This window comes from Castanea sativa, chromosome 7 (genome assembly GCF_040712315.1).
Source record: "Castanea sativa cultivar Marrone di Chiusa Pesio chromosome 7, ASM4071231v1".
NCBI lineage: Eukaryota > Viridiplantae > Streptophyta > Magnoliopsida > Fagales > Fagaceae > Castanea > Castanea sativa.
In genome coordinates this window covers 5313341-5367857 of record NC_134019.1, presented here as the reverse complement: position 1 = coordinate 5367857, position 54517 = coordinate 5313341, and the positions used below count along the sequence as shown (strand labels likewise).

Genomic DNA, 54517 nt, shown 5'->3' with positions numbered 1-54517 from the left:
ATGGACACATTGAAAAAACATAAATTTGAAATCTTGTGAATATGGGCAAGCTCTCACCAGCTTATTGCACTCTTACCCTTCTTGCCTTTGCAACAGGTACTATTCTATTTTATAATCATTGTCTATGTTAGTCTTGCACATCAAGTATCATTTGGTTTTCACTTGGTTTTCCAAAGAAAATTAAAATGTACAAGAATTCATATAAAACAGAATGGACTTTGATTAGGTTTAACAACTGACTGTTTTCAAAAATAAAATCACTTCCCAAGCATGATTCAAACTTCAAAGCACTGTTTTTATATCAAGTTATAAAAAACATAATAAAGTGCCTTAGTTTCCATTTTATACTACTTAAATAAATTTACATGTTTATCAATGGCATCGATTAGTGGCTAATACTTCTTGATTTCTTGTCAATATCTAGTATGTGAACTTTTTCCAATGGCGGATTGCAAGCTATGCTCTGAAGAATTTGATCGATCTAATGCTGAGTGCCAATTGAAAAGTGAATCCAAAAAATCTTGGTGGTCAAGGGTCTTTCAAAGCCTCCCCACCAGATAGTTCTAAAACATGCTTTAAGAACGCAGGATATTGCAATGCATTCTTTGACAAGATTTGGTGTCATAAGAAGTGTGAAAAATTATATGGTTCATTTCAGGGAGTTCGAGGAGATTGTGTCAATATTAGAAATGCAGGTCCTGTTACTAATTTTGTTTGTTGTTGCAGTTTTAATTGCTAGGCATGTAAAATGTCATATATTATATGATAAAAATTAATAAAATTAGATCTAAAAAATTATGGTTTTCTCAAGTGATTATCCGCATTACTGCAAATTGTTATACAAGTTAGATCTCAAAAGTTAAGGTTGCCTCAAGTGGTTGTCTTCAATTATTGTAAATATATAATCTTTAAGATTTAGTTGACTATGATTCTCAACAAAAAAACAAAAAAAAACTTTTAGTTATGTAGACACCTTATTTTGTACCCGTTAATAACCTTTGGTTCACAACTCCAATGATGAGTTTGACATACATCAACCAAGGGTTATTAAAATATTGTTAATAGTTTGAAAGTAATTACAACTCAAAAGTACTCAACTTGTTTTGAAAACGATGTTGAAAAATGACATTTACTCACTATTTTGACCATAAATTTTTTCTAATTTAGATTTTTTTAATTAGAATTGGTTGATAATGAATTAATTGAAGGATATGATTACTGAACAGCCCCGAGTGATTGATAATGAATTAATTGAAGGACAAGATTGCCGAACAACCCTAGAAAGAATGGATTGATATTGAATTAATTGAAGGACAGGGTTACTGAACAACCTTAGAAAGAATTTTTAATCTTGTATATGTTTTGAATTTTTTGGAATTGTTTTTGTTGTCATGTTTTAAAAGTATTGAACAAGGTGGTCGATACCGTATCGGTATCGGTTGTACCGGCCGGTATGTATCGTACAAGTACGTATACCGATATCAAAACACCCTTTTGTACCGATTTAAATACCGGTTGTATCAGTCATACCAGTCGACAACTTATTTGTATTAATTTTGTATCAGTCATGCTGGCTAGTACATAAAACAACAACAACAACAACATTTTTTTTTAATTTTGTTATTTTTGAATTTTTGTAAGGGCAGAATGACAACTTATTTGTATTAATTTATTAGTATTATTTGTTTTCTTATTATGCAATGAACTATTAGGCTTTCTATTTCTTATATTGTGCTTTTTTTCTTTTAATTGATGCGAAAGTCTAAAACCATGAATAATTTATTCTGAATTGAGGTAATGTTTTATGGTAAACTTTTATATTTATTATAATACACACACACACACACACACACACACACATATATATATATTTATAAATATAAAAAATAACAGTAAACCAAAACGGTACACCGGTATTAACGGGTACCGAAATATATTATTCCATTGGTCAAATCGATACACTCTCCGATACGAGATTGACTCCTTTGGTATTGAATCGAAGGAATATCAAAGATTATTCTAGAAAAAATGTTTTTCCAAGAGGCCTTTGAAGATAGCAAAGGTGGGAAGTGTAGAAGACATCTATAGATGCATTACAAAAGAAGATCCTCAATTGACTATATCAAGTCACTAAAAAGAGTAAATATCAAACTATAATTAACTTAATAATATAAGTCTGTGAAAAATGATAAATTATTCTTAATAGAATCTTTAGAGAAGAAGTGCTTGAACTAGCTAGAAAGGTTATAATGAGAAAGTTTGATCTTTTCTAGAATGATAAAACAAAGGTAATTGAAGATGCAAATGTACTTTATTCCTCTTTCAACATAGTGTTTGCAAAATTCTCGAGGAAATATCAATGCTCAATATTGATTAGCATATGGTGTAATGGTAGGTCCACAATCATCATTCATGCTAAAAAAATTCATCATTTGTCTAAAAAATATCAATTGCGGCCTTTGGTATAAAATTGTTTTTTTTTAAAGAAATTTTTATATACATAGAATTATAGTGTCCAATTGATATGGTTATCTTTATAATCTTAGGCTAGTCATATAAACCAAACTAGCTTGTAACTCGTGCTTACGCATAGAAACACCCAACAATAGTAATTATTATCTTATCTAAGTGAATGAGGTAATTTTTTTGGCTTTCACACTGAGTATTATAAATTGATCATTATCATTGTGGTCTTCTTGGCACAAAAAATTTAAAATTTAAATAGGACATGTGATGCAAAATTAGGCTTCAAATTTTAATTTTAATTGAATTTTCTCTCATTTTAGGCTTGATATATGTGTGTTGGTGATTGAAGAGAACAATTAAATACAAGCACCCCCCCCCCCCCCCATCTTTTTATTTTAAATGATGGTCTTGATTTTATATGTATGCAATTGACAGGTCTTTAAAAAGAAAAAAAAAATTAAAATCCTATCCATATAAGAAATTTGTGAAATTGCACAAAGGAACCAAAATAAACATAAAATATATCCAACCACATGGATATTGCCTGGGATCTTGATCCAAAAACCTCATGAATTGGTTGGTACGTGATCCAAAAACCTAATTTGAAGAAAGTATAAACCCTAGACACTTCTTTTTCTAGAAATCTTATAATACCTTCTTACTCTAAGCCATCTAGAACACCCTTGAAAAACCTAAAATGAAAGCCCCAATAAGCATAACACAAAGAGATTATCATTTTGTTTTAGAATCAGTCTTTAGTATTTAATACGGTTACTCAGGAATAAAAATATTTAAATACCATTAAACTATAAGGTTTTTGTAATAGAAGTTTAAGAGCATGGACCCAAACAAGATACAACACATTAGGGATGCAATCTTTAATTAATAAGGATAAAATATATATAAATATATATATATATATATATATATAAATATATATTGTAAGGACTTGCTTGAGATCCTCAACCCAACGGATGTGGACAATGGTCCAACGAGCCCAAATCAATGTATTTTTTATAGAGAGTGTATTTTATATGTAAGAAACTCAGTAAGTCAAGTATAGACCATGACAAATTGGAATTGTGCTAGAAGGATAAGAAAGCACAACTTGAATGGAATTACGATCCTTAGTCAAGTCCGAGGAGGGAGTGTTCTTATATTAGCTCAAGCTTTTTCTTTTAAGTACAAAAAGTTCTCTGTTTGTTTTCTCTCCCTTTTTCATGCCTCATTTCTCACAGGAGCCTTTTCCTTATATAGTCTTGTTCTTCTCAATCCCAACCTTCCACCTGTTGACTATGTAAATGATATCCTAGATGCTTGTCCCATCAGAACCTTTCTGGAAAATTGGTGTGTAGCTGTAAGGCTGAACATCACTGTTCAAGCATCACTTCCACATAAATGCGGCCAGTTGGTTAGGTGCAGAACATTGAATGTGGTGGTGGTGGCAGCCTTCTTCTCAGATATTTCTTAGTTCACCGTTGACTCTTTTCTCTGAAACTTATCTTCTCGGTTGCCTCTTGCATGGTATTCTCTTGGTGGTTGAGCTCCAAACTCCCACATCACCTCCTGAGGAAGTTTGGCTCCTTGGGAGACATCACTTGTTTGTTGTTATTGGCCCTTGTCCACGGCCCATCAACCCACATGCTCTTCTTACTGTTCGATCATCATCAGGCTCCTTTGCATCCTCGGGCATAGCCTGCGGCCCACAACCCAATATTCTTGCTTGACTCTCTTATCCCCCCCCCCCCCGCACACACACACACACACACACACACACACACACACACACACATATTTATATATATATATATATATATATATATATATATTAATTATAGTCATATTTTATGTTTTTGAATAAATTTTCAACAACAAAAAAAAACTATAAAAAAAACTATTTTTTTTAATGAATGAAAAATAAGTAGAGGGGGGCCACCTAAGTTGGCATCAACTACCAAAAAAACCTAGTTGGATTGTCAAAAGCCAAAAATTCTATAAAAAAAATAAAAATAAAAATTTATCGACTGGTTCTGTGAGGGGTTTCCAAAACAACGTAGTTTTGAAGTCTGTCCTTAGACGAAACAAGGTCATTTTGTTATTGCTAAGAACCCAAAGCCCATTTCATATCCCAACTCCTAAACCCTACTCGTTCGTCTCTTCCCTCCCCTCCCTCTCTCTCTCTCTCTCTCTCTCTCTCTCTCTCTCAAATGTCGTCAAGACTTGAGTTTCAAGCACCACCGGAAATATTCTACGACAATGTCGAGGCTCGGAAATATACTTCCTCCTCTCGCATCATTGAAATTCAGGTCAGCTTCCACACCTTCAATGCTTTTTGTTTTCTTTGAATTTGTTTAGGCTTCATATCTTTCTGACAATTTTATTGTTGGTTTTAAGGCAAATCTGTCAAAGAGAGCTTTAGAGTTTCTTGCTTTACCTGATGATGGAGTGCCCAGATTGCTCCTTGACATTGGTTCGTGTTCGTGTTTGTGTTTGTGTTTGTGAGGTCAACTTTAATGGTAGGTTGTGCATTTTTGTTGTAGGTTGTGGGTCAAGACTTAGTGGTGAGACTCTCTCAGAGAATGGACAAAGCAACTAGTGAATTTAGCTGAGCAAAAAGTGGAGTATTGGTCAGAGCAACCCGCCCCACTCTATTACAAGACATAATTGGGAGAAGCTCATTCAAAACTGGAGCTAGAAATGTCTCATTTTGTTTCCTTTTGGTTCCTGATTTTCTTCCTCTCGAATAATTCATAATGTACTATGTTTAGCTAGTATTCTTTCATACTCTCGTCTGTTTATCACGTGATAGGCAAGTGAAGCATGAACAGGCACAGAAAAGCATGAATGTGCTAGGAGGTGGTAGTTAAGTTACAAGACTCTAGGCTATTAACGCAACACCTAACAATCCACATTATAAATTATTCAATGATAAGAGAAAAATAATTTTGATTATATATTTATTTGGTAAAATTAATGACAAAGGCATAGTTAATTTGTAACATATAATTAGTTGGTACCTTAGAAGCAATGTTTATTGCTCTCAAATAATAATGGGTTCTTATAATTAAAATTTATGATGAAACTTATTATTTACATAAGAGTATGAAAAATTACTCTAAATGTATTGAATAATGATTTTTGTTAATGCATGCCCAAAGCACAGGGTTTAGAGCATTTGCATAAGTGGGTTTAAATTACAAAATGTGCAAAAATTTACACAATATAACATAAAATAGACCTGCATCAGTGATTGCATACCTTTGCATATATCCAAACTTGCTACGGTAACGGTGCATATATATATATACACGATTATTGTAGCTTTGCATATTATTATTTTATTATATTTTATTCTCTCGCAATCGGACCCTCACACTCTCTTTCTCTTCATCTGCACAACCAACCAACCGTCTACCCACTACCACCACAGCCCACCACCACTACCATTTTACAACACAAAAATCCAACCACAAATTCAATAGAAAATCAAACCCAAAATCAACTATAAAATCAAACCCAAAATCAACAAAAATCAAACTAGAAATCAATGGAAATCAAACCTGAAATTAATGGAAAATCAACTCCAACATATCAAAAGGAAAACCAAAAATAAACCATCAACAAAAAACTATCAACCCAAACCCAAATCATCAAAGTCCTGTGTATGCCGTCTCTGACAAATATGGACTAGCCTCCATAGCCATTGCCATGAGAAAAATCTAAGAGAGAGATGAGGGTTCTGAGACAAGCGGCTAAGAAGATTGTGATGATAGAGAGGCAAGGAGATTGGGATGAGAAAGAGGCGGAAAGTCTGAGAGAAGGGTTTTGCTGTTTGGGATGAGAGAGTGAGATAAGAAACGTGAGGATAAGAGATATTTTAATAAAATAATAATAAAAAAGATATTAAAAAAATATTATTTAAATAAAAGATGGTGTATTATAGATAAACTAGGTGGGAGTTGTGAAAAAGTAACTATGTAAAATAGAAAAAAGTGAGTTTTTATACTAAAATAGACATAAAATTTTGCACAGATTGATGCAATTGCTCTAAAAATGTATTTAATGCTTCATTAAATAATGTTTTTATACATTTTCAAAAGAGTAATGCTACAAGCGCAAACTATTTTACAGCATTTTTACGAATTGTTGATGTGACAAATTCTTACTATTTCTAATATGGGCCCTTCACTAACATCACATTTTTACTTACAATAACTGTTTGGAAAATACTAAAGCGACATCAGCAGTTTGTAAAAATGTTGTAAAATAGTTTGTGTTTATAGCATTATTCTTTTCAAAATCCTTTGACTCGTTTAAGTTGGACTTGCATGGCATATGAGTAATGCTATAACCACAAACTATTTTACAACATTTTTACAAACTGTGGCAAATTCTTATTAGTTCTAATATGGATGCACTACTAACATCACATTTATGTTTACTAATAATTATTTGAAAATTACTAAAGCCACATAGCAGTTTGTAAAAATATTATAAAATAGTTTGTGTCTGTAGCATTACTCCATGTTATATTGTTTTTATCTTTTAAGCCATTTATTACTATAGTTATTATTTCATTTTCATTTATGGAAAATTAAAAGGCAAATTTACTCCCCCATAAATTATTGGTGTTGACTGTTGACTAGTGAATCATAAATGTGCCACCCTACCTTATAAAAAAATATATGTATATAAATGCATAGCAATCACCATGAACACATTGAAAAAACATAAATTTGAAATCTTGTGAATATGGGCAAGCTCTCACCAGCTTATTGCATTCTTACCCTTCTTGCCTTTGCAACAGGTACTATTCTATTTTATGCTCTCTGTCTATGTTAGTCTTGCACATCAAGTATCATTTGGTTTTCACTTGGTTTTCCAAAGAAAATTAGAATGTACAAGAATTCATATAAAACAGAATGGACTTTGATTAGGTTTAACAATTGATTGTTTTCAAAAATAAAATCACTTCCCAAGCATGATTCAAACTTCAAAGCACTGTTTTTATATCAAGTTATAAAAAACATAATAAAGTGCCTTAGTTTCCATTTTATACTACTGGAATAAATTTACATGTTTATCAATGGCATCGATTAGTGGCTAATACTTCTTGATTACTTGTCAATATCTAGTATGTGAACTTTTTCCAATGGCGGATTGCAAGCTATGCTCTGAAGAATTTGATCGATCTAATGTTGAGTGCCAATTGAAAAGTGAATCCAAAAATCTTGGTGGTCAAGAGTCTTTCAAAGCCTTCCCACAAGATAAAACATGCTTTATAAGCATAGGATATTGCAATGGCTTCTTTGATAAGGTTTGGTGTGATGAGAAGTGTAAAAAATTACATAGTTCACTTCCGGGAGTTCAAGGAGATTGTGTCAATATTGGAAATAATCATTTTAATTGTCGTTGCAGTTATAATTGCTAGGCATGTAAAATGTCATATTTTATATGATAAAAAATAATAAAATTAGATCTAAAAAATTATGGTTTTCTCAAGTGATTACCCGCATTACCGCAAATTGTTATACAAGTTAGATCTCAAAAGTTATGGTTGCCTCAAGTGGTTGTCTTCAATTATTGTAAATATATAATCTTTTAGATTTAGTTGACTGTGATTCTCAAAAAAAAACTTTTAGTTATGTAGACCAAGGAAGTCAATACCGTTAGGAGTATGCCGGTTTGGTAGCGGTACGATATATTTCGGATACGGTCAAATGCAGGTGTTTCGGGTTCTGCTTAATTTTATATATCCTTACATAAATTAAAATTATTTTTTTTATATATATATATATATATATATATATATATAGATAAATATATATAAATATTTACATTTAACTTTATTTATTTTTTTATACGTTAATTGGTCAAAATTCATATAATTTGTAAGTTTATACTATTTTTATTTTTTATTTTTTTAAGAAGATATGATTGTACTTATTTAAAGTCTCACAAAAATGGCAGTAGAATTTATCTAATAAGAAAAAAGAAAGAAAATCCTCAAAAAAAGATAAAAAAGAAAAGAAAAGAGTGGTTGTAAAATATTTTAAATTGTCATTTGTACTTGTCAAAAGTTATTGTTTACAGTTGGATGACAGTAAAAAGTTTGAGTCAAACGTGTAGCAGTAAATTATCTAAAAAAAGTGTAGCAGTAATATTAGTGTGTTGTCAATGAGAGTATTATTGTTTAATAAAAGATGTTACGGTCTTAACATTTTATAATATTTTCACAATAAACTTACTAGTTATTACTGATTTTAATTTGAACACATCACCTAACTATTTTTTTTATCAATATTAGTTAGTAACAACCAACTACTTAAAATTTATTGTGAAAATATTATAGTAACATTTCTCAAATTTAATTTCTTATTCTTTTTTTTTTTTTCCTTATCTTTTTTTTCGTCCACACGGTTCCTTTTCTTTTCTTTTTTCCTCTTTTTTTCTCCTCCACTCCTTTCTCTTATCTCTATCTTCACGTCTTCTCTGGCACTTCATTAGTACAACTCTCTTGACTTTTCTTCTTTCTTTTCCTCTCTTTTTTCTTCTCTGGCACTTCATCAATTCATGGCTTCATGCTCTCTTGACTCTTCTTCTTTCTTTTCTTCATCAGTTCATCCGGAGCCCGCTTCAGCTTTCTTTTTTCTTTTCTTCAATAGCATACTTCGCCGACAACCTTTCTTCCCCTCCCATTAGCGCAGGTCCTCCTCCCCACCGAGGCTCAGATGGGTCAGTTTTGCTTTTTTTTTTTTTTTTTTTTGTTCTAATTTGATTAATTTTAAAATTGTGATTTGGGTTTGTATTTTGATGGAGAGTTCCGTCGATTTTGCGCTTCACCTTTGTTTTCTGATGAGAAGCAAATAGAGAGTTGTGTACTTCTTTTCCTCCTTCTCTGTTTTCTTTCATTACAAATGAGATTTTTGTGTTTCGGCCCGGTATCTATTTACCGGCCGAAACAGTCGGATTTCGCCGGTACAGCCGGTACGAGGCCGGTATGGCCGGTATTTTTTCCGGTACGAAACAGAGGTGTACCTGTACCGGTGCACTGGCCGGAACGGTATATACCGGCCGTACCGGCCGGTACGGTACGAAATCACCCACACTGATGTAGACACCTTATTTTGTAGCCGCTAATAACCTTTGGTTCCCAACCCCAATGATGAGTTTGACATACATCAACCAAGGGTAATTAAAATATTGTTAATAGTTTAAAAGTAATTAGAACTCAAAAGTACTCAACTTGTTTTGAAAACGATGTTGAAAAATGACATTTACTCACTATTTTGACCATACCTTTTGATCCACAAAAAATTTTTGAGGAATATTTTTTTCCTTATAAAGTGGACGTCTTGGGCTTTAATTTGAAGACAATTTTTTTCTAATTTAGATTTTTTTAATTAGAATTGGCTGATAATGAATTAATTGAAGGACATGGTTACTGAACAAACAACCCGGAGTGATTGATAATGAATTAATTGAAGGACAAGGTTACCGAACAACCCTAGAAAGAATGGATTGATAGTGAATTAATTGAAGGACAGGGTTACTGAACAACCCTAGAAAGAATTGTTTATCTTGTATCTGTTTTGAATTTTTTGGAATTGTTTTTGTTGTCATGTTTTAAAAGTATTAAATCGAAGGAATATCAAAGATTATTCTAGAAAAAATGTTTTTCCAAGAGGTAGATGAAGATAGCAAAGGTTGGAAGTGTGGAAGACATCTATAGATGCATTACAAAAGAAGATCCTCAATTGACTATATCAAGTCGCTACAATGAGTAAATATCAAAGTATCAAACTATAATTAACTTGATAATATAAGTTACTGAAAAATGATAAAGTATTCTTAATGGAATCTTTAGAGAATAAATGCTTGAACTAGCTAGAAAGGTTATAATGAGAAAGTTTGATCTTTTCTAGAACGATAAAACAAAGTAATTGAAGATGCAAATGTACTTTGTTCCTCTTTCAACATAGTGTTTACAAAGTTCTCGAGGAAATATCAATGCTCAATATTCATTAGCATCTGATGTAATGATAGGTCCAAGTTCAATCATCATTCTTGCTAAAAAAAAAAAATCATCATTTGTCTCAAAAATATCAATTGCGGCCTTTGGTATAAAATTGTATGTGTGTGTGTCTATATATATATATATATATATATAATTATGGTGTCCAACTGATATGATTATCTTTATAACCTTAGGGCTAGCCATATAAACCAAACCAACTTATAACCCATGCTTACGCATAGAAACACTCAACAATAGTGATTATTGATTATTATCTTATCTAAGTGAGTGAGGTAATTTTTTTGGCTTTCACAATCACACTGAGTATTATAAATTGATCATTATCATTGTGGTCTTCTTGGCACAATGATAAATAAATATATATATATATATATATATATATATATATATATATATATATATATATTGTGCACTATTAAAAAACTTGGTATTAACATGTGTAATGACCAAAAAATGTTAAAAAAACAGTTAAAAAAATAGTAAAAAAGCTAAATATGAAATGAGTAATTTTTGTGAACAATATGGTCTACCCCCATTACCCCTTCTGGGCAAAAAGGGAATAAGAAACAAGACAAGGCCCACAAAGATTATAAATATAAAATATATAAAAGATGTTTTACTAAAACTAGTAAATTTTATGATAAAAAGAAAAATGTCCATAAGAAACATGATAAGTAGAAATCTGGTAAAGGAAACTGTTTCAATTGTAGGAAATTTGGTTACTTTTGTAAAAATTTGAAACAAAAACCTGGTAAATTGAAGAATAAGCTAAATATGTTAAATATCAATGACAGTGATAAAGAAGATCTGTTTCGAATACTTGAATCAAGATCTTCCGCTTCATCTGATTCATCGGAAGATGATTTTCTCTCCTCAATTGATTCTGGCTATCACTCTAACAATGAGCCTTCTGATACCCCTAATATTAAAATTGGTTGTAGTGACTTGTTGCAATACTATTAATGTTCTCTCCAAAGGGCACAAAACAATTAATGTTTTGACCAAATGAGAAGAACAATTTGCTTATAAATTTAATATGCCAAATTGATAATCCTAAACTAAAAGAAGAGTATCTTAAAAAGCTCAAGAAAACCCTGATTAAAGATGAAAATGATAAGAAAATGAAAGCAAAAATAAGTCTTGATGAAACTTTGGAAAGATTTAATAAGAAGAAATCCAAGGAGATAATTATTAATGATTCACAACATGAAATTACTATTATTAAGAAAGAAATCATTGAGCTAAAAAATGATTTAAAAAATGTTACAAATGATAACTTTGACCTAAAACAAGAAATGTTACTTTTAAAAATTGACTAACAACTTGATAATGAACAATCTGATAACAAGCCTGATGAGCAAAAAGATGAAGACGACCCCAGCCATGAAGCTCCTCTTTTTAATACTGCCTCTACTAATAATAGACTCAATCTTATCAATAGATTGATCCCTCCAAAATGGTTTTCAAAAGTTAAAATTGTTATCTGCCATGAATATGAATTCAATGTTGTTGCTATGATTGACTCTAGTGCTGATATGAATTGCATTCAGGAAGGAATAGTTCCTTCCAAATATTATGAAAAATCCACTGAGAAACTATTTTCTGCTAATAGTACCCAAATGAAGATTCAATATGAAATAAATACTGCTCATGTATGCCATGACAATGTTTATTTTAAAATTCCTTCTGTTCTTGTTAAAAATTTGACTGATAAAGTAATTCTCAAAATTCCCTTCATAAATACTTTATATCTTTTTCTTACTGAAGATGATGGTATAACTATTGACCTTTTGGGCAAAAAGTCAAATTCAAATTTGCTTCCAAATTTGAAATTGATACTAATGCCTCTTTGAACCTAATTCATGCTAAAACCAAACACCTAAATTTTCTTAAGCAAGAGATTAGATATAAGAAGATTGCTGAACAACTTTCTGATAAAATATTACAATCCAAAATTGATAACTTTCATAAGACACTTGTCAATGATGTTTGTTCTAATATCCCTAATGCTTTCTAGCATAGAAAAAGGCATATTGTTAATTTGCCTAATGTTAAAGATTTTAATGGAAAAAAAAAATTCCTACTAAGACTCGACCCATCCAAATGAATGTTGAAACTATTGAATTTAAAAATAAATAAAAAAATTCAAGATTTACTTGAGAAAAAGTTGATTAGGAATAGTAAGTCCCCCTGGTCTTGTGTTGCTTTTTTTGTTCAAAAAAATGCTGAAATTGAAAGAGAGACTCATCTCTTAGTTATTAATTACAAGCCTCTAAACAAAGTATTAGAATGGATTAGGTATCCTATCCCTAACAAGAATGACCTAGTGCAGAGGCTAAGTGATGCTGTCATATTTTCTAAATTTGATATGAAATCTAGGTTTTGGCAAGTCCAAATCAATGAAGCTGATAAGTACAAGACTGCTTTCACCACCCCTTTTGGACATTATGAGTGGAATGTTATGCCTTTTGGTCTTAAGAATGCCCTTAGTGAATGCCAAAACATTATGAATGATATCTTCAATTCTTTTAGTCATTTCACAATTGTTTACATTGGTGATGTTCTTGTCTATTCCAAATCCCTTGATGAACATTGGAAACATCTGTATTCATTCCTTGATACCATCAAACGCAATGGTCTTGTTGTCTCTGCTAAGAAAATCAAGCTATTTCAAACAAAAGTCTGTTTCCTTGGCTATGACATTTTTGAAAGACTGATCCGTCCCATCAACAAAGCCATATAGTTTGCTGATAAGTTTCCCGATGTCATTATTGATAAAACTCACCTACAAAGATTCATTGGGTCCCTAAACTACATTGCTGACTTCTATAAGGACTTGAGAAAGCAATGTAAGCCTTTATTTGATCGTTTACAGAATAATCCTTTGCCTTAGACTGATATTCATACTTCTCTTGTCAAACAAATCAAGTCCCACGTTAAAACTCTACCTTGTCTTGGTATCCCTACTATTAATGCTTTCAAAATTGTTGAAACTAATGCCTCTAACATTAGCTATGGAGGTATTTTGAAACAACGTGTTTCACCAGACTCATCTGAACAAATTGTTCGTTTCCATTCAAGAGTCTGGAATAATGCACAAATAAATTTTAGTACTATTAAAAAAGAAATTTTATTTGTAGTATTATGTATTTCCAACTTTCAAAGTGATTTGCTGAATCAAAAAATTATATTATGAATTGATTGCAAAAGTGCTAAATATGTTATAGAAAAGGATGTTGAAAATATTGCTTCAAAACATATTTTTGCTAGATGGCAAGCTATTTTGAGTGTTTTTTATTTTGATATTGAATATATTAAAGGCTCTCAAAATGCTATCCCTGATTTCTTTACCCGTGAATTCCTACAGTGCCACAATGGCAAGTAGAAGGTCGAAAGACAAACACCCTGCTACAGATTCTCCTAAACCACTTGCTAAACAAGAACCCTGCTTCCCTTGTTGACATTGCTAACCATTTTACTGCCTTAAGTACTATCCCCAAACAAAACTACTCTATTGCGTTAGCCTCCTCTTATGACCCATATGCTATAGTCCCTGTTAACCAACCTGTTAAAACCACCTTCTCCAAAAACCCCAATGCTTCCCAATATGTTTCAAAACAATATCGCCAAAAAATGTTCTCTATTGAGCCCAATACGGCCATGATTAAAGATCCCCTCAAACTTGCTACAAGTTATTTTCCTCGGAACTTCCACTGGATTCCTGAACACATTGGTAAAGATTTAAGATATTATTTTGCTATCTTGTTCCATGAAAAGTCAATATTTATCAAACCTAGATCTAATAAGTTGATACATCCAAAATCATTTACCATAGTGTTATCCTACTTGATATTGTCACTGAAGAAAAATGGAGACTTAGTCTTGCTTCTACAAAGCCTCTCCCTGGCTGGACTACCCCTTATTCTTACCATGACTACATCCATTCTTGGTTCAAGTTCATGCTACACTAAGATGAAAATATGACTCATTCCTGGTTGTTAATTTTGATAAAAGTTTCAGTTCCCACCTACCCTTTGGGTTCACCTGCTGGTGGACACAATTTGGCCACATTATTGATATATTTCCAAGACCTTTGACTGTCTCCTTCAAGTACTTTACAAGTGTTTACAAAACAGATTCACATGGTGTTAACTTTCCTACGACACTTCATTTTGTTAAAAAATATAAGGTCCCCTGGATCTTGAAATGGATGTATGTAAAGGAATGAGATGTTCTTACTCGACAATGGTTTGTAAATAGTGGGATAAGTTTTCCCACACTCAAGATGTTATTGATAATGTAACTCGAGAATTCCCTGCTGTTAACACCACTATTCATGATAAAGCCCAAGTCTCAGTTTATCCCCTTATGCAAATAGCTATGCCTCAACCCATGACAAATACAACCTCCTACCACATCCACTGCTAAGTCTACTAAGCCTTCTGCCAAGACCAAAAAGAAGAAGTCTGCTTTTGATGGTCTCAGCAAAACAACCCTAATTGCCAGGTTAAAACAGCAGTGGAAGGATGAAGAAGAAGCTACTACAAATGCTAACTCAAAAGAGGAAGAAGAAGGCCAAAACTCAAAGGCATCCTCAGAAGCCTCTGTTGCTAATACTAATCCTTATTACCCCTACAATCAGAAGTTATTTGGCCATGATGAAGCCTCCACACCAGATTTAGGGGAGAATTAACACTGTCAGCATAAGTAGTCAACACTACCAAAATAATTCTCCTGCTAAAACTGCACTAGGGCTTCAGATTCCCTGCTAAAACTGCACTAAGGCTTCAGATTTCCTGCTAAAGTTGCTAAAGCTGTTCTGATTCCCTGTTGAATGTATGGTTCTTGCTCTGGCTGTTCCCTATGGGGAATAAATTCCCTTTAGATAGCACATGATGACAATCCTACTGACCTTCGATGAATAGTAAAAAAGTCAATTATACTGTTTACTATTCACTGTTTAAATAGTATTTTTTTGGCGAAAACCACATTTTCATCCCTACATTTTCACGCGATTCCCACTTTGATTTCTATTTTTTATTTTCACAACTTTTAGTCCATGTTTAGAAAAACGTCTTCCATTTTAGTCCTTTTCGTCAATGCCCTAACGGCACTGACCTACATGGCAGACGGAACTATTAAAATAATAATAATAAATTTTATTTTGGCATTAAAAAATGCCACATCAGCATCCAAATTTTTTAAAAAATTAATTTATTAATTTTAACTAAATTAAAAAAATTAAAAACAGAAATAAAAACCAAAGATTACATTAATTGAGATCAAAATGTGTCTTGAACAAGAACAATAAGAACACAAACCCAAATCTAAGAACATTCTAGAAGCCTTGGAACTCAAATCTCGAACTCCAAATCTTCAAGAAAATCACTAATATTCAGAAATGAAATTCACAAACTGAGTGACATTCACCATAACCCTAGAGTTCTTGAACTCAATTCTACGAATTTCAAGTCCAAAACAGAGAAACACACCAAAACCAAAAGAAACACACACTTTCAAAGTTGTAAAAAAAAACAAAAAAAAAACACACACACACACACACACACACACACACAGAGAGGTTTAACAAACCCTAATAGCTTTACTTATTCATTGCATACTCTATAAAGGATTCGTTGGAAACAGAGGGCTCCATCCATTGACAATCACCATCATGCGAGCCATGGAGAGAAGGAGAAGATCGTGTGAGCAGTGCGAATCTTCCATAGCCATCTCCATTTCTGGCAAGCGAAAAGAGTAGAAAAAAAAAACAACAAAAAAGCTTTCGAAACCTGTTTGGAGGGAGAGAGAGTGAAGGATAATCAAAAAATCTTAGAGAGAGAGAGAGTGATGATTTTGGCATTTTGGCGTGTTTGGATGTGAAATTGGGGATTTGGGATTATGGGTTTTTTAGGGATTTGCTTTTGTTTTGTGCTTAGGAATTGTTTTGAATGATTTGATAAGATGATGGGTTAGGATGTGAATGGATTTGCTATGTGTGAAAGCAAATGGAGGCATCACTACTATCAGTATAGGTTTGCATCAAGGATTAGTTTGTATATCTTTGCACTAGTGACAAATGTATTCTTAGATCTGGGTTTCTGATTTGTGTTCTTGTTGTTCTTATTTAAGACACATTTTGATCTCAATTAATGTAATTTTTTGTTTTTATTTTTGTTTTTAATTTTTTTATTTAGTTAAAATTTTAAAAAAATTAATTTAGATGCTAACATGACATTTTTTAATAACAAAACAAAATTTATTATTATTATTTTAATAGTTCTGTCTGCCACGTAGGTCAGTGTCGTTAGGGCACTGATGGAAAGGACTAAAATGGAAGGCGTTTTTCTAAATAGGAACTAAAAGTGGTGAAAATAAAAGATAGGGACCAAAGTGGGAATCGCGTGAAAATGTAAGGACGAAAATGTGGTTTTCACCTATTTTATTTTGCCTATAAAAGGGGGATGTCCCTTTCACAAGGATCATCAGAAAATTTTTCTAGTTTCAAATCCCTTTTAATTTCCAGATTGCTATCCAAGCTTTTATCCTTTCCTTTTCTAGTTCCAAACGTTGTGACTATTATTATCATTTTCAAGCATCGTAACTACTATTATTCTGTAAGTGTTTTAATCTGTTATCAAAGCTATATTTTGTTAAAATCTCAGCTGCTTTGACTCTAAGTTTTTATCTTTAGTTTATATTTTTACACTTTATATTGTGTATTATACTGTTATAACTTAATATATACTAGCCTTTTAGTACGCACTTGTGAAGCTCTTTTATATTTTGGGTAAAAATTAATAATTTTGCATTTATTATAATTTGGGATATCTACTTTTTCCAATCACAAAAATAAATAAATAAATCTAAGAGTGTGATGAATAGGTGAGGTGAGTTTTGTAGATTGGAGGAGTTTTAAAACTGACAAAAGAGTGGTCCTATTTTGTAGGGAGTTAGTGAGTAGATGTAGAAATTTAAATCAACATAAAAGTAGGAGTTTATTAGAAATAAGAAGGTATTTCAACGTAGAAGTAGGAATTTATTATTTTTGTCAATTTACTATTTTAACTCCATTTTTAAGTTTTAGGTATGAGTATTTTTTATAGTAAAAAAAGCAATAACTAACTTTCTTTTGCCAATTTACTATTTTAACCTCATTTGTTAAATTGTTGATTAATTAATTTAGGGATATTTTTGACAGGAAAAAAAGCAATAACTAACTTTCTGAATCCTCTTAATATATACATATATATATATATATATATATATAGTCAAATTTTATGTTTTTTAATAAATTTTAAAAAATAAATAAAAACAACCAAGAAAACTTTTTTTTTTATTTTTATGAATGAAAAATAGGCAGGGCCAACTTGAGTTGGAGTCAACTACCCAAAAAAAAAAACTAGTTGGATTGTCAAAAGCCAAAAATTCTATAATAAATAATAATAGTAATAAATAAAAAATTTATTGACCGGTTCTGTGAGGGGTGCCAAAACGCTGTAGTTTTAGAGTCGTATCCTCAGACAAAACGAGGTCGTTTTGTTACTGCTATGTCCCCAAACCCCATTTTCATATCCAAATTCCTAAACCCTACTTGTTCTTCTCTTCCCTCTCTCTCTCTCTCTCTCTCTCTCTCTAAAATGTCGTCGAGACCTGAGCTTCAAGCACCACCGGAAATATTCTACGACGATGTCGAGGCTCGCAAATACACTTCCTCCTCTCGCATCATCGAAATTCAGGTCAGCTTCCACACCTACCTACCTTCCAATGTTTTTCTTTTGAATTTTGTTTAGGTTTCCATATCTTTCTAACAATTTTTTTTTTATTGTTTGGTTTTTTTTTTTTAAGGCAAATCTGTCAGAGAGAGCTTTAGAGCTTCTTGCTCTACCTGATGATGGAGTGCCCAGATTGCTCCTTGACATTGGTTTGTGTTTGTGTTTTTGTGTTTTGTGTTTTGTGTTTGTGAGGTCAGCTTTAATGGAAATGTTGTGCATTTTTTTTTTTTTGTTGTTGTAGGTTGTGGGTCAGGACTTAGTGGTGAGACTCTATCAGAGAATGGACACCATTGGGTTGGGTTAGATATTTCACAGTCAATGCTTGGTATGTTCCAATAATTTTTTGAGAATTGTCAATGTCATGTCACCATGTCTTTTTTTTTTTTTTTTTTTTTTTCAAATATGAATTTTGATGTGTTTTGTTAAATCTAGATATTGCATTGGAGCGAGAGGTAGAGGGTGACCTTTTACTTGGTGACATGGGTCAGGTATTTGCCAAAGTTTGAGCTTTGTGCACTTGTCAATTCAACTCTAATGTAAACAAGCTAATCCGTATAAGTAAGAGAAATGTTATGTCCACAATATTTTCACAACAAATTTTATGTGGTAGGTCGTTACTTGTTGTTACTAGTGGGTAACAAAGTAATTTCAGTTGTAGATTCAAATTAAAAATCTGTAACAACTGGCCAACTAGGATTTTTTGTGAAAATGTTGTTGACGTAGCACCTTTGTATAAGTAAAGAAGAGAATTGTGAATTAATTTTGTCTTGAAATTCACGTGTTGAAAGTCATTCTTCACGTCAAGTTGAAATAAGGGCCACTTTTTTTTATTGTATTTATCGTGAAAAGAGAGATGAAATATATATTTTGATATTTTCTCTCGATTGAATTTTCTTTTGTGAAATCAATTATGGTGATGTTCTTCGGACCATTACTGCAATTTTTTGATGCCTTGTATTGTTTTGTATGTGGAATTCCCACACTACCGTAGTTTGGGATTACCTTCTCTGTAATGCTAGTTCCATTGGCTACTGGTTCTTGTTACCACACTATTATCATAGGTGCTTGATTCTATGTCCTACTGATGATACAGGCTATTTAACTTAATTATCCAAAGAAGGTGTGTGCAAGTCAACTTGCACTATTGTTTTTCATTGCCTCAACTGAATTTATCATGGGGTATGTTTCTGGTTTTGTTACAGGGCTTAGGACTTCGTCCTGGGGTCATAGATGGGGCCATCAGTATCTCTGCTGTTCAGGTTCCACTTCTTGTTTCTATTAATGTTTATTGAGGTGAATTTTTTTGCTTTCTATGTTCTTAAAGATGTGGTGTGTGTCAGCACTTGCTCTGTGTCATGAACTCTTGACTGTAACCTGCAGAATCATACATTTTAGCTTTGCTTCGTTTTAATCATATTTCTTAACACATTGACCTGTAGACCATTTGATGTTAAAGCCTTAGTTATGTTGAATTTTTTCAAATAACTTAGAATTTTTCAACTAACAAATTTAACGTGTACAAACCATTATTATCCTGTAATGGATCAACACTTCATTGAGCTTTATCATTCGAAATCAGGGGTACCAAAATATTTCTCATTTACATCTGTTTGATGCGGCTAGTGTGGTGGAGATTTACAACAAAGGGTGGCTCCGGTATCTTTTCCAGACTCCGGCAGCTGGTCTCAGAGGCTCTTCAATAATGATGAGTTTGGGTTTTTCAATTCGTCAGATCATGAGGTGTAATTACATGTGGTAGTGTGTATTCACTGATTTGTAAAATTCTGATGTGGCACACTAGTATTGGAGGGTGTAAATGTGGGGTTTTACACCTGGTCCTTATTGAATTTAAACTCTTTATAAGATTATGCTCTGCTAGTCATACTTTTCTCATATTCTTAATCCCCGTCAATTTGGCTTGGTCATTTTATAACCTTGTCCTTGATCTTCGCTGCTTTCTTAATTGTTTTGAGATGTTTTCTCTATGGATTACTTATCCTCCATGAAATACAATTTGTTCTTAAAAGCCCCTGGATGTATGCCCTTCTAATTTTCCCTTTGTTTTGATTTGGCAACGCAGTGGTTATGCAATGCTGACAAGTCCTCTCATGTTCCAAAATTAAGATTGAAGTATGTTCCCTTTCTTATCTTTCACCCTTCTAGTAAAATAGTAGTCAAGAATTGAACTTTTTTTGGTGTCATTTTATTTTTATTTTTTTAAATGTCTCATCTTTACGAGACTAGCAAGCTTAATTCTATGATGTTTCTTTTGCTGCAATATTGACATGTTTGGCTCAATCCCTTTTTAGGGCTTTCTTTGGGTCATTATACAGATGCTTAGCCAGGGGAGGAAGAGCAGTGTTACAAGTGTATCCTGAAAATATACAACAGCGTGAATTGATTTTGCGTTCTGCAATGCATGTTGGATTTTCTGGTGGTGTGGTTGTGGATTACCCACACAGGTATGCAAAGGATCTATTAGGGCAATCTTGTGATAGAATATTCTTCTTGCATGTGAAAATGGTTGCTGTTAAGAACAATATTGTTTGTTTACTTGCTATTAAGGGCTGTTTTTCAAACCTTTATTATTCTCATCTATCTATGACAATGAATTTGAGATTTTCCCAATGTTTAGTCTACACATACTTGGTTTAAGGTATATACTTGGATGTTATAAATATATTTCTAATTGACTTGTTTTGTTACATTTGTTAATAATATGTGCATGAGTGATGTTAAAATAAATTGGTAATCAAATATATCTCAAGTTTGTTAAAATATACTAGTCTCATCACACGCGCTTCGCGCGTGCGATGAGACTTTTTTTTTTTAATGGTCCTATTTTATAGGAAAAAAATTGTATTTAGTTATTTTATATATATATGATTTTTATTTTAAAAATCTAATTTATAAGTAAATAAATCAATTTAAAAATTAATAGGAGAGTGGTCCTATTTTTAAGGCAATATTTTAGTGGGAGTTGGAGTTGCATTTTTACCAAATTGTCCTTTAATTTTGTCTCTACTTAAACATAAGACTGTAGGGGTATCTTTGAACTAAAAAAATGAGTTTTACCGGATTGTCCTTTAGTTTTGTCTCTATTTAAACATAAGACTGCAGGGGCATTTTTGAACTAAAAAAATAGGAATCCAAACAGGGGAAGCCCCTTAAATAGTAGTATAGATATATGCATATTTATATATTTTTAATTAATTTTATAATGTTACATGTGTATCAATTCACAATATGACTGCATTTTAACAACTATGCTTCTAATGGTGAGACATGACATACCCTGGTTGAGAGAATATTATGTAGCTAATCAGGTCTATTTTGCTTCTTCTTTTGGTCGTCTTTACTCCATTTTTCATGTCTGTTTGGCACTTGAACAAGTAGAGTATACCAAATGATATTATAACCATCAAGCATATCCTATTTTATTGGACCAACTCAAATGCATAATAATTCAAAACATATCAACTGCTGAACCAGTTGATTTGCCACTTATTGGTGACAAGATATGAAAAGCAAGCCATTTTTTTTTACTTTAATGGAGTGTTCTACAGGTCAAAATATTATAGTCTGCTAAAATCAATTGAAATATGAAAAAAAAAATCTCAAGTTAATCCTGTAGCATTTTCCTACTGGATTCCTCTATGTTTCACTAACTTCAGCTTGGTTGTCTTATTACAGTTCTAAGAAAAGAAAAGAATACCTTGTCCTTACATGTGGTCCTCCATCTGTAAGCACATCTGTTCCAACAGGAAAGGGTGAAGATGGGGAGAGTTCTTCTGATGACGAGAGTAGTGGTGATGAAGAAAATCAAACAGTGAGTTCTCACGGCATGCTTTTTCTAATTTCTGAAATTTTCTGTTTCAGGGGCTTTCCCTGGGGATTATTTATTTAGAGATAAATACAACTCACTTGCATGTATGGAGGTGACCTATGACCTCATCCTTGGCCCTTATTTGACGGGAGAGGAATTCCATTTAGTCCATAGACATATGGCTTCTCTGGGAATTTATAAATCTGAATCTCTCTTCTAGTATTCTATATTACAAGGCTGAGCGGTATTTTTTGTTTTTTTGTATTGAATTTTTATACTCATCTATTTATTTTTGTTATATAGGTCTGCATCTCTGATAGACACAGACCCAAGAAAAAGCAGAAAATAACCAAGAAAGGAAGGGGAAGAGATTGGGTATTGAAGAAGAAGGAACAGAGGAGAAGAAGGGGAGATGAAGTGCCTCCAGATACAAAATATACTGCTCGAAAAAGAAAGGCTCGCTTCTGATCTGTTACACCAAGCTAAAGTGTGTTTGTTATGGGGTTGTCTTCAGTGCTTACATATGTAAGTCCATATATGGTGTTTACTGAGGTATTGTCTGTTCTTGTCCATGCTCTTTTAAGCCCTGATTAATGTCAGTTGTATCTCGGGGTCTATTAGTGAAGAAATTTTTTGTTTGCATTAGAATGAAATCTGATGGTAAATGTGACCGTTATAGTCATCAGGAGCTGTGTAGAACAATGGAAAATTTTGGGGGGGTTTATTCAATGTCATATTATGTTAGTTAAAAAATTTATTTCAAGCCATTTTTTTTTTAACATACCACGCTCTCACTACAATTTTATTTAATGTAATGAATCTTTCGAGCAAAAAAAAAAAAAAAAAAGACATCCTGATATGGTTTTGTAATTCCAATGAATCTCTATTTTATAGAGTATCACAAACCAGTGCGGTTATGCACGGTTAACCATGCCAAGCAACTTAAGTTTTTGTTAGGACAAAGCTAGTTTGTAGTCATGGTCATAACTTCACTCAATATCTATTTATTATATGTGAAATTTGACAAATTCACATTTAGATTACATTTTCCTCATATTTTCTATGCTTGTAAAATTTTCAGAAAATCAAAGATTAATAGTTACATCATCAATTAAACATTTAAATTTCAAATTTTTATAGTTTAAAATTATGTATAAAAAATAAGTTTATAAATCGAATTGTAAATAACATCCGATTGATAAAAAATTTGATATATTTGTTACAAACATAAAGAACATAAAATCTAACAGATAGATTTTTAAAATATATAATCGTGTTAATTTTTTAAATAAAAGTTATAGTCATTAGCTATAGTTAAGTTTGTAGTCAAATTCTGTCCTTTTTTTTAATAAATGAATTAGGAAAAAATTTAATTCAAAATATATTAAAGACTACAAATATACACACCTCACCACAGTTTGAAAGAGGGTCTAGTGTGTCTTCTTGCTTCGTGAGCCATCAAGCAGTTGCTGAGCCTCCATGAGAATTTGGCTTGGGGTTTATGGGATTAGTAACCACAAACATGGAATATGCCGACTTTACCATTTACCCACATTTATAAAATCCCAGACATATTTTACTCATTGCAAGAAGAATTCAAAGTACCGAGCTGTTGGTAATGCTAATTTGTCACCAAGAAGTGGGACATTAAAGATATTGAATGAGTAAATTGCTTTTAATGCGAGTTAAAAAACCCCCTCTGCATAATTAAGATTCAAATAAAGGTACGGGCATAACATTTTCACATCATTGTCTAGGTAACAAGTTGTTAATGGTAGATAAATATATGATTTCAGTCTTGGGCTCATATGAAAACGCATAAAAACTTGCCATTTAGCATTGTACCATAGCATTATTCTTAAGATTCAGAATAACATGCAACCTAGGCTGAATGGAAAGATGAAACTGGACACCATTCACAATAGAAAATCCTGAGTTACCATTTCTGTAGTTATTCTTGTAAAATGTGAAAACAAACTACATAGTAATTTACCTTGAAAACCACACACAGCAAAGCAAATCCAGTAAATAATAAAATTACACCCAAGGAAGGGTTTCCTTCCAAATAATTACCCTTGGATTGCAATCTAAACCAATAATTACCCTACCATAATACAGGTACATACTGTCTGAAAATATACATATATTTAATCACTTTACAACCCCCCATTTTTACTAATTGGCTGAACTAGTTGAAGCTTTCCTAAGGTGAAAGTTACCATATTGCATAAGAGCAACCACAGGACGGCCTTCTTGAGAAGCATAAACCTGTCTCAGGTCAGATTGACGTGCCTTAGCAGCAGCACACCAACAAGAGACCTTGATGAATCCCTAGTTCTGGCATCACGATCCAGCTACTGGATTTTCTGTGTGAGAAAACGAACAAAACGCAATGTGAGATAAAATTCAGACAAAAAGGTGATCTAGACCTGTGCCTCAAAAGTGTTTCAGAAGCTTTGTCCTAACCAAACTGGAAATGAGAGATTTTGACAAAATGAAAAACAATAAAGCTGACTTTTGAGGGGGGAAACAACTTGATAGAGCTTAAATGACAACTAAGGTGTACTGATTAAAATAAAAAATTGACAATAAAGGTGATAAAACGAAAGAGGTCACAATCAAAGCTTTTTTCCCAGTGGTTTTACACAAATATATGGGATTGTTTATCGAAGGACCTTCCCACCACCACAAAAAGATGAAGCCCATTGTAGTTTTCTTCTTTAAACAATAAATAAATATATCTCCAGAACTCAACTAGAGATGCCATTTTAGTTTATATTAAATGATGCTTCAATAGAAGAACCGTATGGAAAAGCAAGTCAATAAAATGGCACTACGCAATTTCAAGCTGGATAGAATAAAGAATGCCAACTAAAGAACTCTTTTATGATGCCTAACATGAAAAAAAAAATTTGCACAGCATCATTTGGGTACATGCAATGTGAATAAAAATCTAAAATTATGTACCTTCTCCAAATAGCAGTTCAAATCGAGCAACAATGTGTTTCCCGTAAGTGTATTTCTTCAAAGCGTGAGCATGAACTCTTACGCGAGCAAGCAATACAGCCCGCTGATTATCAGAACATATTTCAAGAATCTTCTGGACCACATAATTTGCAAATTGGTCCTTCATCATTGTCTACAAGAAAGAAGTCAAATATAGTAAATTGAGCAAGCAGAATACATTCTTCATATTGCACAGTATCATATTAAATGCAAAGTAGTCCAATAATACAGTATACATAACAAAATGTCAACCATTATGGATTATGCAACAAAGAATTACAGAAATGACAAGGAGAGGCAACATTATCATGTAAGAAGCACGGAGATGACATGACACAGCACACGGTGACATGGGAATTCATGACAAACTAGGACATGACACAGTAGCGACACAACAATTAATTAATTAATTAATGTGTATAAATAAATAAATATATAAGCATATTTTATATTTTTAAGCATATTTTATGTTTATTTTAGGTTGGTAATAATTTTAAAATCAGGGATTTTGAAGTTCCCTTTTTCCCCTTCTTTTCCTCTATAATTGTGTAAAAACTACACATGTATGTGGCACACACAATAAGGCATTGCTTACAACTTGCAACCAAGTGATCAACTTTAGTTTTCCATTTAAACTTGTTCCCGCCTCCACCTTCTCTCTCTCTTCCCCCCTCAAAGTTGTTGACTGCAACCATGGTGATTTTGTTTCATTCTCACCAAAAAGTTTGAAATGTAGGCTGAAGGGTTAAGGAGTTTTTGGTCTGAATGGCATTGCTCGCATACTTCAAATTCATAGGGAAAAAAAAAAAACTCTTCCCTTCGCCTTAATTTAAAAACACGGTCCCCATTTCTTCTTCTTTTCCCATAAATCCTCATTCTCACCCGCAATGGATCCCCAATGCCACTAATCCAATTTCAAAATTGATCTCAGCATTGGCTGTTAGAAACCCATTGGATTCTAAAGGAAATGAATGACAATTAATTGGAAATTGACTTAATGCAAAGTAACCACCAACCAAGAAAAAGACTAAAGAGGAAGATGCACAAAGGCAACAAGGTTTACATCTTAAATGCAATTATTTATACAACTCAAGCTCTAATGCCATTGGCCACACACTCTTATTGGCTCACTAATTTAGCATGTGCACTCATGAAATAACCATGTGATTAATGTGTTACATGTGCCTGAGCTCTAACTCACTCAATCCAATTCCATCCACTTGTAACTAACAAACTTAACTCTTCTTAATTGCAAGGATTACTATGAGATTACAACAATTATACTTATATACCGTACATCTGTGTTCCTAACATCTGCTCCAATGGCTCACTACAGCAGGAGACATCACAATACAAAGCCTTCTAATCATCGTGCATATATTCGTGGTAGACTCTTTATTACTGTTAAAATAAATAAATAGACCATCAATGAGCTTAAATGAGCACCGACCTGACTGTTCTGAGCACCAATGAATGCAGATTGAGTGAAAGAGAGGGAACGAGAGTTTTCAAAAGTGACCGTTGAGGGTGAAATAAGCCATCAAATCGTGTTGCAATCGCGTCTTCACCATGTCCGAAATAAATTAATTAATTAATTAATTATTTTCGCCAACACTCCACGAACACACATGCAGCCATGTCCCAGGCGCATCCGTGTCCAACATGCACACAGGTTTTTTCCATGTACATGTACGTGCTTCATTTACTACCATGTGTAGGACTTTATGTATTATTTGACATATTTAGAGAGACATTAGTAAACTAAATTTTGGCCGAAACATAATTGGTCTAAGAGGACTTACCTTTAGATCTGGGATCAATTAGGATAAATTAATTCAACATAAGAAAACAAAAAATAAATAAAATATAAACAACATAATTACAAATTAACTTCAGGGGATATAAGGGGGGAAGAATAAAGCATCTATGTCTGCATTAAAATGGCCTCTGAATTCAGTTAGTAAATTAATTACTGAAAAAAATAACAAAAATGTATACTTTTCATGCAGTTAAATGAACGGTAACCATTGAATAATGAAAACTTCTTACCTTGAATTGAAATACCATTGAAGACATAGACTAAAGATTTAGAGTTTCTGTCTCTATCAAGCTCAGCATACAAAATGTTTTATGAAGAGCACAAAACAGTATTTAAATGTCAATTGCGCTTTTGGAAACAAGTATCAGTTTGTTTCCTACCTCAATGTCTTTAAGGGTCCGTTTGTTGGAGGAGTGGAAAAATAGGAGGATGGAAAATTAGTGGGAGGATAGAAAATATTTGTATTTCCCTCATGTGTGTTTGGTTGGAGGGGTGGAAAAGTGGGAGGGTGGAAAACTCTTTTTTTTGGTTGGAGAGAAAAAGGAGAGGATGAAAAATGTAGTTTATATAAATTGACTATTATGTTCTTGTTATATAATATATAAGAAATAGATATATTTACACATTAAATAATATAAATTTATATTACTTTTTTTTATTATTATATATAATTTAAAATTTATGAGCAACAAAAATTGATTATGCGTTAACTGGGAAGACATTTTCCAAAAAAAAAAAAAAAACTTTATCCACTAGCCTTTTCAATAATACAATGACCCTTTACACTAAAAACTAGGCAAGGCAAAAAAAGAAGAAGAAGAGAACTTGGAGTTCACGTTGCTGTGAAGATGATGAGAGATAAGGATGAAGAGGCAATAAGGTTGATAGGTCACAAGACGTGGGAAAGTGAGAGGGTATTTTGTCACACAGCAGGCCTCAACGTTTTCTCCCCTATTTTCTCTCCATTTTGGAGAGAAAAGTTTTTGTGGGCCCGGGTGGAAAATGCCTAGGCCCCACACAAGTTTATTTCCCCTCCTTCCAACCAAACAACACACAAATTCATTTTCTCTCCTATTTTCCCTCCAAAGTTTTCCATCCTCTCTATTTCACCTCCAAACAAACACCTTAAGGAGGAAAACATCTCCGAAACCATGATTGTACCAAACTTGTTCCATTTCAATGCTAACTTATAAGTAGTAAAAACCCTTTTTTTTTGGTAAGTTACATATGTTTTTGAGGGTAAAAACATAGTTGCAGAAGCACCCTAAGTATGTCTTACAACCATAGTACCATACCTATTTCCTTTTTGAAACAAACACCAAAAACAAACAAAAAAAGCATTTTAACATATGGTTAACAAGAACTATAAATGAGTAATCCGTTGCCTTGAATCATTGGGATATAACTCAGAGTAGAATGTCACCCAGCCATCAACTCTAGATTTTCTAATATAGCCACAGCACATGGTCCCCACCCCCCACCCCCAATATCCAATATATATATAATGCATAAGAATCATGCACCTTCAAATGACAATCAATAGCAACTACAAGTACATATTTTAATCTAATAAACTAAGAATTATTCCGAACACTTCTAGAACATTTTCATCTATTAAAAACCCAGGAGAACTGCTTCCATGTTTCTTTTTTTTTTTTTTGGGGTGAGGAAATGAGTATTCAAACTAATCATAACCAAATATAAACCTATGCTTTAACTTACCAATAAATTATCAGTTCCTTCATTATGCCCAAAAATCTCCCCAATTAATAGTTCTCGTTCAGTGGGGCCACCATACTCCAAACATTTCTCAATAACGTTTGATGCAAATTTATGCTGGCTCAGTTGTACAATATGTCCTGACAACTTGCTTATAATCTGGCTTCTTTCATGAGGCTTTCCCCTCTCCAGTACATGCTGATGTAAATCAATAAAACCATTACATTACCATCCAACAAATGACACAGGAAATATACAAGATAAGGGGTAAAAGAATTTCAGGCACACAATTTAAAGAGTAAAGTACATCCCAGAAAGTCAAATGGCAAAAAGCATTTTTCATTACATACACCTATAACATAAGGAATACCTGAACCAATACAAGCATCTCAACAATTGCACTAAAAAGGGTCCTTGCATAAGTAAAATATCTACAGGGATATCTACTTAACTATTCCAATTCAAATTGCAAGTATGTTTTATTTTCCAAATTCGTAGGAATCACCTATTTTCTACTTCATGAGTATAATATTTTTGGCATCAATACCAAGCATTACTCCTCTTTTGTAATTTTAAATTTCCTTGTTAGCCTCAATTAGTGAAGATGCTATTACTTGTTCTAGCTCTCTCTATTAAGATGTGAGAACAAATGTGCTGCTTGATCACCATGCATGCATGTATTAACTAACAAAAATATAATTGTATTTCTGTTTTTAATGAAAAACATTATAATGGCACGACGTCTGAAGTTTATTTGATTCTTCGAAAGTGTGACCATGACTAGAAATCTAACAAGTTCTTTTCCTCTTTGTTAGCTAAGGTTGAATGATCACATTATTTTTTCCTTTCTATTTTCATTCGAAGAGTACCAAAACAAAAGGGATGATATAGACCCATAGAGTAAGTTCCAAAAGATCAAGAACTCATAATTTTTAAAAGCAACCTAGAAGTGAATATGAATTCGAATTATATATTTTCTTCTATTGCATGACTATGATAACTAAATAATATATTCTCCCTCAAGCATATATATCAAAAGTGGATTAATTGACGATAAGAGGAGAGAGAGAAAGAGAAACGAAGAGTGAGAGAAAGGAGAAACTTTACAAGTGTCAGCCCAAACAACAAGAAACCAACCTGGGTGACATAATTGCCATACTGGTCTTGAGCAAGAGTACAAACAGACTCCAAAATCTCATCCACTATAAACTGACACTGCAGCTCATTTGTACAATGCTCTAAAACTCTCTACACAAAAAAACAAGGAACAGCTTCTTAGTGTTACGCAGACAACCAAAGCAAGAACGGCAAGAGGTAGTGCTTCCACCGCTCAAGATTAAAATTACCTGTATGACACGGCAACCATAAGGATGCATAGAAAGCATTGCAACTTGACCACGAAAAGCAGATATTATAAACCCAATTTTCTCTGTTGGAACACTCTCAATGCACTTTTGTATTACATGATTCCCGTTTTGATCACGAACACATCTCATAACATGTCCATCCAGCTCTCGGACAAGCTGTGCTTTCTGTTCAGGCTCAATAACCTCAAGTGCCTGCAATTGCATAGAATCAAAGTTGTTATCTTCTTTAGCATCGAAAGGAGGAAAGAATTTTCAGACACTGGCAGGAAGCCGATTACATTATGTATGCTTGGTTCACTGCTTTCAAGTGGGACCTATAAGTTTGATCTAAGCCTGAGGTTTCAAACTGGCACTTTTTCTTTGTTTTTTTTCAATCTTTTTGTGGAAATTCATAGAAATAAACATGGCACTGCCACCGGTAGAGGGAATCATGCGTGCCACAGATATTCAAGAATAAATTCCATTAATTGGATGTGCATGCATGCAAGCAAAATACATAGTACACACGAACAGACGCTCTATGTAGATATCGCATTCCCCCTTGAACCTCCAGAGTCCTAACACCAAGCAAAGTGACTTTGTAACCATTTCATAGCATCATGATATGAATGCTATTAACATAGTAGATTGATACGCATTACACCTAGAAGTGATCCCCACTGCTATGATATCAAAAGAGGACCATAAATAACATAAATAAAAAAACATAACATGAAAAGTTTAAGCAAAAGAATCTATTGTTGATCTGAAGCTACAGGAAAGTCTCTTTGAAATACCATCTATTCTTTAACTCCAAACTATTTGGATGGTTGAAATGACAGCCTCCCCTTACTAAAATGTGAACGCCTTTGCATTTAATACATATATATCAAAAGAAGAAAAGGAAAAATCAGAGATGGTGATCATGAGAATGGCACACATCAACTGAATGACAAAAATATATGGTAATTACATGGAACATGTGACTCTATTAAAATACAATGTGAAAAAAGTGTATGGAAAGCTAAAAAGGTAGGAGGATATAAAGTTAATGAAGCATGTGCAACATGTGCATCTAAAATATGCTCATCCATCTTGACCTCCTTTTGGTATTTCATCAGTATTCCAGTTTCAGGATGTTCCCTATTGGCTATTACATAGCATCTTCTAGTTTGTCCACCTCCTCCGTATCATTTTCTTTTATTTCAACTTTGACTCATCCAGGATGAAACCATTTTTAAACTCAAACTAATCAAGCTTCATTCTCAATTTTCACGTCATTTGCCACTATGACTAATATTGATGAAGACTGACCTCAGACATCTAAGGGTTTTTAATTGAAGTGACTGGTGACTGACAAGTTAAACTGCTGGAAGAGGTTACCGGTGGAAAAGCCCATAGTTGGCAAGAATTGGCCACTGGCTGTTGGCTATCAGATGTAAATCAGTTAGGCAATTGACCCATTACAAAATTACGTGAAAATTACCGATGTTCTACCTATCTACACATGTTCAATATCCCACATTCTACAAAGACTTTGGCAGAATATTAAGCTCTATTGTCCATTATCAAATTCAACAGAAACATACTAACTGAGCACCAAACATCTTTTTTAATAATCTGATAGTTGGGGGAGGGGGGATTTGAACTTTGAATGTCTTCGTTGGAAACACCAGGAGGTGCCAACCAGTTGAGCTACAAGGCTCTTAATAACTGAGCACCAAATGTTTTTGATAACCGATCTAAAGACACCCACAACACAACTTATAATTACGACAAAATTAGTACCAAAATCAGAAACAATTCAACAAAGGGATATAGGCTGCTAGTCAATTAATTAATATACCTAGATGGTTCTCTCTAATTCCAATACTTTGATGTCCGCTATTCTCTTCATGATATTCTTACTCAGATTAGGTTGCAATCATGATCCAAAACCATTGGAAGTCACTAATTAAGGAACTCTGACACCCAAAATTTTATGTATACGAAAAACAAGTTGGGAAAAAGACGTAACATTAATGGAAGCAAAGACAGTTCAAGTTGGGTCTTATGGCAAAAAATAACTTCATAAAACACCTCCAAGTTGATAATGCTAAAGTATGAATAATCCATATCCAGCTGCAATAAAAACCACTGATATCCAAAATATTTTCTAACATTCTGCGAAGAGAAAGAAAGTTTGTAAAAATAAAAATAAAAGAATTTTTTTCATTAAACTCAATTCAACCATGCATTAGTCCCAACTAAACTGAGATTAATTAAGAATGCTTGTTATTAAACAAACAGCAAATAAATGTGTACATAAAACAGAAGAAATACCAAATAATAGTTAAGATATAACGTCTCCACTTAATAGACTTCTTCAAGTATCATTACTGCACAAGTACTAATGATTTGTGCAGAATGCAAGGGGTCATGGCACACATATACAGCATTAAGTTGATAAGACACAAAGATTCACTTAATATATACACATATATTACTACAGTACATGGCTACATAAATGAATACAAAAACCAGGCATACCTTTTGGATTACACGACAGCCATACATCTGCAGACTTAAAGGCAACACCTGACCTGTGAGTTGATTAGCAAGTTCCTTTCTCTGCTCAGGGCTTCCATACTCAAAAAACTGGGAAAAAAAACAAAGTAAAGAGGAAGTAGCAACACTAAAAGAACAAGTACATCACAAATGAACTAGGGGAAAATAATTTACATATTAAAAATATACCTTCTGAATAACATAGTTACCAAATACATCAGTCATTAGCTTGGAAGCATGTGGGAGAACTTCTTTAAATACAGATGCCTTCTCTTCACCAGTACAATTTTCCAACTTCTGCTGAATAAATCGACTCCCATGTTGATCAGCACTGGAATTGGAAATTCATGATGACTTACTTTTCAACACCAAGAAATAATACGTATATAAAAAGAAAATTGAAAACAGAATATTACTTGCCTGAATTCAACAATATGACCTACTATATCAGATAGCTCAAATCTTCGGCCTTTGCCTGATTTTAACTCTTCCAGAAAATTATATATTTTGGGGTCACCAAAACTCTCAAAGCCCCTTTGACCTTGCCATCCAGGATACACACCAGCATTTCTACCAGGGCCCGGAGCAAATCTCATTTCATTTCTGCCCCCCGGAATACTGGTCCCACCTACAGGAGATCCTGGTAAAACTGGACTAGCAAGTGGTGAGTTCGGGTACTGCATCACAAAACCCATGTTTGACGGGCTTCCATAATAGCTAGGACTCATCATCCCCCCTCTTCCTGGGTTAAAATGACTTGGGCCTCCATTTATCTGATGACCGAATTTGTGGTCCTCCAAATAACCAGCATTGTTGGATCCTCTCTGTGAATCAAGAACACTCGCCTGGTTCCCAATATTAACACCACCTCTAGATGCCAATGGATCAAGCTGACCAGTAATACCACTATATGCCTCTCCATAAGGATGTTGATGGTATTGCATGTATATAGGATCAGCAAAAGAACCTTGTAGTGGAAAACCAAATTGTCCAAATAACTTGCTTAAATGTTGCACATCAGCTCCATGTGCAATGTTTCCCCCAGTTGAAACCCCAGATGTTTGAGCAGTATAGCTTGGACCAGCAGTTCCATCAACAACAACAGGGACAGCACCATTGGGAGGGTATCCAGCAATATATGGAGGAACAGCTGTGGGATTCAAAGCATATCCACCTACAAACTGTGGGGAATATAAGCCCTGGGCCTGGAGATTAGGGTAAAAAGGGTTTGTTGAAGCCATGTAGGCTGCTGCGGTAGCATAGAGTGGAGGTGTGAACCCAGATGACTGTAGCACGGGCTGTACCTCCGCAAACTTGCTAGGATTATGGAGAACCTGATCCACACCAACGTATGCGCAGTTTACACCTTGAGATATCACTCGAGACTTGGCAGATTGAGCTTGAGATAAATTGCTTTGTTGTTGGTGTACTTGGTGTTGCAACAAGTTATTCTGGCCGCTATACTGCCATTGTTCTTGATTTTTTTGATTTTCTGAATTTGGAAGGTTAGATATATTAAGAGACTTCATTTGAAATTCCATAGTGGTAACATCTGAATCATTAACATCCACTCTTCCTGTACGATCGTGAGATGATGAGCTTGAAGTAGGCGCAGCTAAAGGATCAGAATCTGATGATATCCTTCTATCATCTGAACCAAGAGTAGATGAAACGCCATTTGCTGTGCCAATAAGGGCATCATGGTCAACTGCTTCATCCACTACTCCTTGACTTAACAAGTTAGACTGACTATATACAGGTGATGGAGTGCGGGGAAAATCTTCCTGCAAATTTGAAGATTACAAATTCAAAATAAAGCAATTTTAATGGGGACAAGAAGCAAATCCTAATTACTTCAAAACAACTCCTGAGTTTTTTCCATTGGTAATATTCACATGCACCTAGTTGGTCTTGAACACCTTACCCTCCACATTTCTCTTCCAATGGGAGTAGGTGTCATTTGAGCTAGAGCTCATAGGCATGATTCTAGAGTTTTACACCCACGAAAATAAAAAATCAAAGTTTTTCAGTTTCAACATGTATATTTCATCACAAAGAGAGGGGGGGGGGGGGGGGAGGGGGAGGCTAATTTCGACTTTCCATCAAACACAATGAAATTAGAAAACAAATCCAAGTACATTAAGAATAGGTAAGAGAAAACAAAATGCTGAACTACACATTTACCTGTATTAAATCAACCACATTCTTGTGTTGGCCCGCTAATGAAGCCACATCCTGCCCAGCCCAAAACCCACTTGTCCCATCTACCCGATCATCAAAAGGCTTTTGAGGTGACTGGTCATCTTCAGACTCTTCCTTGTGAGTAGAAAGGGGTCCATGAGACATACGCAAGGAGCCATTGCCACTATCATCCACAGAAGCCAACATATAGTTATTTCCAAAACTACCAATATGGCGTACCAGACGGCGATTCTCTGATGAGATAAGGGGCAAAGGAAGCCGGGGATTCTGGTTGATATTGGAACAGTAAAAGGCTACATAAGCTGGATCAGAACGCATTTGTTCCTCGGACTCAAAGTTCTGAAAAGCATTGCTCAGACTTTCCAAGCTTGCATTCAAGTTGTGGGTCTGCTGGGACAAAAATGAACCTTCCATGCTTGGGGGTGCACTTCCACTTCGATTAGGGACAGCATCCCTCCCACTGACTTGAAACCCACGGCCCTTGAGAAGCAATCCCAACTCCTCTGCTGCCATACTAGCAGATGATGCCGCAAATTTCACAGCCTCCTTATGGGTGGGCCATTTTCCACTAGTTTCTGACATTCTAATTGGACTCTCTGTCGCCATTCTACTACAAGATTAATATGCCCCTTTTCTCTCCTATTAGTATCAAGAAATCTCACATGGTCTGCTGAAATGCACTCAAACAACCACCATTTGTTTAAATTAAACTAAGGGGGGAAATTGCACAAGTAAAAACAGAGTATATTGCAAGATACAACCAAAATAACATACTATAAGTACATGAAACATACTTTTTCTCCTTTACATTGAAATTAACAAAATAGTGATTTTAATAAACTCATTAAATACCAGAATATGTTATTTGGATGTTGGAAGGGGCAGTGACCAATATTACACTAAAATATTGCCAATCTCAATATCAGCCATACTTGGCGAAATTTGTGTGCAAGTGAAAACCGAAAAAGTCTAACCTAGTCAGTCTAAGGTATATTCACACCAGCTAAATACACAAGCTTTCCTCTTCTAACAGAACAAATAAGCTTCAGCCCCCATGTTTGGTTGCAAAAAACAAAAAATTAATAAAAGATTCCCTTTAAAAATAAACACTTTATTCAGTCTATTCAATACAAGTTCTTCCATTTTATAATATAACATCAAATTCAAACCTTTCTTTTAATCTCCTCAGCTTTTCTCACCAAACAAACAAAAGACTTAATTAAAGCCACACACACACGCACCAAATCATCATCGAGAGAACCCCCTTAATACAAAAATTCCAACTTTCACACAAACTTGAAGAAACAAAATTCAAAGCACATAGAAACAGGGAAAACCCCATTAAAATTCAAGCATGAATAAGCACAAAAAGAGGGTCAAAACTCAAAAACCAACCCCAGACATATATTATCAGAACAAACAGAAAAGAAACGTAAAAAAAGGTTTAAACTTTAAAACCCTAGCTGCTTTACAAACATGGGTAGAGCAAATGGTGGAAGATTCTCTTACCAGAAAACTGTTGTGGAAGAAGATTCACTGTTACAAACCCTAGATTCCCTTCAGTTCTAGAGAGAGAGACAGAGACAGAGGCAGAGACAGAGACAGAGAGAGTACTTGGTAATTGGGTCTCTAATAAAAATGATATTTATTGGGGGTGAGAGTATATCAAGTGAGTCTCAGGTAGTATTTGAATCAAAAATAAAAGAGAACAAAGGACATTAAGGTTTGGTTTGTTATAAAGAGAAAAAAGTGCTAGTTCCAGATAAGGTTTTTGCTATGTTTCAGTTAAATGTTTGGGGTTTTGTCTTTGGGTTTGTTGGTGACTTTGGTTGGTCTTTTATGGGCAAAAAAAGAAAAGACAAAAACAAAAACAAAGTGGGCAAAAGAGATACGTATGAATAGGACTATAAAAATAGGGAAAGCATTGACATGAATGACTATGATTAATCATAGAATAAGCTTGTGGTTTCAAACTACACGTGTCGTGTCTGAGAGTATTTACGTTGTATCATGCAATGTGTCCAAAAACTCCAGCAGCTGCATCCAACACCAGTCCCAATGGAAAAATATTTTAATTTTCAGACTACCAAAAATGTTGTAAATTATAACTAAAATCCATATTGCTCGATCCTATGTTCCAAAAAAGTCTCCAATTACTTTCTAATCATTTTTAATGCATTCTTTGGAATATTATTATTACATGGCATGTAGCTAATAAATTGTTTAAAAACAAAACTAAATATATCTATCTATACTATTTATAAGATGATTCTCCTCTTTAAACTAGATTTTTATGTGGTTCAAAAATATTCCATAAATCTTACGTTTAACAAGGAAAAAACTTAAAGGCAACTTGGTAAAAATATATTTCCAACTCCACTTAAAATGCCTATAAAATAGAATACTCTCCTACTAATCCTTGTTTTCAAAACAAACTTATTCAAAATTTAAAAAATAAAAGGAAAATTATGACACTAGACAAAAAAAAAAAAAAAAAAAAAAAAAAAACCTCATCTTTCGCGTAAAGCGTGTGTAACGAGGCTAGTAATGCTATGACAAGTTTAGACAACTGCCACAATTCTTTTTTACATATATTTCCTAAAAATATAATAAACATATTATCAAATTGTTGAATTTTATTGCTTAATGGTAGAAGTTTATACCTATATTTAGTTTGAATTTTTTTTTCATTTAAACTAAATTAAGTATATGTTTTCGGTAGTTTATTTGTATAATGTTCATAAAAAAATATAATTTTTTTTAGTAATTTTTATATTAAATGTAGGATGAAAAGGATAAAATGTAGCTTATTTTCAACAACCAAAAAAAAAAAGTAATTCTGTTAAATATTTTATTTAAACTTCTCCTTTTTGAGAAAAAAGTAGGTAATTACTAATTAGTAGAAAATGTGTTTTCCTTCCATAGCATTTTTAGGAATGCAAAACCAAATACTTGACTTTTTTTTCTTGAGCATTTTCAATAATATGACTAAACATTTGGAAAAAAAAAATTCTAGAAAATATGTTTCATTAAAACAAATTAGCCTTTGGTGTTTCCTCTTTTTTTCAAGGCATGTGGACACTAATTTGTCTTTCTGAAACAATGCTTAACTCAAGTTTGGAGGATTATATATGCTCGACAGTGTTTTGTAATCAACCACAACCAAAAAAATTGTATTGTTATTTGTTAGTAGGATTGAAACAACCTAATGTATCCAAGAGGGGGAAAAAGGATCGGAACAACCTAGCATCTCTACCACAATTTTAGAATGGATGCCCTCTAATCAATCACAATCTTAAGTGCTACTTTCCATTCAATGGTCATGTTACTAAACAAGAATGCAAGTCAAATTGTGTTAGATTGTTTCAAAGGAAGACTCATCAATTCATGTCTTTTAAATTAATACATAAATTTGATATTAACATGGAGTGTTTATTATAAGCTTTGGTTTTTATCCAGTACTTTTAAGTAATAAAGGCGAAACAGGTACAACACGTGTCTTAAAATGGTCACATGTCAATCTCAATCCTATCCAATACTTTTGTGCATAATGCAGAAGACTCACCCAATATTATATATGTTAATACAGATGTAACTTAGTTATGTACATTTATAGTATGTGTTTATAGATATAGAACTACTTTATGCCATATTTATGTGTAAGAGTATACACATTTACACCATATTGAAGTTACTAAATATTGTATTCTAACACCATTTTGATTCCTGTCGAATCCACTCTTTGTTAGACTTAGATAATTAATGCAAGTTAGTTGATCAATTTTGGTTAAAATATTAATTTGTTCTCTAATTACTCAACGAATTTTAATTTGTTCTCTTGATTATTAATTTTGTCAATTTAGTTAATATTTATTCAATTCACCATTATCAGTTTTTAAGTTGAGGCATCAAATTAAACTTTACCCAATGATCAAAGAACTTAATTAATAATTCAATCAATATTTTTAAACATAGCTCTTAACCAAATGTCTAAATTTAGAACCAACACAACCAATTTCGGTGGGGTAGGTTTTATTTATGATTATTTAAGTTTTAAAGTTCCTGAACTCATGTTGCACCCATATACCAAAAAGTTTAATCTTGAAACCTTCAACATAGGTGGATGGTCATGTAACTTTAAAGTTTTTTGAAAATGTTACTAAATTCTAAGAGATTGTTTGGCACCCCATTTTAAAAATAGTTTTCGTTTTGGGTTGCATTTTTGTAATATTTTGCACTTTTATTACCTCTCTCTCTCGGGTCATGGTGGCTAGGAAAATTGGTTGCGGTGGGCCACAACAAAATCTCAACGATATGTGATAAACGGCTTTCACCATGATTTTGTGACCTTTATTGTTGCTAGGTTTTGAAGATTTTGCGTAGCTCTCTCTCAAATGTGTTTAGATTGGGCTTTATGCATTGTGTTGTTGTAGGTGATGATTGTGTGTGTGTGTTTTATTTTTTATTTTTTGTCATTGAAGTTATTTTTAAACAAAAATATAAATAGAAAATAAGTGTCAAAAAAAAATTTGGGCGTGAAAAAACACTTAGAATTTTTTTTTAAGAACAATTTCTCAAAACACTAAGAAAATAGTTTATAAAAAACACAAAATTGAAAATATAGACCCATGGTGCAATGGTCACTCCACAAATATAAGTGCTTATGGGATGTGAGGGCAAAGGCTGAGTTCAAGTCTCCAAAAAAGAGTTTCACACACATATATACTTAGATTATGTCAAAGTATAATTTATATCTTGTATATATATAAAAAATAAAAAAAATAGACCAAACAGTCCTAAATTTTTTTTGTTTTCAATTATTACTGTGGGTGATCGAGCCTCGCTAAATCTTATATTTTTTATGAAGATAAATTTTATTGGACTTTAATCACTATATAAAGATAAATGTTAAATCCCAAACTTTTGGCATAACAAGAATGTATCATTAAAGTTAATTTACACAAGATTTGACTTAAGTTTAGTGCTCCTGCGCATTGGAGATTGTGAATGGGAGATTGCACGAAAACGTGTCTTAAAAATTCTTGTTGGTCTCCTCTCACGTCCAATGCAACGTTATCACACGCGTTTCGCGCATGCGATGAGGATTTTTTTTTAGAGGTCTTATTTTATAGAAAAAAGCTGTATTTAATTATTTTATATATAAAATTTTTATTTTAAAAATCTAATTTATAAGTGAGTAAATCAATTTAAAAATTAACAGGAAAGTTGTCATATTTTTTAGGCAATGTTTTAGTGGGAGTTAGAGTTGTATTTTTACCGGATTGTCCTTTAGTTTTGTCTCTACTTAAACATATGACTGTAGGAGTATTTTTGAACTAAAAAATAGGAATCCAAACAGGGAAGCCCTTAAATGGTAGTATAGATAATAACAACTAGCCTCATTACACGCACTTTGCGCGTGCGATGAGGTTTTTTTTTTTTTTTTTAGTGGTCCTATTTTTCTTTTTATTATATATAATTTTTATTTTGAAAATCTAATTTATAAGTGAATAAATTAATTTGAAAATTAATAAAAAAGTGGTCCTATTTTTTAGGCAATATTTTAGTGGGAGTTAGAGTTGCATTTTTACCGGATTGTCCTTTAATTTTGTCTATATTTAAACATAGGGGAGTAGGGGCATTTTTGAACTAAAAAATGTGGAATCCAAACAGGAAAATCCCCTTAAATATTAGTATAGATAAATTAATTTGAAAATTAATAGAAGAGTGGTCCTATTTTTTAGGCAATATTTTAGTGGGAGTTAGAGTTACATTTTTACCAGATTGTCCTTTAGTTTTGTCTATATTTAAACATAGGGGAGTAGGGGTATTTTTGAACTAAAAAATGTGGAATCCAAACAGGGGAATCTCCTTAAATAATAGTATTAAATAATAGTATAGATAAAAAAATATATATAAATATTTCTATACTATTATTTAAGGGGCTTCCCCTGTTTGGATTCCACATTTTTTAGTTCAAAAATACCCCTACACCCCTACATTTAAGTAGAGACAAAACTAAAGGACAATCCGGTAAAACTGCAATTCTAACTCCTACTAAAACATTGCCTAAAAAACAGGATCACTCTCCTGTTAAGTTTTAAATTACTTTATTTACTTTTAAATTACTTTTTCAAAATAAAAATGATATATATTAGTTTTTATTTATTTGGTTTTTTTATGTGATATGTGGCAGTTTTTTTATTTTATTTTTTTAATTTTTAAGGAAACCATGGGTGGGTTTTTTTAAAGGAGGTGGGATAGTTTTATTTTTTTTACAGAACTTGGGATAGGCGTTTTTTAATAGAAAATCGGGTAGTTTTTTTTAGAAGGTGGGATGGTTTTTTTGGAAGAAAGTGAGAATTGTGGACAATTTTTATTTTTTCATTTTTTTGTTATTAGTTTTTGTTGATTTACAGTTTTAACCTTATTTTTTATTTTTTAGGAATAAGAATAATTTAATTAAATTAGGAGTATTTTTATAAGTTGAAAACATAATAACTAACTTTTTTAATTCTCTCAATATATAAAGAAGATAAAATAAAATAAAAAACACAATTTTTTTTTCTACAAAATAGTACCACTAATCAAACAGACAGTTCATAAATAAAAAACCAGCCCAACCCAGACCATTGTTTCCTCCTCCAAACCGAGCCTAGAGAGAGAGAGTCTGACCCAATTGTCATTTTGGAAAACCCATAAATCCATAGTCCATACCCAGGGAAAAAAAGGGAGCTTTTTTCTTATACCACTCGACTTTTCATGGCAGGTAAAACTCTTATTAAATCTATTTCTATTTCTGGGTTCTTTTCCTTTTGCTCTGAATTGGGTTTCTCTGATTTAACTTTTTTTTTTTGTTTTTTTCTTTTTGTTTGGTTTTGTTTTCTCCAAAACAAGGTTTGAGGAATTGACTGCTTACCATGTATTTCACGAAATCAAATTTTAGTGGGCTTTATCTCTAAAAAGTTGTTAACTTTCGTTGTTGCTGTTCTTGTGTGTGATTATTGGTGTTTTGAAGTACGGATGAAGTGAATGATGATTAATGACAATAACTTGAGAGAAGAGTACAGTTTCACATTGGTGATGATAACTTCGTGTGTCTATGTTTGCCTTTGTCAATTTGGTTTGTGGATTCGGGATATTAAATTTAAAAAGTCATTGGCTTTTGTCATTGATCAATGATCAATGTGAAGCCATCAATAAAATGGCATCCTTGCAGTGTATCAAAACCAATCAACCAACCAGGCCATATAATATACATTGACATTAGAGAAAGTATGATAATTGACAAGAAGGAGGATGATAATTATTAATCAGTCCCTTTTGATTAGTTGAAAAAAAAAAGGATGGTAAAAGAATTGAAAATTTTCTGGAATTTACATTTTACAACTCTTCCCAATCCTAAATACAAAATAGTCTTCTAGTTTTAGATTATCTATATCCTCTTTTCCTTGTTTGCCAAGAAACTACATGGACTAAAATAAATTAGAGACATGGGGGATGCCAATTAGTCTATACAAGTAAAAACTTGATTGATATTCGTCAGACCTAACAGAACAGGAAAAAAAAAAAAAAAACATAAATTACATTTCAACGCCACCCGAACTGTGCTGCAATTTGGTTTTTTTCTCCCATTGCTGAACAAGTTCAGCATACCCTTCAGCAGAACAAGAAGCAAATTCTGTCAGTGAGCTCATAGCAACTGACATTCCAGCACAAAGTACCTTTATTGCAACTTCAGCCATTTTCTCTGCATTCATTGCCTCGTCTACTTGACCAACCTCTACCATTTCCATGTTCCCCCCAGAATCCTCAGATAACCCAGCTCCGAATCTCTTTGATCCAACTGGTGTACGACGAGAATCTTCTCTTAACTGTTGAGCATAGAGAGACCCCATCCCTGCTGCAAAAAAATCTAGTCCATCTAGCACTTTTGTTTCATGGATGTTATCAAGAAAATTTGACCATTGGATGCATGGTCCAAATATTGGAAGGCATACACTGGATCGACGAGGAGAGAATGGTGCTCTTGAGGTGTCAGGATCTGACCGGACACACCTGAGGAGCCAGCCAGTTAGTGCATGTACATAGGATCGCTGAGAAGTGATCCATTGTTCAAAACAGTCTCGCCAATTTCTGAGTTCTGACTCAAGATTGATAGCTGAACGAGCAAGCCGCTGTGGCTCCGTTGTTACTGACATGGAAGAGCGTTTTTTTGAAGGTGTACCAGCTAGTAATAGCTTGGCTTCGTCTAATGTCCGCTTCTGTGTCTGATGACACTCTGCCATTACTTTCCACATACTTGCTAACCTGCAGTTCATCATTAGCTGCCTAAGTCAGCAAAAAATACAATCAAAAAAGAAAAAATTCCTCTCTAGTAATATTCCTAAATTTGAGCTAAAATGGGACAATTTTTACATTGGAAATGTCAATATGAAAAATTAAACACGTTGGATTCATAGTTTATATTAAATACCTCCTAGTTGCAAACTGAAAGGACTGGATGTCATTGTATCCAATAGCAAGCAAGGTGTAAAAAATAGCACAATTGAGATTCAAGTATGAATTCTGCTCGGGGAAGCAACATAAAAAAAAAAAAAAAATTCAACATGCATAAGAAAGGAGAATGAGTTAGAGAGCCAGCAAAATACTCATAAAAAATTTAAGAGTTGAAAATTATGTAGCTCTTCACGGATAAACTTGGCTATACATTGTATCATATGTGAGCAGAATACATGTTGCATTTATAAATATACACAGGGTGTCACAAACAAGGATAGTATATTCAATGTAAATGGCATGCAGAACATGGAAGCCCAATGGATGTTGAAGGCATCACTTTATTTTTCTTGTCATTTGATTTCACATTACCAAACGTGTAAGGGCATTTGATAGAAAATGGGAGCCATCACAGACTGATTATATATGAATTTAGGTTTAGAACTTCATAAAAGGAAAGTAGTGTTATTTATCACCATTAGATGTAATAGTGGATGGCATTTTCTCTGATGACTCCATTCATGATAATACAATTTTCAGGAAAAGAAACACAAGGGAACAATTAGTGGGACTGCCAAAGATCCTTAACAGTTCTTAGCATAGAAGGAATGATTTCATATGGTACACAAAAATTATAATGTGATGGTGAGTGACACTGACATACCCTTGAACCAATTCAAAAAGTTGAGGCTGCAATTCTTCATCCCTCAAAGTTTCAATCCGCTTAGAAACAGCTTCAACTGAGTGTATAGAAACCTTTATCTGGGTATGCAGATCTCTAATGGCTACCCTTGTTTTATCAACTACAGAGGGGTCATCTCCTTTCACATCTTGGTACCTAAGTTGGTTACATTTCTTCTCATATGCAATTCGAACCCTTTCTCCAGACTGTTTGCAAAGGTAACAAACAAAAAGATCAGTTTCCCATTATCACTCGAAGTCAAAGAACATAATTATTAACCTGATGAGCTTTTATAGTGTTTACTTGCCAATATTTCTTCAAAAAGATAAAAACAGAGAATATTTTAATGAAAATATTGCAATAAGTTCAACCAGTTTCACCAATGAATTAATTTTTAAAAAACAAGCAAGTGATATCTGCAATCTACAAAAAGTTAGAAAAGATTCATAAATAGAAGAGAAATTTTGAATGTATTTCTACAGTTCAAGTTTGGCATCTGCTTTCTTCTTGTTGGCTTGTTGCACTTGCATGCTATTCAAGTAAAAATGACCCACTTATTCTTCTCATTAGTTAGAGGTTTCATCCCTTTTCCAAATTAACAGGAAGTTACTTGATTTAATATTTTTTTTCTCAAGATTGAGAAAGATTAGTCTCATTTATGAATTCCAGAACAACTACTTCTTTGGATTCATGTTAACAATTTTTTTTTCAGGATAGAAAGATAGAGGGGAGAGGTGAAGTTCAAACCATAGACATCAGGCGCAACCAGGGGTGTCACTACCACTGGGATATCACTTGAATTTACTAAAAACCAATGAAAAGGTGTTTAATCATGCTTTCCAATCAATAATTTCAGGCATATTCATAGTTGTAGAAATTTCCAAAGGAGGCAATTATCATTTGCTTACTAAATGTATTATATATTTAAAGTAGTTTTATACTTTGAAATAAGTTTTGTTGAAGTTAGATTTTCATTATATTTTGATCTCTTCTTGAGAGGTTGGGCCTTGGTGTAATGGCAAGTGCCTTCCACCAAAAGTGACAACTCGTGGGTTCAAGTCCAGAAATCAACCTCTCAAAAAACAATTAGGGTTAAGGCTGCCTACCATCACCTCTCACGGGTCCTACAAAAGTGGGGAGCTTTGTAAACTAGGTCGAGAATCCATAGTTGACCCCAAATTTTGGAACTAAGGCTTTGTTGCTCTTGTTGTTGTTGTTTGACGTCTCTTTCGATAAATGGAGTCAGAAAAGCATACTGAAATTATGTTAGGAACTGTTAATTGTTAAATAGCCATTGGTCATTGGTTTTATATAAAAAGCAATTTTTACAAATTGAAATTAAGTTTTGTTGAAGTTTAGCTTTTTATTCCATTTTGATGTCTCTTCTGATAAACAGAGTCAAAAAAGCGTACTAAATTATTTTAGGAACTGTTAAAATATGTGGTGTAAGTTTAGATATATACCCGGACTTCCTCATAGAGTTTCTTTTCCCATGCATATAATCTGTCCAATGTTGATTGGTGACTTCCTGAAAACATGGAGTTTTCATCAGAGAAGTCACTATTGCTTTCATAACCTTCATCTTTAGAGCCCGAAGAATTAGCTAAAAATCTTGAGGAGGAAGAGCGAGATGAAGCTGATCGAAACAAAGCTACCGGATTCAACATTTTCCTTGCTGCAAAACAAAAATACAATAAATTGATATCCTGGAAATTTACACAGATATACAGGAGGACCAACATAAAGAATAGATTTAAAATAATACACCTATCCCAAGTGAATTTTGACATGCACAAAAGTCATTATGACTAGTAGAATGAGATGACATTTACAAAAGGTCTAGAAGTTATTAACTGACACTAAATTTTCTGTGTTTACCATTAAAAGAGAATGCAATGCCACACTGTCTTGATTCCAATCAATTGAAGTTAAGACCAGCGTGTGCCACCATACTCTAAATCAATGGCATGATTATGCAAACATCCTAATTGCTTGACAATCATTATGACAATGGGGTCCTAGCTAGGAAGCACCTTCAAAGAAGAAATAATTTAATCCAAGTTTAAAATAATTTACCTTCAAAATATTGCCTTTACATCACATCCCTATCTAACGATCTTGAGCAAACTGTCAAATTTATATTTTTCAGAAACACTAGTGCCACCTATCAAGGAAGAGCCATTTGAATTGTCCTAAATCAAAAATGCATTTTGTTAAAATTTCATTCTGGCAACCACATCTGAGCTTTTATTTCCATTATAAAGAATCTGTAGGTAATCATTCTAGAGGGTGTGAAAAGTCATCGTTTTGCGATTGCATAGATCCCTCAACCTAATACTGTAGACTTGTTCAAGTATTTGATTGAAAAAAGAAGAAGAAGATATGCATAAATGGAAAAGACATGCAACAATATCAAACCTGAGAGTTCATTGGAAGTTGACGAATACTGAGCTCTGCTAGCCTCTAATATTGCTGAAACGGCAGTGGCTGAATCACAAATTGTATTGAATTGAGTTTCAAGATCCTTGACAACTTCTACCATACTTGTTGGCCTGCGGTTAACATAAACAGTAAAACCCGGCGTTTCTTCCTTGGCTTCTTGATTATCAACTGCCGTTTCTTGATTACTAGTTTTAACCTGTCTTGCCGCTCGAGCTTTTGCTACCTCTATGCTTGTGCGATGTGATTGTAAGCCTTGCACGTCATGGTCATTTTCATCTTCACTATCTGTTGCTTCCTCCTCGTCCTCATCATCATCCTCATCCTCATCAATATCTTCAACAATAACCTCTTCTCTAGTGCAATTTAGATCAACTTTAGCTCTTTCTTCTGTCACATTTACCTTATTATCAGATTCTTCTTGCTCAGTTTCCTCTTCTAAATCTGGAATCCCTTCTTCTTCCCGGACCTGCCTTAGGCCTCTAATGTCATCATCCATGACTGTCTGGTCGAGACTATTATGTGTGGGGTAGCCATAGTAGTCCAATGATGAAAATGGATTCCAAAAAAAATCCCATTGGGATGATTGAGGTGAAGCTGGAGGAATATTGGGTCTATTGTTAGGGGAATAAGAGAAGATTGAAGGATTCATTGGTGAGGATTGTGACGCAAAAAATCCATCAATCCCATAATGGTGCATTGGAGAATAAGTTTCAACTCTGACAGTCTCTGGTGATTGAGGTCTCTCCTCAACCAACACAGCTGGCTCCCCACCTGACCTTAGGTAATTTACTTTCAAACGTGAATTAGGCCGAGACTGAATTGGTGTTCCAGATAAGGACTTGGATGAAATTGTGATGAAACCAGGACTAGTTTTCTTTATAGGTGTGAAAGGTGGGGTTATGAATGAATCTAATAAGAACTCACGAGGCTCATCTCCTTCGATATAATCACGAAGAGCAGCTGAAACTCTTTTTAAGGACTGGATATAGGCCAAGTGTCCAGAGGCAAATCGGCTTCTGTGCTCAACGGCCTGTTTGATGAATCTCTTTCGATCTTTACAAAGCTGAACTACTTCTTCATCATCCAGCTTTGATGTGGAACATCCCATCTCTCACTTTTGCTTCCCCTTTCACTTTCACTCTAGGAATTCTTTAGGCCTGAATCAAAATGCAGATCACAATGGTATCCTTCTGTATTTCTCACCAGATTCATAAGGATTTCCCAGCTGTTTTAATGAAAACAAAGTTTAATAACTTCAAAAATGTATAGAGCAAGAAACAGAATCAGAACAGGGAAAAAATATCTTGAGAATGAAGCTCAAATAAGCTAAGAAATTAAATTTTTATATGCAAAAGAATTAAAACCTTGGGTGCTTTTCTTAATTATCAGGTCATAGAGATGGGGAAAGAACATTTTAAAGTTGCACAACTGAAGTATAAAATGGAGATTCTTTTCAAACTTCTGTATAACTTCTCCACAAACCCAAAAAACTCGAGCTTTAAATCATTAATAATTTATATCAATGATAACATTTGTTTATAAAAAATAAAATAAAGAAAGCACGCAACTTTTGACCCATAAGCCATTTGCAAAAGAGCCTCAATTTGTAAATACATTTGTTTAACATTGTGTATGCTTTATGTTTATTAAATTTTGGTTTGATTTGAAAGAATAAAACTGATGGGAGAACAGAAAAATGCTTAAAAAGATTAAAATTACAGGCACATTATATATTAAACAGGATGAAAAGGCATATTGTAAAGAAAAAACCCGAACATTATTGTATAAAAAAAAGTAAAATAATTGAGAAAAGAAGAATACTTCCAAAAGAAAGAAGAAATTGAGAAAAAGTAATAAATGGTCAATATTGGTAGTATGATGACAACCAGTTGCAAATCATACAAAGACACACAGCAGAACAAGAAAAAAGGCTTAAAGTAGAGAGAAAAGAAATGGGAAAACAAAAAGAGAGAAAAGAAAACCGATTAGCAGAGTTCACATGGTGAACCTACAACTTCCTAAACCAGAGCTGGAAAAAAAAAAGGTGGAAATTTTAATTACAATAAAAGGCCACTTGGGAAAAATAAATAAATAAAGCCCAATCAAATTTCTCAATGAAAATTATCTTTGAAAATCAAGAAAAGTATAATGATCAAAGAAAAAAACCAACTTAAAAATGACATCTTTTTAGGACTAGATACTACTTCAAGAGTTTTTATTTATTATTATTATTTTTTAAAGTTGTTTTGGGAAGCTACTTCAAAAGCTAGCTAGTGATATTCAAACAACAATGACCAGAAAATGTCAATTTAAAAAAAGGAAAAAAAAAAAAAAAAAAAACAAACAGGGAATAGGAGTAGTTTAAGTTAGATGAACAGAAAAAGTAGACACTCATTTAAAAAATTAGAAACATATTCATCAAATCTGGTGGTATCAAAATTTTAATCTTAACATGCAGACAACAGATTTTCGATGAAATTATGATTAGTCAATTTTTTTTTTTAAAGCCAGATAATTCCAATTTTTAAATAAAATAATAATTTATATACCATAATTCTGAAAAGGTGAAAACTTGAGCCATCTAAATTTTTTTTTTAAAGTAAAAACCCATTTCAAAATTAAACAATAACAGCCTCTTAGAATTTTTTTTTTTCAAAAAAATATAATAGAACTCACTCCTAGAACTCACAAAAAGAAACCTTTCCAAAAAAAACAACTTAAACACAGACTGTCCAGTTCAAGTATTAATGAACATTTGAGATTAAAAAGAGCTTAACTTCATGGTTCTTACAACAAAGAAATTTAAAAGATTAAAAAAAAAAGAAAAAAAGAGTACATTTGGAATGATTTCAAATTTTTTTTTTTTTTTCAAGAAATGGGAAAAGTAAAGCTTTTAGAATGGATGAGAATGGAGAAGCAAACCTGGGTATGGCAAGCGAGAATAAGACTTAGACGGAGCTTGATCAGAGAGAGAGAGAGAGAGAGACGTTGAGAAAGAACAGCAACGGTCAAAACTCTTTTTAAAGTGGAAGACAAAAGAAACATGAAGAAAACAAAAATTTTAAAGTTTTGAGGGTTGGAGAGCTAATAAAGGTGGTGGTAGTACACAGAATATGACAGGTTCACTCTTTTTGCCCTTCATGCTTCTCTTAATTTCCACAGTGCCACTATATTTACTTTATGCAGTTATGCACTCTACTCGTTTTTCTGTCATTGATGAGAATGTGATTCTCATGAATGATATGATTTGTGTTGATTTCACACGTGGGGTCTCCCTAATCTCTCTCATTGTAATCTCATTTCTCATGATCAATCAAGACTGCATGATTGATTGATTGATTGCCTTTTATTTTTTGTGTTTTTTGGGTTTGGTCCCATTATAATCTTTTCTTTGTGAAAAAAAAAAAAAAGATCAATTTCTTTATCCATTTTGATAAAGACAAAATCTTTATTGCATTTTAATTGACATTTTTCCTAACTAAGAATAATTCTCTTCATTTATTGGCATGTAATAATGGGTAGGTGCATTTATTATTATCACATGAAATAATAAATGCACCTACCCCATTATTACATGCCAATAAAAGAAGAGAATTGTTTTTACCCCCATTATTACATGCCAATAAAAGAAGAAAATTATTTTTAGTTATGTCAAAACTTTCTTAATAATTAACAAAATTTTAGAAATTGTTAATAAATTATTTCAAGAAATTTTTGACATCATTTTTATAGAATATATAAAAAATTGTTAAAATAATTAATTATTTTTTTCTTTTTCCATAAAACATTTCTTAAAATAATTCATAAATTAATCCCCTTAAGAAATTCGTTAACATTTTTCATAAATTTAATTATAGGATTATTTTTATAAAATCTTTTGCCTCCTGTCTCACCAAAATTTTTCATTTGTGTCAAAGTGTTAATTAATTACCATGTATTACTGGGGTAGATACCTTTGTTTCAGGTATTAATTATCAATAGATGATATTAATTATTTATTATATATAAAATGAATTAATTAGATTATTTTGTAAAAAATTTATATAAGAAATACTCCCACTGTCTCACTTTGTTTGTCCTTTTTAAAAAATTAAACTTTTTAAGGGACCATCATTTTTTGTCTTGTCTGCCTTATAAAAATGTATAAGTTTACAAAACTACCCTTAAATAAATTTATCAGCTTTTAAAAATAGAGTTATTCTTAATGAGGCAACTAAAAATGTGCCCCAATTAGATTGATTTTAAAAAAAAATAGTTAGTTTTCTTTTCAAATAGTTTTGAAAATAAAGTAGGGGTATAATAGAAACATTAGTAAACAAATAACTTTTATTTTTAGAAACAGGACAATATTTTGGGACATCCAAAATGAAACAAATGACAAACAAAGTGGGATGGAGGGAGTAATTTATTTTGATAATTCTTATAAACAAAATTAAATTGAAATATGTTATTCTTCTTAATATTTAGTTGCCTCAGCAACAATTAAAAAAAAAACTATCAAAAGACATAAGAAAATTTAGTAAAACATACAATTAAAGATATGAAAAGAATAATAAATTGTATTCTTAAATTAGTTAAAACAAAATTCACTAAAATAATATGTCCATCCATATATATATATATATATATATATATTTATTGTGTGTTTGTGTAAACTAACATTGTAATTTGTGCTATGTAATTAAAAAGAGTATTAATAGGAAAAAAAAAAGCTTTTATTGTCATCATGTATTGCTTATTAATATACAGCACAAAATTTATGTAAGATAAATTTTTATGGTTATTTTTCTAAAAGAACTTGGCACGTTTCCTTCTTCTTCTTTTTCCTTTTTCCTTTTTTGAAGTAAATAAAATTTAAAATGGGGAAAAATAGATATATGACATAGTGTGATTGTTGGAGTATAAATTAAATACTAAGAATGTGATCAAGATTTCTATTTGGGTTTTTTTTTTAAATTTTTTTTATAAGAATTTCTATTTGGGGTTTAAGAAGCTAAGGCCGAGTAATTGTTTTTAAGGGTAAAAGACATTTTCATTCGGCTTTTACTTGGGTGGGGACTAATTGGTCTGAAGTGTGATATAAATCCAAAAGTTTTAGGTTCAATTCACCATACTATTGGTCCATGAGATTTTTGGGGTGTCTCATGAATAGAGAGTGTAACAATCGACCATATATTGGAACACCACTTCCTTTGATTGAATATATATATATATATATATATATATATATATATGGATTTAGCATTTTGTTATATCAATTTGTAAATAATAATAATAATAACTTGGTAGTATGTCTAGCATTATTCATTCACAATTCTTGTATTGGCTCTCATTGAAATTGAAAAGTTAATCCCACACAAAGGTATGGATGTAGCTCTTTGGCTGCGGACATGAAATTTTTAACATATATATAATTAAATATTATCAGGAACAATGTAACTCAATTGGCATTTTTCGGTATTTTCAACGGGTTAAAATCTTCAACTCATAATTATCAAGTTATAAAAAAATATAATTAAATATTAGAATATTACATCAAAATTTGATTTTTTTTCCCCCTAGTATCATGATTGTTATTGGATTCCCACTAAGTTTTGACTTCTGAATTTTGATACTGGATTTTTACTTTCAGCCAGGGTATATATTCCAAAAAACAGCTTTACATTCTAACATTGCTTATAGGTCCCTTTTTTTTATATAAAGTTTTTAACTTTTTAAAAATATTTCTGTACGTTATTTGTCTTCTTTTTATTTTTTATTTTATCCTAATTTTAGACCTCTAGATTATATAAATAAAGAAGAGAGGGAGAGAGAGAGAGGATAAAACAGCATAAGCCAATAACAATAAATTGCTTATGGAACCCACAGTGAACGCAGCAGAATGGTGATGAAGCGCTTGTACTTTCTAGTTTTGGAAAACTTGTTGTACCAACACTGCGACACAATTGGTTAAAACAAAAGTGGTTACAACCGTCGGATCAGTTGGAAATCTAACATTCTAGTGAAGTGGGACTACTGATATGAGTAATATATACAAAAATTTTTGACAAATTTTTTTTTTCACACATGTTGAGATGACAAGTTTTCACTGGTTCTTGTTTGTGCTTACTATTGATAATTTTTACTTATCATTAATAATCTACCGCATTAGTAGATGTCAAATTTTATCTAAATTTTTGTGTCTTTAAACTTTCTCTTACTAATATGTAATGATTGAGGACTTTATACTTTATAGTTATCAACAGCAGCATTTGAGTAATATAGGGATTTACAAAAATTTTAAAGTAATCGATTAGAATTGAAGTAACATTATTTTTACAAGTTCAACATTGATACGAAAATGACACCTCAACAATCATGAAAAAGAATGTTAAGAACCTAAAATATTGCACTACTAAATCTTGTGGTTAGTTTTAGAGTTATCATCACTAATATGATCAAGTGAAAGTTATAGGATATTTTTATTAAGAAAAGTACACAAAACCTCCTGTCACTTATTCTTTAAACACATAGCTCCCCATGGTTTTAAAACGTAACACTTATACTGAGTTTGCGTTTTACGTCCAGCATTTCATTTTTTTTTAATAAGAAAAGCGTTAATTGAATTCCAGTGGGTCCTATGCACTGTTCACATGACCCACAAATATATTTTTTAACAAAATTTTCATTAAAAATGAGTCCCACAGTACTATTCACATAATTAAAAATTATTTTACTACAATATTTTCAGTTTTTAACGTTATCCAAATGGACCCTTAATCTCCTAACCTATGTTCTATTAAAAATAATTGCTCATAGAGTTGTATTATCATATACAACAGGTACCACATGGGAATTTATGTTACACTCAAAAATCCCATAAATGTTAATTGTTATTATATAATTAATGTTTTAGAATATAATATAAAACAATTATATAATATAGAACAATTATATGTTTACATTCTTTATTCATATAAAGCGTACGCATTTGGATGAATTGTGTACAATATTGTACACTATTCATACAAACGTGTACAATATTGTACTCTTTTGTTTAGTTTACAAGGTAAAATGTACATACACAATAAATTTAAAAATATAGGGGGTGTTTGGTTTATCCACTCAAACACACATTTTCAGTTTTTAAACAACATTACACGTATTTTATACATTTTTTTCACTTACACGTATTTTCACACATATTTTCAAACAACAAAACACCTGTTTTCAAACACATATACCGAACATCCCATAATTGTCTTACAATATAAAACAATACCATATGAGTTAAGTATCACACTCAAAATTTGAGAAGAATTGTGTGTTTTTAGGGGAACATAAAGGATTTGTGAATTTCTTCTTATTTTTATAATTCTATTCTTTTTTTCTTTTCTTTTTTGCGGTGGGGAAGAAAAATAATCAAACTAATAAAATTTGACTAATAATTATTGAAATTAATTTTATATGAGAATAAGGAGATGTTGGTAATCCATTATGACTTTATTTATTTTTTGTAGGGTTGGAAGATGGAGAAGAGACAATGGATTAGGAAAGAATTTTAAAAAGCAAAAGAGAGTCGGCTCTAAAGCAAAAGCAGGGGAACCTGGTCCCACTAAAGCGGCAGGTTCCTTAATAGATGCCTTGTTTTCTGCTTTTTTAGCAAATGCCCCTGCACTTTTTCATATATTTCTAGAATACACTTGTCACCGTTTTTATCATTTTGTTTTAAAATTTTATGATTCTTATTTATTTTTTCAAAACTGTTTGTAGGTTTTTTCTTTTCCTGCTATTAATTAATATTGTAAAAAAAAAAATTATAGTTCAATTGACATTTCATGGTATTTTCTACGAAAAATGTTCAAAGTTTAAATTCTATCTTCACTAATTACCGAATTATCAAAAATAAAAATAAAATATCATATTGAAAATATACTTGTTGAAGACTTGAAGGTATGCTTGTTATTTACAAAATTTTCACAACAAAATCATAGGTGATTAGTTGTTATTAGATTAAATTTGAATCTACCACTAAAATTACTTTTTTACTCCACCAATAACAACTTGCTACTTAGGATTTGTTGTGTTTAAATTGAACCTACTATTGAAATTACTTTTTTACCCGACCAAGAACAACCTGTAATAACTTGCCACTTAAGATTTGTTTGAAA

General features: G+C 32.5%; 3 protein-coding genes across 5 annotated transcripts; 1 reads left to right on the top strand and 2 right to left on the bottom strand.

Annotated features, from left to right (window-relative positions):
• Positions 1–18072: 18072 nt before the first annotated feature.
• LOC142642016 (18S rRNA (guanine-N(7))-methyltransferase RID2) lies at positions 18073–22882 on the top strand. Its single transcript, XM_075816363.1, has 9 exons — positions 18073–18243; positions 18353–18428; positions 18521–18604; positions 18712–18767; positions 19482–19538; positions 20360–20409; positions 20589–20741; positions 21973–22108; positions 22409–22882. The coding sequence occupies exons 1-9, from the start codon at positions 18145–18147 to the stop codon at positions 22571–22573; spliced, it is 876 nt and encodes a 291-aa protein (XP_075672478.1). The 5' UTR covers positions 18073–18144; the 3' UTR covers positions 22574–22882.
• Positions 22883–24026: 1144 nt separating this feature from the next.
• Positions 24027–36454, bottom strand: LOC142642614 (pumilio homolog 6, chloroplastic-like). Of its 3 annotated transcripts, XR_012845695.1 has the most exons (11): positions 36254–36454; positions 34727–35414; positions 32963–34326; positions 32732–32873; positions 32525–32632; positions 29996–30208; positions 29787–29897; positions 28653–28847; positions 26562–26673; positions 25073–25244; positions 24027–24471 (listed from the first exon to the last, which is right to left on the bottom strand). XR_012845695.1 is itself a non-coding variant. In XM_075817005.1 (10 exons), the coding sequence occupies exons 2-10, from the start codon at positions 35348–35350 to the stop codon at positions 24449–24451; spliced, it is 2952 nt and encodes a 983-aa protein (XP_075673120.1). In that variant the 5' UTR covers positions 35351–35414; positions 36254–36454; the 3' UTR covers positions 24027–24448. The 3 variants fall into 3 exon arrangements, 2 of the variants coding, with proteins under 2 accessions (XP_075673120.1, XP_075673122.1); XM_075817005.1 differs by lacking the exon at positions 26562–26673; XM_075817007.1 differs by lacking the exon at positions 26562–26673 and having other exon boundaries at positions 34727–35411.
• A 5617-nt stretch (positions 36455–42071) lies between these two features.
• On the bottom strand, positions 42072–49387 carry LOC142642323 (uncharacterized). Its single transcript, XM_075816678.1, has 5 exons — positions 49290–49387; positions 46344–47592; positions 45389–45600; positions 43908–44131; positions 42072–43054 (listed from the first exon to the last, which is right to left on the bottom strand). Exons 2-5 carry the CDS (start codon positions 47473–47475, stop codon positions 42328–42330), a joined length of 2295 nt encoding a protein of 764 aa, XP_075672793.1. The 5' UTR covers positions 47476–47592; positions 49290–49387; the 3' UTR covers positions 42072–42327.
• Between the last annotated feature and the right edge of the window lie 5130 nt (positions 49388–54517).

What these genes read in the sequence shown, in the direction of transcription:
- LOC142642016 (XM_075816363.1), top strand. Translation starts at nt 18,145, where the DNA reads ATGTCGTCGAGACCTGAGCTTCAAGCACCACCGGAAATATTCTACGAC. An exon ending in CAGATTGCTCCTTGACATTG is followed by an intron (nt 18,429 to 18,520) that starts GTTTGTGTTTGT and finishes TTGTTGTTGTAG; the next exon opens with GTTGTGGGTCAGGACTTAGT. An exon ending in GTTCCAAAATTAAGATTGAA is followed by an intron (nt 20,410 to 20,588) that starts GTATGTTCCCTT and finishes ATCCCTTTTTAG; the next exon opens with GGCTTTCTTTGGGTCATTAT.
- LOC142642614 (XM_075817005.1), bottom strand. Translation starts at nt 35,350, where the DNA reads ATGGCGACAGAGAGTCCAATTAGAATGTCAGAAACTAGTGGAAAATGG. An exon ending in GCTGTCGTGTAATCCAAAAG is followed by an intron (nt 30,209 to 32,524) that starts GTATGCCTGGTT and finishes ATGCAATTGCAG; the next exon opens with GCACTTGAGGTTATTGAGCC. An exon ending in ATGGTTGCCGTGTCATACAG is followed by an intron (nt 29,898 to 29,995) that starts GTAATTTTAATC and finishes TTTTTTGTGTAG; the next exon opens with AGAGTTTTAGAGCATTGTAC.
- LOC142642323 (XM_075816678.1), bottom strand. Translation starts at nt 47,475, where the DNA reads ATGGGATGTTCCACATCAAAGCTGGATGATGAAGAAGTAGTTCAGCTT. An exon ending in AACTTCCAATGAACTCTCAG is followed by an intron (nt 45,601 to 46,343) that starts GTTTGATATTGT and finishes TTTGTTTTGCAG; the next exon opens with CAAGGAAAATGTTGAATCCG. An exon ending in CTTTTTGAATTGGTTCAAGG is followed by an intron (nt 43,055 to 43,907) that starts GTATGTCAGTGT and finishes GATGAACTGCAG; the next exon opens with GTTAGCAAGTATGTGGAAAG.